The sequence below is a fragment of the Phaseolus vulgaris genome, chromosome 11 (assembly GCF_051622355.1).
Source record: "Phaseolus vulgaris cultivar YP4 chromosome 11, ASM5162235v1, whole genome shotgun sequence".
NCBI classification, from domain to species: Eukaryota; Viridiplantae; Streptophyta; class Magnoliopsida; order Fabales; family Fabaceae; genus Phaseolus; species Phaseolus vulgaris.
Window position 1 is genome coordinate 36,854,900 of NC_143508.1, and position 72,089 is coordinate 36,926,988.

At 33.8% G+C, this 72,089-nt stretch overlaps 3 protein-coding genes and 1 pseudogene across 3 annotated transcripts; 2 read left to right on the forward strand and 2 right to left on the reverse strand.

Moving 5' to 3' along the window:
- Positions 1-31,474: 31,474 nt before the first annotated feature.
- On the forward strand, positions 31,475-31,580 carry LOC137811521 (small nucleolar RNA R71; annotated as a pseudogene).
- Positions 31,581-37,525: 5,945 nt separating this feature from the next.
- Positions 37,526-40,316, reverse strand: LOC137806419 (PKS-NRPS hybrid synthetase cheA-like). Its single transcript, XM_068606539.2, has 4 exons — positions 40,294-40,316; positions 39,819-39,915; positions 37,634-39,739; positions 37,526-37,537 (listed from the first exon to the last, which is right to left on the reverse strand). Exons 1-4 carry the CDS (start codon positions 40,314-40,316, stop codon positions 37,526-37,528), a joined length of 2,238 nt encoding a protein of 745 aa, XP_068462640.2.
- A 5,747-nt stretch (positions 40,317-46,063) lies between these two features.
- Positions 46,064-53,899, forward strand: LOC137807585 (uncharacterized). The gene is made up of 7 exons (XM_068608335.2): positions 46,064-46,993; positions 48,326-49,058; positions 49,139-49,991; positions 50,072-50,274; positions 51,004-51,239; positions 51,934-52,798; positions 53,492-53,899. The coding sequence occupies exons 1-6, from the start codon at positions 46,838-46,840 to the stop codon at positions 52,780-52,782; spliced, it is 3,030 nt and encodes a 1,009-aa protein (XP_068464436.1). The 5' UTR covers positions 46,064-46,837; the 3' UTR covers positions 52,783-52,798; positions 53,492-53,899.
- Positions 53,900-59,860: 5,961 nt separating this feature from the next.
- LOC150023230 (uncharacterized) lies at positions 59,861-62,992 on the reverse strand. The gene is made up of 3 exons (XM_090297769.1): positions 62,780-62,992; positions 61,199-62,662; positions 59,861-60,631 (listed from the first exon to the last, which is right to left on the reverse strand). Exons 1-3 carry the CDS (start codon positions 62,990-62,992, stop codon positions 59,861-59,863), a joined length of 2,448 nt encoding a protein of 815 aa, XP_090153895.1.
- Between the last annotated feature and the right edge of the window lie 9,097 nt (positions 62,993-72,089).

Consider the following 72,089-nt stretch of genomic DNA (forward strand, 5'->3'; position numbering starts at 1 on the left):
AAATTTTCATTAACAATTCCTATTTATAGTTAATTCCATATGTACTTCAACTGTGGTGGAAGTCAGTTTAATTCAAATAAAAAAAAAATTTCAAAATTAATTTACACATAATCTATTATCAGTTATTTCTTATAAGTATTTTATCTTATTATTCAATTTTTCTAGATATCCTCATTATTTAAAAACCAAAAAATGAGCACATAGTATAAATTTATAATAATTATGGTTTAAATTTTATTAGTTATTGTTCAAGTCGGCTGACCTGGATCAGACCTTAGTGGCGGACTCCGGGCTGACTTTGCTTTTTCGTTGTTGCTGTTTTGGGATGCTAATAAATCACAGTGAGGGGAGCTCCACCTGTTGACAAGACTCCAATGATCAAGTCTGTGAGAGCAAATAACTATGAGTATCTTAATATAGAGTATCTGTATGGGTGGAGTGTCACCAGATTGAAACTTACCTTTGTTCACGGTCTTAAGGTCGTTTTATAGCATTTGTAGATCTCCCTTCAGGAGTTAATAACATAAAGATATTTTGTTAATATATCCCCTTTATTTTAGGGGTGCAGGTAAAACATTATCTCTAACTGTTTATTTTCATTGAATCTTAGAGTAAATATATGTGCCTTAGCTAATTTAGTTATTCATTCAACTGTTTTTATTTCAACAATCTTATTAAAATACCTTGTCAGCTATTTGGGCTAACAACTTGATGCGTCACTGGGCCCTTTTTGGCCGAACTAAGCATTCAACTTTTATAAACCAGGTGATCAGGATGGTGCGCTTAAGTGCTCAGGTCGGACCTTAAGAACGTCTCACCAGTACAGTAAGTAAAAATTTATTGAAATGCTTTTTCATTTATTTAAGTTTTATGGAAAAAAAAAGATAAAAAATCAATCTCTGCCAACATTGAATTTGAATTGTTTATTGAAAGTAACTTCCAAATGCATTTTTATTGATAAATTTGTGAGAGTTAGTGACACAAGCATTTGCATAGACCATCGACTAGATCGCAATACTGTTTATCACATCACTTATATACTTGGATTTAACCATATCTTTAATTGATGTGAGATCTTTTACACTCTCACTCACTCCAAGAAATGAATATCTCAATCATAAGATTTGATATTTGTGACCTTCTTTGTCATTTTATGGGCAATCTGATCACAATAGCATAATAATTCAACAAATCTATAATATTTATTGAAAGTAATTCCCAAATGCATTTTTATTGATAAATTTGTGAGAGTTAGTGACACAAGCATTTGCATTGACCATCGACTGGATCACAATACTGTTTATCACATGGTGGAGCACAAACAAATGGACAATCAAATGCAGTTATACATTTTGTTGGCTTCCCTAGTATGGTCGTCCTGCACTTACAAACTTCATCAACACAAATGGTTGAATCTTTACATAAACTTAACTTTCCCTTGCAATCATCATTCTACTTGCATGTAGCCTCATCTAATACAAACCCTACAAAACACACATCCCAATATTATAATATAAATTCATGTTACCTATAAAACTTTTGAATCACAAAAAAATAAAAATTCAAAAGGTGTTTATCAAATGAAAGAAAGAAAAAGTCGAATAACTTACCATTGCAAGCTATCACAGTAAAAACAACTGCTACCAAAACAACCTTCACTCGAGCCATCCTTCTAAGACTGTATTTTACTTTACTACTTCTCCTTCTTCTCCTTCTGGATTCAAGTCATCCACATATTTATAGTACTATATTAGTGTTAAAAGAAAAAATAAGGATAAAACAATAATAAAATATATTAAATATGTTACTTTATTAGATGATTAGTCAGTCAAACTTTTTTTTATATAACACTCTTGTCTTATATTCAAGTAATATTTGATCATTTCAAACATATTAATTAATTTTAAAATATTCATTTAATAATGTAACATGGTTTATATTTTAATAAATAATTAAAATTGTATCATAAATATATTCCTTGTTCTACCCAATAACTGTTAGCACAAACATTGATTATGTTACCCAAGAAATTGATATTTAGCAATGTTATTTTGAATATGAATAAATAAATTAAGTTAAAAGAAAGATTATTAATTGTATTTCTGTTTAAAGTTTGTAATAGTACTTTATATTTCGATGCAGATAAAAAGAAGACTTTTTTTTTTCTATTCATCGTATTGAAACCGCTAAAACAAGAATCTTTTTATGTCCCAAAGTTAAAACAAAAATTTTAAAAATATTAATGGAGTATATTGATATAATGAGAACATAAATTTAAAACTTGGATCTTATTTAATATATTGAGTCTTTAATTATATAATCGAAATGATTATATAAATTTGTAAGTAAAACAATGTTACCTACAAATTAATAATATAAATAATGTTAATAATAATAATAATAATAAATTTATCATAATACTAGTAATATTCATAATAATATTAATAATATTCCCCATAATAGTATTGTTTGATATTATTAATAATAACAACATTAATAGTAATAACATTAGTAATAATAATATTAATGATACTAATAAGAATATTTATATTATTCATAATATTACTAAAAATAAGAATATTAATATTATTAATAATAATATTAACAATATTAATAATTAATAATATTTATAATATTAAACAATATTTATAACATTGTTAAAATAATTAACAACAATATTAATATTATTATTTTTTATAAAAACTTTCATTTTAGGCATTACTATACAACTTAACATCTCAGTTAGGTTGACACCTCAAGTAACAATAATCATCTGCCATCACATGAAAAAGGTATAATTAAAAAAAGAAAAAAGAAAGAAAATACAAGAAATTATGGGAGGACTAGACCAAAATCCATATGTTAACAAAAACGATACATAGGCAGACTATGTTGAACCAAGTGGTGTTCAAGCTTTGAAGAATCCAAACCCTTTGAAGGATGATGAAGGTTGGTTGTGCTTGTTGTTGCTGAGCTGTCTTTTAGATAGGATCTGGGGTAGATTTAATATGTAATCCACTCTTGATTGAATCCAAAGCGTAGGCATTCTCAATCTTTTTAAAAGAAAAGTGTTTTTCAAACTAAGTTTGAAACAACCTGTTGTTTTGTCGAAACAACCTGTTGTTTTGTCGAAACAACCTGTTGTTTTGTCGAAACAACCTGTTGTTTTGTCGAAACAACCTGTTGTTTTGTCGAAACAACCTGTTGTTTTGTCGAAACAACAGATTATTTTATACTTAGGTGTTTTTAGAAAAGGTTGAAAACTGTTTTTATGGTTGACTTGCTGTCAAAACCAAAACAACCGATTGTTTGTTTTGGTATCATAACAGAAAACTGTTTTGTGCTTTGACTAAGCATTAAATGTTTTTCCAACTGTTTACGCTCCAGTTTTTAATGTTGTGACCAATCTTTAAATGCAAATAATAGTTTGTTGAGATTATGCAACAAACAACTTTGTTTTACAAATAGAAAAACAAATTTGGGTTTTTCACAACTTATTGATTTTGAAAGAGTTGAGATTTCTTAGAGATTGAGTTTGATCAAAGAGTTTGAGATAGGATTTTCTCTTGTATTAGATTCGTTCTGTAACAAGTGTAATCCTTGTATTTGTTGAAAGAAACCTTATGTGTTTGCTGAGAAGTGTTGTGTGTTCTTGAGGGGATCACGATCAGCATTCTTAGTGTTGGTGTGTTTGACCAAGATAAGTGTGTGTCTTGAGGGGATCAAGGTCACTTCTTTGGTTGTGTTGTAAGTGATCTAGGTTTGATTGCTTAGTGGGTTTCCTTAGTGGTTTATGAGAAGAATGGATGTAGCTCTAGGTTTATAGTGAACCAGTATAAACCTTTGTGTGCATTCTCTCTATCCTTAATCTCTTTAAATTCAGTTTTTGATATTTGCAAACTGGTATAAACAACTTATTGTTTCTGCGAAACAACCGATTATTTTTCTGGTGCTGTTGTTTTTGCTTTGTGTTTTGGCAAACTAATTTCTTTATCATTTGTTTCTCAGAGTAATTTCATTCTTGGCTTAAAAGTTTGCGAAAACCCTCTTTAAACCATTCACCCCCATCTAGTTTAAAGTCATCCATTCTAACAATTGGTATCAGAGCTTGGTTCTTGAAAGTTATTCAAGTTGATCCTAAAACTGTTCTTTGATGGCTGATAGACTACCTTTTGGGAAAGGTGCTTCAATCAACAGACCATCTCTATTTTGTGGTTTGAACTACCAATATTGGAAAGTAAGAATGAAAATCTTAGTGGAATCACTTGACAAAGGTATTTGGGATGCAATTGAAAATGGTCCTTTTGTCCCAAAGTTTGAAAAAGATGGATCTTCCATTGAAAAGCCTTGATCTCAATGGACTGATTTTGAAAGCAAGAAGGCCAAATTTGATTGCATTGCTAAAAACATAATAACCTCTGCTTTGAATTCAGATGAGTTTTTCAGGGTCTCTCAATGCAAATCAGCAAAAGAAATGTGGGACACCTTGGAGGTAACTCTTGAAGGTCAAATGAGGTGAAGAGAGCTAGGAAGCATACTCTAATCCAAGAGTATGGGATGTTCAGAATGCTCAAAGGAGAAACAATTGCTAAAGTGCAGAAAAGATTCACGCACATCATCAATCATCTCATGAGCCTTGACAAGACCTTTGAAAAGGAAGAGCTAAACATCAAGATTTTGAAATGTCTTGATAGAGCATGGCAACCTAAGGTAACTGCTATATCCGAATCTAAAGATCTAACATCCTTGAGTATGGCTTTTTTGTTTGGCAAGCTTAGGGAACATGAGTTAGAGATGAATCGACTCAATGTTCAAGAAAGCAAAGACAAGCACGTAAGGAGTATAGCCTTAAAAGCTTCCGAACACAAAGGCAAACAAGAATCCAGCGATGATAGTGATGAAGAAAACCTTAGCTTGCTATCAAGAAAGTTTATCAAATTCTTGAAGAGGAACCGCAACAAGGACAACAACAAAGATAGGTATGAAAACAAGAAATCCAATGATTTTAATTCCAATAACTATACTTGTTTTGGTTGTGGTGAGCAAGGTCACATAAAGACATATTGCCCAAACAAAAGCAAGGAGAAAAAGCCTAGCTACAAGGAAAAGAAGGGCAAGACAAGAGAGCCTACATAGCTTGGGGTGAGAATGAGGTATCATCATCAAGCTCTTCATCAAGTGAAGATGAAAAAGCAAACATCTGTTTGATTGCTGAAGATGATGATGAATCTTGCAGCTCAAGTGAAGTAAGTTCTTGTGCTTCTTTAAATGAACAAAATTATAGTGAATTTCTTTAAGCTTTTCAAGAAACTCACGATGAAGCTAATCGATTGGTTCTTTCAAACAACCGATTGAAAGAACTTAACAGCTGGCTGGAAAAGAGAGTGAAAGAACTTGAAGATGAGATTGAAAAATCTAAAAAGGATTTCAAAAATCTGGAAACACGTTTCAAAAATTCTTCTTGCAAGTGTGACACTCTCATTTGCGAAAATTGTGAAAACCTTGAAAAGAAAGTGCATTATCTTGTTAATACTGTGGACAAGCTTTCGAAAGGGAAATCTAACTTTGAGAATGTGATGGATATCCACTAGGAGAGGATTTTATTAATGAAGGAAGAGGATTTTCACCTACACATTTGAAGTTCTTCCTTCTAGTCTTCTCACAAATTAAAAGAAGTCAAAGAGAAGATCAAGCCTAAAGATAAACAAGTCTACAAACTCTCAAATAATAGGCTTCATATTAAATATCTCTCTTTATAGTTTCTTTTAAATTGTAAATAATATAGAATAATGTTTAGAAAGGTGCTTAGAGGGAAACATGAGACACCTCTTTTGTAAAAGCATCTTTAGGCTTTAGTTTAGCAAATTCTAGAAGCTTGGGGAGTGAGCTTAGTAAGGGGGGTGTGATCTTAGGAGTTTTTTGGGTAGCTTAGGGAATAAGCTATGTAAATGACCAGCCCTTACTCCTATAAAAGGAGGGCTTAGGTCCTTCACAATTCAGATTGGAATTTTATAGTAGAGAGACTATACTCAATTTGGGAGAGAATTTGTGAGTTTTGAGTCTTCCTCTTCTTTGCCTTATCTTGTGAGCTATGGTGAGCTTCAAGTGGTGGCACTCCATCACTTATCTTGGTTCAAGGTTCCAAGTGGCGTGAATGGCTTCTTCCAATCCTCAAAATCCAGCAAGCATCTTCATATAAGTGTCTTCTTTCCTTTCTTCAATTTTCCATTCGGTAGTTTCATTTCCTAATGTGTTTCCTTCATTTTCTACCATTTACATTCTGTTTTCCAGCTTTGTGCTTTGTTTCTTTTTCGGTTCAGTAGCTAGTTTCTTAATTCTGTCCAGTTTTAATTCTTGTTCTTCTTTCCTTTTGTTTTGATTCAATTTGACAATACATGGACTTCAATATGAGTCTTGGTTGGTGCTTAGTTTTGGTGAGTTCTTGAATTTAGAACATTGATCCAATTCTAAAGTAAAGTGCCTTTGAAATCCAGCTCAAGTTGTTCCTAAGAATGTCAAGAATCATGTGTTCTTGTAGTTACATTCACATCATGTGGTATCTAGAGTCTAGGCTTGTTTTTGCTTAAATTTTGAGTTGTATTGCACTTTACATTTCAAGAGCTCTTTAATTCAAGTTGTTTACCATTCTGTTTTAGGATTTATTTTGAGTTTTCTTGCTGTTTTATTTTGTTACACCATGTGTTTGTGAAAAGGACTCTAGCACTCATTGTTCATATGAGTATGGCTGCTCTTTTGGAATGGCATTCTCCTTCCTAGAGCTGACCTTAAGCTTCCTTTCACTTGTGGTTATATCTTGTTATATGTCTTTTAATTTTGTAATCATGTCAAGTTTTGTCTTAGTCATGTTATCCCATAATTGTCATTACTTCTAGTAGTACTTTTATTGCTTTAATTGTTTCTTGCTTTGGTTTACTTTCTGTTTTTTGAGTTTATTGCTTGATCCTTTGTGCATTTTCATTTTTAGATTTGAGTTCATGCTTGTATTTTCATTCTATACAAGTTCCTTTACACAATTTCCATTATGTCTTTGCTAGTTCATCATACTGTTTTTCATTCCTAAATAGGCTCCTCTGTTTTCTTACAAACGTGCTACTGTTTTCAATTTACTGCAATTAATTGGCTCATAGGAAATTTGTGAAAATTTGGATTTAAATACTTCAAAGTGTTACAAAAGCATAGAAAAAAGAATCACTCAAAAATTCCAAGTACACAAAAAATGATAAATAAAATACGAAAAGTGTACAATACTGCCGAAAAGAATACGGTAATTGGGCAGCAATTTTGAAAAAATTATTTCTCTCAATTGGCTTACTTTTTTTACCTCATTCCAGCGCCATTTTTGAGTTAAGACATTGAAGTTTCTGTGGTTAATTTTTCACATTCCAGTTCGCTTTCAATCGGTACAGTTAAATCTGTAAACATAGCACAGTTTGCTTTAAAAAAAAAAAAAATTTCCAGTAGCTGTTTTCTGTTTTCTTTAATCTACTCTAGCACTTTTCTTTAGGACTCTTTTTGTGTGCCTTCTTTATTCATTGAGTTCCTTATTTTTCTTGATTGTCTTTCATTCATATTCTTTCTAGTTTGTCATACATTACTCTCTATTTTTGGTTTAGCTTTTATTGTTTACACCTTTTTCTTGCTTGTCTTTTTGTTCTTCTTAAAGTTGTGTGGAGACTTGTTCTTAAGTAAGTTGGTTTGCTGTGACATATTTCACTTGAAGCTACTCCATTTCACAAGCAAGGCTTGGTTGAGGACAGTTTTCTTGGAGTGGTTTGAGTGCTTTCTTGGGCATTTTCCAGCAACCTATATCTCACTGTTTTTAATTGTTTAACAAGTTTCTTTCACTGTTTTGTTTTCTGTTTTTGTGTATTTTCTGCTCATGGCTCATTTCTCTAGTGGAGAGTCCTCCAAACCGTGTTCACCACAAAAGGCAGCCCTTTATGAAGACTTAAAGAATACCAAGCAATCCAATGCTCACTATCTTGAGGTGATAAGGAAGATGGAAGCACGGCTCCAAAGTTTGGAGTTAAACCAAGAAGAAATGCATCACAACCGTGAGAGAAGAACTCCTCCGCCTAGTCAGCATTCTTCAAGGCACTCCCATGGTTATTATGAAGATAATCCAAGGCCAAGACATCATCACCATGAAGAGAGGCGCCAACATGTGGCTGGCCCTTGTTCTCCAAATGTAAAACTTCCTAGTTTTAGTGGTGAAAGTGATCCCAATGTATACTTAGGATGGGAGGCTAAGGTGGACCAAATTTTTGATGTAAATGGGGTTAGGGATGAGCATAGGGTTAAGTTAGCTTCTTTAGAATTTTTGGACTATGCCATGCAATGGTGGCATCAATACCTCATGGACATTGACCTACACAAGAGGCCGCCCGTGGTCTCTTGGAACGATTTGAAAGCATGTTTACGCGCTAGATTCGTACCCCCACACTTTAGGAAAGACCTTATGTTGAAACTCCAACGGTTTCATCAAGGCGCGCTAAGTGTGGATGATTACTTTAAACAACTAGACACGCTTTTAATTCGAGTTAATATGGATGAGAGTGAGGAGGCTAAGATAGCTAGGTTTGTGAGTGGACTTCGAAGGGATATTCAAGACGTGGTAGAGTTACAAGAATATTCTTCTTTGGAAAATGTGGTGCACCTTGCTAGCAAAATTGAAAATCAACTTGCAAGGAAAAATGCTTTCAAAAATTCTTCTAAAGATAACTACTACCACTCTTCTTGGAAAAATAAAAACTCTTTTTCAAACATCCCTTCTAAGGACTCTACTTTCAAACCTAGAGAGTCTAAGCCTTCCACTTTCAATGCTAGGCCTAAATCACCACAAAAATCGTCTAGTAAGAAGTGTTTTAAATGTTTAAGCTATGGACATATTACTTCTAATTGCCCTACTAAACGAACTATGTATATGCATGATGGGGTAGATAGTAGTGAGCATGGGTCCGAATCTTCTAGACATTCCTCACCTTCTACATCCCCAAGTGAGAGTGAAAGTGAAAGCCCACATGAGGGTGACCTATTAGTAATAAGACGCATGCTTGGACAAGTGTTAAAACCTTTTGATGAAACTCAAAGAGAAAATATTTCATTCAAGGTGTCTTATTAGTGATAGAGTATGCTCTTTGATTGTGGAGGGGGGAGTTGTGCGAATGTGGCAAGCACAAGAGTGGTAGACAAACTTGGATTGCCTACCATATCTCATGCCAAGCCCTACAAGTTACAATGGTTGAGTGAGGTGGGTGAGATAGTAGTAAACAAACAAGTCCTCATTACATTTTCCATTGGCAAATATAAAGATGAGGTCTTGTGTGATGTTGTTCCAATGGAAGCTACTCATATACTTTTAGGTAGGCCATGGCAATTTGATAGAAAAGTTTTTCATGATGGCTTTACCAACAAAATTTCTTTTCACTTCCATGGGCACAAAGTCACTCTTAAGTCTCTCTCTCCAAAGGAAGTACATGAGGACCAAGTTAAAATGAGAGAAAAAAGAGAGAAAGAAAATGATATAAAAAGTTCCAAGAAAAGCCTTCTCATGTCCACACAACAAGTTAAAAGGGTAATAGTTACTCAAAAGCCTATTTTTTTAGCTATTCCTAGGACTATTGACTGTGAGTCGGCTAAGGATAGTCCCACATGTTTGGACAATTTGGTAAAGGACTATGAAGATGTGATTCAAGATCCTCCTAAAGGCTTACCACCTCTAAAAGGGATTGAACACCAAATAGACTTAATGCCCAGGGTTTCTTTACCACATCGTCTAGCATATAGGACCAATCCTAAAGAAACTCAAAAAGAAAATGAAAAGGAAATTGAAGTACATGATAAACCGAGTCTTAATACCTTCTCAACTAAATCACTTTTGTTGACTCGTGCTACGCCTACAAGGTCTTCTTCTTCTTTGTCATTTTCATTACCTAAGGTTCCTACTTCCACACCATATTGGATAAAGAATGTTAAGGATGATTTTTTCATATCTCCTATTTTACCAAATAATATCATTCTAAACAATCTTTTCCAACATGGTCTGTGTATAGACCATCTTTTTTTGAACTCCCACCATTTCTAAGTGATAAGTCATGTTTGCCCATTTCTTCTTGTCTTCTCTTATATAATAACATTGATCCAATTCTAAAGTAAAGTGCCTTTCAAATCCAACTCAAGTTGTTCCTAAGAATGTCAAGAATCATGTCTTGGCATCTCAAAGTTGTGTTTTTGGAAAGGCTGGTTTAGGTTTAGGGTTTAGAAAGTTTTATGTTCCCATGGGCTTCATGAAATGGATTCCTAAAGGATGTGAGGTTCCAAATGAGAAAAAGAAATCAATTGGACCCACATTTGTGAAAGGGCCAAATCTTGTTGCTTGAACTCATATTTGTGCAGGAAATCTAAAGAAGTGTGAAGGACTGAGTCATCTGATCAAGTTCTTGGAAGAAAAATACCAACATTGAAGCTGAATCAATGTTCTGTATTTGTCCAAAGGCCCTCAACAGTTAAATGATGCTTCTTGATCACAAAGCACATGGCTCATTGAAAGAACAACATAAAGGATAAGACATTCCTTATCTCTGTTCTTAATTCCTGTTTTTAAGATCATTTTCATGATTAAATATCCTCTTTAAAAAAAGTTCAATTTCATCTGCTTTGAATTCTTTCTGCTCATGCTTCAAAACTCAAAATCAGTTTTATTGTTGTAGAAAAACAATCAATTGTTTCTTCGAAACAACCGATTATTTTGTGTCTGATAGCACTGTGAAGAAATCAATTTAATTTCTTTTTTGAATTTCTATTAGTTGCAGATCAAATTAAAGAAAGAATCCTTGGTCAATGAACCTATGTTAAAAGTTAATCACGCTCAGAAAGAAGTTACAACAGTCATAAAGGAATATATTCCAAAATCTTGAAAATTTAAGAGCTTTTATGACTAGTCAAAGATCACATGTGATTTTCTGCTTTTTCTGTGCAGGGCTTGGTCAAGTCTTTTCTCTCTGAAAATCTGGTACCCACTCAAGTCATTGAATGCTTTATGATTCTATTTTTGCTATAAAATTTGTTGCAGCTGATCTATTTCACAAGAACAACCAATTGTAACATCTCTTGCAATTCTTGTGTAAGCTTCTCTCTGTTTCTTCTCTGCCATCATGGACTCAACTCCTCCCACCTCAAAGAGAGTCAAATCCAGAGCAGTAAGGTCTGGAGGAAGGCTAGAAGGATGGTTTTCTGGTGATAATGATCTAATTGAGAGGTATAGGTTTGAGACTAGCACCAAAGTGATAAACAACCCCAAAGTTGTTTGCTTTGATTGGCTGAAAAGCCAAAAGCTGGGCAATGTCAGAAGGCTCCTCAAAGATCAATCCCTCTGAAAGTTCTTGGAGATGAAGGGGAATATCTACCCAGATTTGATAAGGGTGTTCTACACAAATCTCAAGTTTGAGGGAAACAACCTTCTTTCTCATGTAAAAGGTGTAGATATGGAGATCACATATGATGTTTGGACTACAGTAGCTGGTCTAAAGTACTCTGGCCTCATAATCAACAAGGGGAACATTGGAGTAGTGGAGGATTTCAACAAAGTCCAATACTACAAGAGCTGCTTGAAGAACCAAAATGCTCAAGTTAGGACTTGTTCGGTTGGTGGCTTGAGGCTTGATGAAAGGTTGCTAGCCCTTATTGTGACTTGGATTCTAACTCCAAGGGGGAGCAATCATTTTGTTCTTATAGAGGAGGACCTGGTGTACATCTTCAACATTATGAAGAAGATCAGAATAAATTGGATCCACATCATCAAAGAGCACATGCAAAAGGCAATGAGGTTAAGTGACTATCACTATCCATATGTTGTTTTGATTTCTAAATTTCTGCTATATTTTGAAGTGAACCTAGAGGATGAAACATCTGATTTGGTCAAGTCAACTCAAGAGTTAAACAATGGATCTCTCAGCAAAATGGGATTCACCAAAATAGGTGGCAAATGGATTAGCAAAGATGGTGATCTTGATGCCTCATCAAGTGCTGCTGCTGATCTTGAAGAAGGTGAACATGCTGCTGATATGGATTTTCAACATGAAGATCAACCTGAAGCAAATCAAGATGCTGGACCTAGTGCTGGGGATGGAAATCAGGAAGATAGAATGCAAACCATGTCTCCATTTGAGAGATTCATGGTTAATAGACTTGATAGCTTTGCGGAGAACCAAAGGAATCTTCATGATCTATGTGTCAGCAATTTCCAGAGCACTGATAACAGGTTTAACAGCATGGATGCACGCTTCATGACCTTAGATGAACAAATTGAGGCAATTCAGAACCAGATCTTTGATCTTCAATATGTTGATGGTGAATGAAGAGGAAAAACAACCGGTTGATATATCGAAACAACCGATTGTTTTTGGTGTTTGTATCAGTTTTTCTGTTTTCTGCTTCTATTTTTTAAATCTGATGTATTAAGAACAATTATCTTTTTCATCTCTTCTTTTTGTCTATTTGTGAAGACAAATAGGGGGAGATTTATGTTGTGTTTGGTTTTAGTTATTAAATTTCTGCAAAACAGTTGTATGGGTGAATCCTTATAGGTTTTATCTCTTATATTTTTGCTCTGATATTATGCTCTGAATTTCTGTTTTTGTTTCTGTGCTAACCAAATATCAGAAGTTCTATGCTTTGCTTAAAACTGTGTCTTGCAGGAACTGTTTCAGATTCAATCAGATATAACACAAGCATCAGGGATTTGTCTTCATCAAATAGGAGGAGATTATTGAACCAAGTGGTGTTCAAGCTTTGAAGAATCCAAACCCTTTGAAGGATGATGAAGGTTGGTTGTGCTTGTTATTGTTGAGTTGTCTTTTAGATAGGATCTGGGGTAGATTTAATATGTAATCCACTCTTGATTGAATCCAAAGCATAGCCATTCTCAATCTTTTTAAAAGAAAAGTGTTTTTCAAACTAAGTGAAAAACAACCTGTTGTTTTGTCGAAACAACTGATTGTTTTATACTTAGGTGTTTTTAGAAAAGGTTCAAAACTGTTTTTATGGTTGACTTGCTGTCAAAACCAAAACAACTGATTGATTCGTGGAAACAATCGATTGTTTGTTTTGGTACCATAACAGAAAACTGTTTTGTGCTTTGACTGAGCATTATATGTTTTTCCAACTGTTTACGCTCCAGTTTTTAATGTTGTGACCAATCTTTAAATGCAATTAATAGTTTGTTGAGATTATGCAACAAACAACTTTGTTTTACAAATAGAAAAATAGATTTGGGTTTTTCACAACTTACTGATTTTGAAAGAGTTGAGATTTCTTAGAGATTGAGTTTGATCAAAGAGTGTGAGATAGGATTTTCTCTTGTATTGATTTTAGATTCGTTCTGTAACAAGTAATCCTTGTATCTGTTGAAAGAAACCTTGTGTGTTTGCTGAGAAGTGTTGTGTGTTCTTGAGGGGATCAAGATCAGCATTCTTAGTGTTGGTGTGTTTGACCAAGAGAAGTGTGTGTCTTGAGGGGATCAAGGTCACTTCTTTGGTTGTGTTGTAAGTGATCTAGGTTTGATTGCTTAGTGGATTTCCTCAATGGTTTATGAGAAGACTGGATGTAGCTCTAGGTTTAGAGTGAACCAGTATAAACCTCTGTGTGCATTCTCTATATCCTTAATCTCTTTAAATTCAGTTTTTGATATTTGCAAACTGGTATAAACAACCGATTGTTTTTCTGGTGTTGTTGTTTTTGCTTTGTGTTTTGGCAAACTAATTTCCTTATCATTTGTTTCTCGAAGTAATTTCATTGTTGGCTTAAAAGTTTGCGAAAACCCTCTTTAAACCATTCACCCCCCCTCTAGTTTAAAGTCATCCATTCTAACAGACTATACCAATTCATAAAGAATTCTAACAACAGACTAGATGGAAGCCTATTGTACTAATGAAATTATTCTCTATGAGTAAATCATAAATTAGCCAACTTATCAGCACACGCATTCCATTCACGAAAAATATGAGTAACCCTAAACCTGATTTTCCTATAGTAATTAACACAAGTATTCCATCGATTATGAAGCATCCACAAAACATTAGTCCTAGCAGTAAACACAACACAAACCCAAGCAGAATCACATTCAATTCATACATTAGTAAGCCCTATCATTTGAGTTTCCTCCATAGCATGTATAACTCCATAAAACTCACCAACCATAATAGTCTGAACTTCAAGAAATGCAAAGAAAGCACCAATAAACTCCCTTATACTGCTGTGAAAAATACCTCCACAAGTACCAAAACCGAGATATCTCCTAGCAACCCCATCAATTTTAATTTTAACTCAGCCTGATGAAGGGAACTCCTGTCTAACAAGAAGAGGACAACAAAGTTTATTAGTTAATCACGTTGAAATTCAACATACCATTCTTCATTGAAGCTTTAGACGAATTTCCCACTACACAAGTTAAATATTTAATTACCGAAATAGCCCTAGAAGCATCAATCTTATCCTCGAATCTAGCATAATTCCTCATACATCATATCATCCAAATAGAAAAGGTTATCACAACAAGCTTAATCAATTTAACCAAAGGACTACCATCACTTTTAATAAAATAAAGAAGATCATCATTATTAGAGAAATGAGAAGTAAGAAAAACCTGTCAAACCCAACTCCAAATATGCAAAGCATTACAACATTCAAAAAATAAATGTTAAATAGATTCCTCTTGCTTTTCACAAAGCGTAGAATAGAACATAATTCTGAATATGATAATTTGTATGAAGCCGTCCATTAAAAACTTTCCAGAGTACTAGAGTTTTGGAAGGTAAAATAGATGAAGACCAAATGAACTTACCCCAACCATAGGGAACTCTTAGTTCTAAGAAAAAAGTCTTGGCCGATTTAATAGTGAAACGACTAGACTCATCTAGAATCCAATTAGGAATATCTTGTTCCTCCCTAACCATGATATGATTAAAAAAATTAGGCATCAGCTGTAAAGACAAGGGAATATTGCAATTTCTTGGTTATTCACTAACTAGCCATGCTTATAAAGTGTATAATAAAAGGCTAACGACTGTGGAAGAGTTTATTCGTGTTGTATTTGATGAGACTAACCATGCATAACAGAAATCCATGAAGAATTATGCAAAAGAGGATAAGCAGAACATCATTTTGGAGAAGTTGGAACCCTGTCAAGAAAAATAACCGATTGATTATGCGAAACAACCAGTTGAAATTCTGCAACAGGATGAACTTCCCAAAGAATGGAGGATTCCTAGAGATCTTTTTATGGAAAATATCATTGGACAGATTGAAAAGGGAGTGTCTACTTGAACCTCTATCTCTAATTACTACAAACATATGGCTTTTGTGTCTCAAATTGAACCTAAATCTGTAGGTGATGCACTCAAGGATGAAAGTTCGATTGTTGTCATGCATGATGAACTGAATCAATTCACTAGAAATAATGTGTGGACTCTGGTTCCTAAAATTGACTACATAAATGTCATTGGAACCAAGTGGTGTTCATAAATAATCTAGATGAGGCTGGTGTAATAACAAGAAACAAAGCTAGATTGGTTGTCAAAGGTTACAATCAAGAGGAAGGCATTGACTATGGTGAAACCTTTGTACCTATGGCCAGATTGGAAGTTGTCAGACTACTGCTTGCATTTGCTTGCATGAGTGGGTTCAAACTATTCCAGATGGATGTGAAGAGTGCATTTCTCAATGAATTCATCAATGATGAGGTTTATGTCTCACAACCACCCAGTTTTGAAGAACGTCAACATCCTAATCATGTGTACAAGCTGAAAAAGGCCTTGTATGGACGCAAGGAAGCCCCAAGGCAGTGGTATGAAAGACTTAGCAATTTCCTCTTGTCTCATGGCTATGAGAGAGGAAAAATCAATTATTTTTATTAAAAAAAAATCCAATTCTACCATTATCTTGGTTCAAATTTATGTTGATAATATCATATTTGGTGCTACTAATGATTTTCTATGTGAAGAATTTGTGACAGCTATGAAGGGGGAGTTTGAGATGTCTATGATGGGAGTGTTATCCTTCTTCTTAGGGCTGCAGGTGAAGCAATCAAAGGATGGCATCTTTCTAAGTCTAACCAACTACTGTAAAGAGATTCTCAAGATCTTTGGGATCGAAAACTGAAAAGAGACATCCACACCAATGTCCACATACTGCTATATGGATGCTGACTTGACTAGAACAGCAGTAGATCAAAACAAGTTCAGAGGATTGATTGGTTCTTTGCTCTATCTCATTGCTATCAGGCCCAACATCATGTTTGCATTGTGCCTATGTACTAGATTTCAATCAAATCCAAAAGAATCTCACTTCAAGACTGCCAAATGAATTCTAAATATCTTAAGGGCACAACCACTGTTGTGTTATGGTATCCCTCTCACTCTCCTATACATTTGGTTGATTATTATGATTCTGATTTTGCAGGGTGTAAGTTGGGCAAAAAAAGCACAAGTGGGACTTGTCATCTTCTTGGTTGAAGTTTCATCTCTTGGCATCGCAAGAAGTAAGCTTGTGTCCCCTTTCAACTGTAGAAGATGAGTATATAGTTGCAGGTAACTGTTGTGCTCAAATCCTTTGGATGAAACAACAGCTAGAGGACTTTGGCTTGATGGTTAACAAGGTGCCTTTGTTGTGTGATAATACAAGTGTTAATAATCTCACCAAAAATCAAATTCGGCATTCAAGGACTAAGCATATAAAGATTCACCACCATTTTATAAGAGATCATGGGAGCAATGGGGATTGCGAAATTCAATTTATTGAAACTGAAAAGTAATTGGCAGATATCTTCACCAAGCCATTGCCTAAGAAAAAGTTTTTCTTCTTAAGAAATGAATTAGGCATTCTTGATTCTCATATTCTTTCTTAATTCGGTTTCTACCCCTTCTTCTATTCTATTTGTGAAGATAAATAGGGGGAGAATGATGTTGTTTTTTGTGTTGTATTGTTGCTACAACACTCTGGTTTTATTATGGTTTATTTTGTTGTTGTTGAACCAAGTGGTGTTCAATGTTTTGATGAATCCAAACCTTTGAAGGATGATGAAGCCTCTGCTTTGCTTGATGCTGTTGTGCTGGTTTTAGCTATGTTCTGGGGTAGTTCAATGTTGTAATCAACCCTTAGATTAAATCTCAAAGCAATTAGCATCTCAATTTTATCAAAGCAAAATGTTTTTCAAACTAAGTTGAAACAACCGATTGTTTTGTCGAAACAACCGATTGTTTACACTTAGGTGTTTTGAGAAAGTTTGAAAACTGTTTTTGAATGGTGATTTTGTTAAGTAACAAAACAACTGATTGATTCGAGGAAACAATCGATTGTTTGTTTTAAAACCTTAACAAAAAAACTATTTTCTTTAACTGAGTTTTAAATGCTTTAACTGAATACGCTCCAGTCATTAAATGCTTTGCCAATCTATTTTAAATGCAATTAAGAGTTTGTTAAGATTTGATAACAAACTATATTCTTAGATATATTCTGAAAAACTGTTTTTAAGTTTTAAGAATCTTGAAACATAGTTTTTGACAAGAAGAGTTTTTCAAAGAGTTCTGAGATTGCTTAAGAGTTGAGAGATTGATCAAGGTGCTGAATAGGATTCTGCTTGTATTGATTTCAGATATTCATCTGTAACAAGTGTAATCATTGTAAACTGCTGAACAATTCGTGTGTGTGTTTTTGCTGAGATTGGATGTGTGTTCTTGAGGTGTTCAAGATCAGCAATCTTAGTGTTGGCCAAGGAGAGTGTGTTTCTTGAGGTTTTCAATGTCATTCTCTTGGTTGTGGTGTAAGTGATCAAGTGGTGATTGCTTAGTGGATATCCTCAGGGTTTCTGAGAAGACTGGATGTAGCTCTAGTTTGGAGTGAACTAGTATAAACAAATGTGTACAATCTCTCTATCCTTAACTCTTTAAATTCAGTTTGATTGTTGTTTACTGGTATAAACAACCGATTGTTTTTTCTGGTATAACAGTTTTGCTTGCTGTTTTGGCTAACTGAATTGCTGAACCAATTGGTTTCTAAAATAAGTTCATTCTAGCTTTGAAAAGTTTGCGAAAACCCCTTTAAACCATTCAGCCCCCCTCTAGTTTAAAGCCATCTTTTCTAACAATTGGCATCAAGAGCTTGGTTCTTGAAAGTTATTCAAGTTGATCCTAAAATCTTTCAAAATGGCTGATAGACTACCGTTTGGGGAAGGTGCCTCAATAAACAGACCACCCTTGTTTTGTGGTTTGAATTACCAGTTTTGGAAAGTTAGAATGAAAATATTTATGGAATCTCTTGACAAAGGAATTTGGGATGCAATTGAAAATGGCCCTTTTATCCCAACGTTTGAAAAAGATGGTTCTGTCATTGAGAAGCCATGGTCTCAATGGACTGATGCAGAAAGTAGAAAGGCCAAATTCGATTGCATTGCTAAAAATATTATAACCTCTGCTTTAAATTCTGATGAGTTTTTCAGGGTCTCACAATGCAAATCATCAAAAGAAATGTGGGATACTTTGGAAGTCACTCATGAAGGAACAAATGAGGTGAAAAGAGCTAGAAAGCATGCTTTCATCCAAGAGTATGAGATGTTTAGAATGCTGAAAGGTGAAACCATAGCTGAAGTGCAGAAAAGGTTTACACACATCATCAATCACCTTATGAGCCTTGAAAAGACGTTTGATAAAGAGGAGTTGAACATCAAGATCTTAAAATGTCTTGATAGAGCATGGCAACCAAAGGTAACTGCTATTTCCGAATCTAAAGATCTAACATCATTAAGTGCTGCCTCTTTGTTTGGAAAGCTTAGGGAACATGAGCTAGAGATGAATAGACTCAATGTTCAAGAGAGTGAAGATAAGCACACAAGGAGCATAGCCTTGAAAGCATCCAAACATAAGGGAAAGCAAGATTCAAATGATGATAGTGATGAGGAAAATCTTAGTTTGCTGCCAAGAAAATTCAGCAAATTCTTAAAGAGAAACCGCAACAAAGACAACAACAAGGATAGGTATGGAAACAAGAAACCCAATGAATTTAATTCAAATAACTATACTTGTTTTGGTTGTGGTGAGCAAGGTCACATAAAGGCTGATTGTCCCAACAAGAGTAAAGAGAAAAAGACAAGCTACAAGGAGAAGAAAGGCAAGACAAAAAGAGCCTACATTGCTTGGGATGAAAATGAAGTATCATCATCAAGCTCTTCATCAAGTGAAGATGAAAAAGCCAACATATGCTTAGTTGCTGAGGATGATGATGATGATTCTTGCAGTTCCAGTGAGGTTAGTTCATGTGCTTCCTTAAATGAACAAAACTATAGTGAATTGCTTGAAGCTTTTCAAGAAACTCATGATGAAGCTAATAGATTGGTTCTTTCAAACAACCGATTGAAAGATCTTAACAATGGGCTTGAAAAGAAAGTTAAATCACTTGAAGAGGAACTGAGAAAAGAAAAAAGTGATTTTGAAAAATTGGAAGAAGATTTCAAAAATGCCTCTCGCAAGTGTGATACTCTAAATTGCACAAATTGTGAAAATCTTGAGAAAAAGGTTCACTATCTTGTTGAAACTGTAGACAAGCTTTCAAAAGGAAAGTCAAACTTTGAGAATGTCCTAGCATCTCAAAGCTGTGTTTTTGGAAAAGCTCGTTTAGGCTTCAATCCACAGAACAAGCAAGATAGGTTTTCAAAAAGCTTTTTGAGAAAATCAGAAAAATAACCGATTGTTAAGACAAAACAACCGGTTGTTACATGCTTTTACTGCATGAAGAAAGGTCACTCTGTTAGATTCTGCAAAATTAGAAAATATTATGTTCCTAAAGGTTTTATGAAATGGATTCCTAAGGGATGTGATGTTTCTAACAGCAAAGAAAAGCCAAATGGACCCAAATTTGTAAGGGGACCAAATCTTGCAACTTGAATTTGTTTATGCAGGAAAAATGAAAAGAAAATGAAGAATTGAGCCTTCTGATCAAGCTGTTGAAGAAAAAGGCAGTCATTGAAGCTGAATCAATGCTATGCAAAAGGTCAAAAGAGTGAAAACAAGTTTTCTTGATCAGCAAGCAATTGGCTCATTGAAGAAACAACACAAGGATAAGACCTTCCTTTTATTTGTTCTCAATTTCTGTTTCAAAGTTCTTTCTTATGATTAATTGTTTTTTAATCAATGTCATGTACTTTAATCTGTTTCTGTTTATGGTTAAAAATTGAAAAATCAAGTTTTTAACTGCTGCAGAAAAACAACCGATTGTTTTGAGTCTGACAGCACTGTGTAGAAATTGTTTTAACTGATTTTTGAATTTCTAGCCGTTGCAAATATTTTTCAAAGGGAGAATCTTGGTCAAAGGATCTGTGTTGAAAGCTGATCACGTTCAGAAAGGATTTACAACAGTCATAAAGGAATATATTCCAAAATCTTGAAAATTCAAGAGCCTTAATGACTAGTCAAAGATCACATGTGAAGACCATGTGATCTTCAGCTTTTTCTGACATCTTCAGTGCAGAACAGAGTCAAGTCTTCTCTCTGAAAATCAGGTACCCATTGAATGAAATTAAATTCAAATTGAATTTCTTTCTGCTATAAAATCAGGTGCAGATTTCTTTCATCAAGAACAACCAATTGCAACATCTCTTGCAACATCTCTTGCACCATCTCTTGCAAATTTCTGTGAAGTGAGTTTTCGTCTCTGCTGTCATGGAATCAACCCCTCCCACCTCTAAAAGAGTCAAAACTAGAGTTGTAAGGTCTGGAGGAAGGCTTGAAAGCTGGTTTTCTGGTGACACCGATCTCATTGAGAAGTATAGATATGAAACAAGTGTCAAGAAGATAAACAACCCCAAGGTTGTGTGCTTTGACTGGATGAAAAGTCAAAAGCTTAACAATGTGAGGAGGTTTCTCAAAGACCAATCACTCAGAAATTTTCTGGAGCTCAAAGGGAACATATATCCAGATTTGGTGAGGGTTTTCTACACCAACTTGAAGTTTGAGGGAAAAAACTTAGTCTCTCATGTGAAAGGCGTGGAGATGGAGATAACCCATGAGGTTTGGGCTGCTGTAGCTGGGCTTAAGTTCTCTGGATTAAGAATCAACAAAGGAAACCTTGGTGTGGTGGAAGATTTCAACAAAATCCAGTTCTACAAAATTTGCTTGAAGAACAATCAATCTTAAGTTAGCACTTGCTCGGTTGAAGGCTTGAAGATTGATGAGAGGTTGCTTGCTCTCATTGTAACTTGGATTCTAACTCCAAGGGGGAGTAACCACTCTGTGTTGACTGAAGAAGATCTGGTTTACATCTTCTGCATCTCCAAGAAAGTGAAGATCAATTGGATTCACATAATCAAAGAACATATGCAAAAAGCCATGAGGTTAGGTGATTACCACTATCCCTATGTTGTTTTAATATCTAAGTTTCTACACTATTTTGAAGTTAATCTTGAAGATGAAACTTCTGAGCTGGTCAAGTCAACCCAAGAGTTGAACAATGGATCACTCAGCAAGATGGGCTTTACAAAAATAGGTGGAAAGTGGATAAGTAAGGATGGTGATCATGGTGCATCTTCTAGTGGTGCTGCTCATCTTGAACAAGATGAACCTGCTGACATGGATGTTCAACATGAAGATCCAGCTGAAGATTTTCAAGATGCAGGACCTAGTGCTGATGCTGAACATCAAGGAGAAAGAATGCAAACCATGTCTCCTTTTGAAAGACTCATGGTGAATATGCTAGATACCTTTGCTGAAAATCAAAGGAGCCTTCATGATCTATGTGTTAGCAACTTTCAAAGGATTGACACAAGGTTTGACAACATGGATGCAAGGTTTATGACTCTGGACGAACAGATTGAAGCTGTCCAGAATCAAATCTTTGACCTTCAGTTTGCTGATGAAGAAGATTGAGAGAAAAACAACCGATTGGTCATCAAAACAATCGATTGTTTTTGGCTGTTCTCTTTTTTGGTTTTAAAATTTCTTTCCTTCTGTTGTTGCTGTTTTATTTCTGATGTAATTGGAACAATGTTTTATTTTATCTCTTATCTTTGTCTATTTGTGAAGACAAATAGGGGGAGATATATGTTGTGTTTCCAATGTGTATTAAGTTTCTGTTTTTCAAACTTGTTAAAAACAGTTTGAGTGATGTTATTTGGTTATGATATTAGATGTTTAAGCTTTAATTGTTAATCTGTATACTAACAGAATATCAGAAGTTCAATGTATTGCTCAAAGTTCTTTTGCAGGAATTGCTTCAGATTTAATCAAAGAACAACACAAGCATCAGGGATTTGTCTTCATCAAATAGGGGGATATTGTTGAACCAAGTGGTGTTCAATGTTTTGATGAATCCAAACCTTTGAAGGATGATGAAGCCTCTGCTTTGCTTGATGCTACTGTGCTGGTTTTAGCTTTGTTCTGGGGTAGTTCAATGTTGTAATCAACCCTTAGATTAAATCTCAAAGCAATTAGCATCTCAATTTTATCAAAGCAAAATGTTTTTCAAACTAAGTTGAAACAACCGATTGTTTACACTTAGGTGTTTTGAGAAAGTTTGAAAACTGTTTTTGAATGGTGATTTTGTTAAGTAACAAAACAACCGATTGATTCGAGGAAACAATCGATTGTTTGTTTTAAAACCATAACAGAAAAACTGTTTTCTTTAACTGAGCTTTAAATGCTTTAACTGAATACGCTCCAGTCATTAAATGCTTTGACCAATCTATTTTAAATGCAATTAAGAGTTTGTTAAGATTTGATAAAAAACTATATTCTTAGATATATTCTGAAAAATTGTTTTTAAGTTTTAAGAATCTTGAAACATAGTTTTTGACAAGAAGAGTTTTTCAAAGAGTTCTGAGATTGCTTAAGAGTTGAGAGATTGATCAAGGTGCTGAATAGGATTTTGCTTGTATTGATTTCAGATATTCATCTGTAACAAGTGTAATCATTGTAAACTGCTGAACAATTCAAGTGTGTGTTTTTGCTGAGATTGGTTGTGTGTTCTTGAGGTGTTCAAGATCAGCAATCTTAGTGTTGGCCAAGGAGAGTGTGTTTCTTGAGGTGTTCAAGGTCATTCTCTTGGTTGTGGTGTAAGTGATCAAGTGGTGATTGCTTAGTGGATATCCTCAGGGTTTCTGAGAATACTGGATGTAGCTCTAGTTTGGGGTGAACCAGTATAAACAACTGTGTACAATCTCTCTATCCTTAACTCTTTAAATTCCGTTTGTTTGTTGTTTGCTGGTATAAACAACCGATTGTTTCGAAGAAACAACCGATTGTTTTTTCTAGTATAACAGTTTTGCTTGTTGTTTTGGCTAACTGAATTGCTGAATCAATTGGTTTCTGAAATAAGTTCATTCTAGCTTTGAAAAGTTTGCGAAAACCCCTTTAAACCATTCACCCCCCCTATAGTTTAAAGCCATCTTTTCTAACAGCTGTTGCTAGGACCATTATTTATCTCTGATCTGCACTCCAATTCACCGTTGTTTTCACACTTTGTTTTATGATTTTCTTGCTAAAAAGCTGATGCAGAAAACTTGTTGCTGACTGTTTTTCATACCTGGATTTCTTGTTGTTATGTATGCCTTATATATGCATATTTTCTATTTTGCAGGATCTATCAAATTCAAAAAGGACAACTCAAGCAAACCAAGGATTTGTCTTCATCAAATAGGGGGAGATTGTTGAACAAGGTGTTTTGATGTCTCCAAATCCAAGTGAAATGCATGAAGATGGTTGTTGTTGGTTGTGTGTGTCTATAGTAGTTGAATTTGTTAATCTAATCAAGTTGATGATCCAAGGTTGTTTGATTTTAATCCTTTAGAAAAAGATGTGTTTTCAAAGGAAAGATAAAAATCAATCTCTTGAAATTTCGATTGAATCAGTTGTTTGTGGTTTTTAAAATAGTATTGAAAAGCTTGACTTTGTTGTCAAGCTAATTCAATCGTTTGTTTTGTGTTTTCAATCGGTTGATTTTATGATATCCTTAACAGAATTCTGTTAAGATTTACCAAACTGTCTTTAATGATCCTAACTACCTTTGACTCATTAATTAAATGTTTTTAACCACTTGATTGGTCTATATAAAAGTTTTTTTACGCTTCTAATAATCTTGAACTAAGAAAATGAGCTTTATCAAAGAAAGTTTTCAAGATTTCAAAGTGCTTTGGATCATTTTATAAGAGTGGAATAGGATTGTATTGTATTCATCTTTGCTTTAATCTGATTGTATCTAGGTGTACTCATTCATCTCTCTCTTGACTACTGTATTTCTGTGAGAATTGTTGGTGTGCATATTCAAAGGTTGTTCTGACCTGTGGTGTTTTTTTCCAAAGGTGGTGTGTGTTCAGGAATGGTTCAAGATCACCACTTTGGTGTGTTGTGTGTAATCAAGGTTTTTGATTACTTAGTGATTCTCAGTGGTTGCTGAGGACTGGATGTAGCTCTTGGTAAATAGTGAACTGGTATAAACTCTCCGTGTTAATCTCTTTATCCTTTCTCTCTTTTAAAACTATTTTAGCTTTGTTTTTAACACTGTTATAAACAACTGATTGTTTTGCAAAAATAACCGGTTGATTTTCTACAATCACATTAAAACAGTTTTGAAATTGCCTGAACTGATTTCTAATTCATTAATTCCTCATTAGCTTTCAATCTAACTTCAATATTTGCGAAAATTTTTCTTAAACAATTCACCCCCCCTCCTTGTTTAAAGCCTATAATTCTAACAAATATAATCTCAACAGCCAGAATATAATTCAACAGTAACAATATTCGATTAACGTGTACCTATTATTTTCGAGTACCAACATTCTTAACCATTTTTACTTGCATTTAATAATGTGCTTCAACTAATTCAATTATTTCGTCTATTGTTTTTAATTATCTTTTCCACGTAGACTTACTAAAAACCTGAACCGTCCTCTCAATGAATTATTGTGCCCATCTCTGGCCCAGGCCGAGCTGAGCATGACTTATTCAACCGAGCTGACCATACGTAAATTTTTGGGTCGAGATTCGAGCACTCCTGTTCAGTACAAGATTGATTTTTTCAGGGCCATTTGCGTAATTAAAGATCTCACTTTCCTAGTGGGAAATTCATCTAAAAGCTTTATGAGGAATGATATGTGTGCTTAAGTGCTTTGATATTAATATTTGTAGTGGTAAAGTTTTTCATCCTCTTCCTGTTAGATGAAAGTTTCCTTCACTAGGTTGGGTTAAAATTAACATTGATGGCGCTGCTAGGGGTTATCCTAGTCTTGCTGCTTGTGGTGATATTTTTTCTTGGGAGTATGGGGGAGTTTATTGGTGGTTTCTCTGCTTTCCTTGATGTTCAGACTGCTTTGGTTGCTAAGTTTAATGGATTTATACGTGCTATTGAAGAAGCTCAAAAGATGGGTCTTACTAGTTTATGGCTTCAATGTGATTCTTCCTTAGTTTGTGTTGCATTTACTGCTAGGACTAATGTTCTTTGTATGTTTCATAATAGGTGGAACACTTGTCTTAATTATTATGGGAAAATCAAGTTTAGGGTTTCTCACATTTTTCGTGAAGGGAATGCATGTGCTGACAAGCTTGCTAACTTATGATTTATTCATAGAGAACAATTTCATTGGTAAAATAGGCTTTCATCTAGTCTTTTTTTAGAATTATTTATTAATATGTGTAGACTACCTATGTATCACTTTTGTTAATATATAGATTTTGTCTAGGACCCCATAATTACTTTTATTTCCTTTCTTTCTTTCTTTTAATAATACTTTTTTCATGTGGTGGAAAATGATTGTTGGTACTTGAGGTGTTACCCTAGCTGAGATGTCAAGTTTCATCGTGATGCCTAACATAAGAGCTTTTATAAAAAAAAAAAAAACAAAAGAGTGGAAAAAACTGCTTAAGAACTATTCTTCAATATCATTCCAATTATTTAAGTTGTGGTTGGGGTAGGATTTAAGTCACTCCTTTACCTTGCCAGGTAGTGAGAAAGGGAATAATCTCAAGTACATTGATTCCAAGTCCTTTTCTTCAAATCCCATGGTTCCAACTAATTCATAGAATGTTGATAGATGAGTGTAAGGGTCCTCATGATTCATTCTTGTCAATTGATGGCTACTTATCAAGCTAAAAAATTTGGATTCATTTCTAATTATCTAGTTGTAGCAAGCATAGCTATGCTTGAAAATTATCTTGCTCCTTGTTGCATAGCATAGTCTCCTAAGGTTCTTCTTTGAGGATTTACAATCCTCCCTCCTTGATTATTTTTGTTGTCAGCTATGTTCTTTGGTTCGGGTGTCTGAGATTGAGAGTTGATTGTGGTTAGATCTAATCCTTCTTTTCTCTCATTAATCTTGTTTGAGCTTTCTTCTTTCTTTTCTAAAAGCTTTTCAACATCCTGCTCAAACAAGAAATCTTCTAAGAGGTCTTGCCTCTTGTTAGAATAGAAGTATGATCCTTTCGAAAGAGATAAGAATTAAACAAAAGAAACTAGAAATAAAATGAAAAGGGTTAGAGGGTCAAAAGAAGTTACAATACACTACTTCTTCAAAGTGAAAGATATAACTATTGTTAAATCAATTAATTCCCCGACAACGAAGCCAAAAAAACTTGATGGAGGCATATTTAAAATCTTTTTCTCGGCAAGCAAACTATGTCAACCATAATACAGCTGAGGGTTGTCGTATCCACAAAGAATTAAATTTTACCAAAGTTGTAATATCTTTCAAAATAAAGTGATATGATAATAAAAGTTGGTTGCATTTTTTTATCAAATAATTATAATATCCTAAGATAGTATTTAGCAAGGTTGAAACTTTGACATAATAATAAAGTAAAAGAATAGCAATGCAACATAAGTGTTGGGATTGAAATAGCTTTACATATTTCTTTTATTATTGTTGATCAAGGATGATCTTGAGTGTGTAAAGATGGAAGTAGGAATGCTTAAAGTAACCAGCTAAGCCATGTACACTTACCTATCTTTTAATGCAGGTTTTAGGTTTGCTGCAGTTTGTGGTTTTTTGTATAAGGGTTGGGACACCCCTGAAGTGTCCCTTTTAATTAAATTAATTCTTTGATGATAAAAAAAAGGATGATCTTGAGTTTTGATGTCTCCAAATCCATGAAGTTTGGTGAAAGGTTGAGTTGTTGCTTGTGTGGGTGGGTTCTGGGTAGATTAAATGTGTAATTCACTCTTTGTTTGAATCTAAAGCTGATTTGAATCAAAACCTTTTTGAAAAAAAAAAGATTGTTTTCTAAAGAAGTGGAAAAACAACCTGTTGTTTTGTTGTTTCAATCGATTGTTTGACACTTTGTGGTTTTTGAAAAGGGTTTGAAGCTGTTTGACTTTGCTGTCAAACCAATTTAATCGATTGTTTCGAGAATTCAACCGATTATTTTTTGAAAATCCATAACAAATTTCTACTAAGTTTGGTAAATCAGTTTTAAATTTTTTCTAACTATTTTGGCTCCTGGTTTAAATGATTTTAACAACCTTTGGAGTATATGATGACTTTTTACGGCAAGTGCCCCGTGTTTGTCAGAAGTAATAATTGTCCCTAAGGACGGATATCGATCCCACAAGGAACAGTGAATTATCGAGTACAATATTTGCTAAATATAACAATAGAACAATAAAAAGAGTTTGAAGTGATGATGTTGGCACTGATCAATAAGAAAACAAAGAATTAGTTGCTTCAATTGGAAAAATAGGGATTAGGTTTCATCTCTTTCACTCTCATGTATTTTGATTAGCATGTTAATATTGAGTTCTTTGATTGAAATTGATGCCCGTAGAAAATTCATTTATATCGATCTCTCGCATATAAAATCCTTAAGAATGTTTCCTAAATATCGATCCCTCGCATATTTATAAAAACAACTTAGAATCACACTCAGACGTTAATGGCAATTAACATTTCAAGTTTATCCCTAACACTCAAATATGCTAAGTATTGATGTTTAGGTCCAAATCCTAAAAATACCTCTCGGTCAAATTTAAGATTCTCAATTTGTCACGGAAAGTTAAAAGTAAAACAACAATACCAATAATCAATCGAGAACTGAATATTAATATATAAGATATCACCTCAATACATAAGAGTTTGAGCAGATTCCTCCCAATCCCAAAGGGTAGAATTAGCTACGCATACTTCTAGCACCTTCCATTCTCCCAATAGGTTACAATTCACTCTATGGTGTTTTCCTCTCAATCTGCCACACTACAGTTGAGCCTTTAGCCCTCTATTTATCCTAGTTTTCTAGGGTTAGGTTGTTTCCTGTGTCGCTTTAATGGGCTAAATGATAAAACATAAAAAAATGCTCAATCTTTCTTTGCATCTTTTTTCATTCTGGGACCTTCTATCTTTATCTTTTTAGCTCAAATCATTCATCTTTAATCCAAATCTCCAATCTTCCTTAGAAATCTGCAATTAACACCAAATTTGGGAATAAAATACTCTTATTCAAATAAAGATCATAAAAAATATAAAAAGGTATAAATTCATAAATTATGGATTATTTTATATGTAAATTAGCAATAAATCCTCATAAGTGCCTATATTTTAATATGAAATATTACTGAAATTAGGCACTTATCACTCTCCCCAACTTAGCATCTTGCTTGTCCTCAAGCAAAGTAAATGAATATATTTGAATTTAAATATCAAACAGCTTAATTCACTAAACAACAGATCAAATTAGAAACTTATGATGCTTCCAAATTCAAATATAGAAAAATATAGACACAATCAACTTCTAGGATCAAATCAAAACAAACAAATGACAATTCATCCAGGAATATCTTCTCATATGCTCACAGCTAAGTGTTTCTCTCTATTTTCACTGAATCATAACAAATCACGGTTGCTTTTCATTTCATCTTCAAATCACAAACATATTAGAAACACGAATCTTGAGGTCTTTTCCAGGGTTGTAATGAGGCTGGGCTTCCAAAAAATATTGGTTTTTCTTAGATAACAAAATACACATCTTAAAGAAGAAAAACATACCTACAATTCAGTAATAGAGAACATATATGTTATCTAATCACCACTTTCTTTCAATGTGACCTTTTTCCTCATTTTCTTTCTTTTCATGATTTTCATGAAATTTTCTCTATCTTTGTTTTCTATTTCTTTTTCTTCTTCTGTTTCTCTTTTTTTTTCTTTTCTTTTTTCAATAATAGGAAAAGGTTCTTCCTATTTTCAACTTTTTGAACTTTCACAATCAGAACCAACCATTCCCTTTTCAATATATAATGCATCTATGTTCTCCTTCCTTAGACATGCTAAAGGGTAGGAAATTATATCAATAAAGGTTAAGGTGCAATATTAACAAAAAAATTCTTGGCCCAAAGGGGATATAAAAAAAAATGGAATTCTAATATAAAGGTTGGTTTTTTGGCCCTGGCTCCTAAAATAACACAAACAAATGCCTCAATCATCTTCATGCTCTTTTATGATGCAACAAAAATAAAAATTAAGCAACCACAACTGTCAATTCATCAGTAAAACTCTCAAAACTGTTTAAGGTTCACACACTCACTTGGTTTAAATGGTCTCATTCCTTTTTGTCTTGTCATTGTCTGTCCTAATCAATCATCCTGTTAAATTTTCATGTATCATAATTTTAACTATATTTGAATAGGGATTCAATCATATTTTCTTTTCTAACATGTGTCTAATTCATGTCACTATTTAATATTTAAACACAAATTCTTTTTTCCACAATTCAAAATTAATATTCTAGTTCTTTTTTATTTGAAAAAAAATAAACTAGAAAACAAACAAATTAAAACTGAAATTTATTCAAGAAAGATAATTCAAGACTTAAAACTACCAAACTAACAAAATAGGAAATTTATTCAAAATAAGCAATAAAAACAAACTAAACAAATAAGCAAATAAACAGAAAACAAAATAACCGAAAAATAAAATAAGACAAAATTCAAATAACTGAAAAGAAAAGAGAATTAGTAAGATAAAACCATATTTTTGCTCAATCCTCTCAGTAAGCGCTCGTTTAACGTCATCTAGCTTGATGCCTGTTTATTTCAAGATGCAATATCTCTTTGATCCATCCTTTTGTACACATTATTCCCCTGCATTAAAATTTTTATGACCATAAAAAAGATTTAAAGTTACCTCTTCATCTTGAATTCTAACTTGAAGTTCTCCTTTGTCAACATCAACTATAATTCTAGCAGTCTTCATAAAGGGTCTTCCAAGTATCAAGGGAACCTCCTCATCTTCTTTCATGTCCATCATAACAAAATCCATTGGGAATGTGAATTTATCCACCTTGACGAGAACATCTTCAACCAAAACATATGGATACTTGGTTACTTGATAAGCTAACTTTAAAGTCATCTTGGTGGTTTAATCTCCAAATCACCTATTTTCTTCAGCATTGCCAAAGGAATTATATTTACGCTTGCTCCCAAATCCAATAAAGCATTGGCTACTAAGGAAGCACCTATAGACACGGGAAGGTTAAAACTCTCTGGGTCCTTGAATTTTTTAGGCAAACCTTTTTGAATAATGACATTGTATCTATCCTCCCGCTCTATATTTCTTTCTTCAATATAGCTTCTATTCTTTCGAAATCTTTCAAATGTTAAATCTTGCTTCAAATTTCCTGCAAAATAATTTTTAGGGAGCAATTTATCAAAGAATTTTCTTTCCTTTTCTATTTTTTAAGGAGAATGAGGATATGATAAATCTTTTTCAAAAACTCCTTTCTCCTTATTTTCACTTTTCTTCTTTATTTTTTCCTCCTCACTTCTCTCTTTCTCATCTCTTTTCCCCTCTGTCTCATCTTTTTCTTCTTTTTCAGCCACTACATTATTGCAATGCTCTATTGAATTGGTTTGGCTATTGACTGAAAGCTGGCCACTTTGTTCCTCCGCAATTTGTGCAATTTGTTTGGTCAGTTGTCCCATCTGGATCTCTATACTCCTAATCATGGCCATGCTATTGTCCTGCTCTCTCACAATATTGTCCTACGTGCTCACAATCTTTGTCAGGACGGCTTCAACTTTACTCATTCTTTCAAGCATGGATGGATCCTCAACTTCAGGTGAATTGTTCTGATAAAAACAGTGATCATTAGGATGAACACCTCCACAAAAATCACACCTGATTGACTGACTCTAGCTTTGAGATGAATGAACAACATATAATTGTTGGGGCAATTTAGCCATTTGGGCAGTTATTTGCTCAATCTGCTATGTCAGAATCTTATTTTTAGCCAAGAGTGCATCTTCTAACAACCCTTTATTCTAAAGATCTTGTCCATCATGTTGGGCTTTATAATCAGTTGATGTCAATGCATCAATAATTATTGTCGCTTGTTCTACATCAAGGGTCATCATTGTGCCACCAGTTGCAGCATCTAGGAGTATCTTTATGTCAGATCTGAGACCATTCAGGAATATGCTCAGTTGAGCAATATCTTCAAACCCATGATTTGGGCATTTTCTAAGCATCATTTTAAATCTTTCCCATGTCTCACAGAATGATTCATCTGCTCCTTGTCTGAACACAGAAATTTCAGACTTTGCTTTGATGTAGCGAAAGATTGTAAAAAATCTTTGCTGAATTTTTCCCTTTACATCCTTCCAGCTAGTGAGACTCTGATTTGGAAGTGATCTGAGCCAATCTTTAGCATTTCCTGCCAATGAAAAAGGAAATATAAACAATTTCAATATCAGCAGATTGAAAACCCATTGTTCCCACCAATTCATAAAATGTGTCCAAATGTGAATATGGATCCTCATGTTCCATTGCTGTGAATTGATGGGTACTGATGAGAGTGAGAAAATTGGGATTTATTTCCAAGGCCTTAGCGGTAGCAGGTATTGCGATACTAAAATAATGCCTTGGTCCTTGGTACATGACATAATCCTCAAGTGTCCTCCTATGAGGTGGTGCTTGTTCTTCTGCCATGTTGCTTTCCTCCTAAAACATATTAGTGGAGAAAAAAAAAACAGAGTACTTTTTTTCTTTAAAAAGAATAAAATAAAATAAATTCAAAATAAATTTGAAGATAAAAATAAAAACAAAATATGTAAAATAAAATAAAAATAAAACAAAAACAAAAATAAAACACTAAAATGACGTTAAGAGAAAAATAAAAAGAATATTAAAAAAAAATAATATAGATAAAATAAAAACTAAAAACAGAATAAAAGAAAACACTAAAAACAAGAAATAACGTACTTAAAAATAAAAAATAAATACTAGAAATAAAATAAAATAAAGCTAAAAAAAATAAAACTGAAAACTATAATCGTAAACTAACTAATATTCTAACTAACTTACGTAGAAATAAAAACTAAAACTAGTAATAAAATATAATTAAAACAAATAAATAACAGGTACGTAAATTTAAATAAAACTACCTAAAATAAAACTACGTAAACTAATCCTAAAAAAAACTAAAATAAAATATAATAAAACAAAACAAAATAAAATAAAAATAAACTAAAATAAATAACGTAAAGAAAAGAAAGAAAATAATATAAAAACAACTTTCTTTTTTTAAACAGCAAATCTATAATAAAATCAAATATAATTTTAATAAAATAAACAAAATCAAAATAAATCAAAAAGATTAAAATATTTATAATATTTAAAAAATTATACTTAACTGTAAAAAAAACTTGATAACTTTTTACGGCAAGTATTGTCAGAACTAATAATTATCCATAAGTATGCTGATTGATTGAAGATATTTCTATTTTTATTTTATTTTCAGCTGGTTCGTTGCTTATTGATGGAATTTTGTATGAGGGGTATGAGAGACGTATGAGGGGTATTTCCATTTTGGCTCAAGCTGTCTATGTTTTCCTTCTTCCCGATAGATGTGGGTGTACTAAATGCATATTTTTTTTGCTTCATTTTGCTGCATGCGTAATTCGGCACATCAAACACTTTTGCTGCAAGATTGCCAAATATTGCCTTCATTTTCGGTTCTCCTCTCTCCTCATTTACATGCCATTCTTGGAATAGCTAGCGCTGCCAGTTTTTCTTTTACTTGAATTTGGATCTCGTTTACAACTTAAATGTTTTTAAAAAAAAAATATTTTCATTTGTGTTCACCTTCCTCCCGTAGAATCTGAAATTATTTTTTCTTATAAAGTATGAAAAAGTAAAAATTAGTATTTTAATTGAGACTAGAACTTCCAAAGTTAAAACCAATGAGTGATTGTTGTCCGAACATTGAACTAGGATTACATAATCTAAAAGAAGAAATATATTTTGAATTGTACGATCCGTATGAGTCCCTAACTATAATATGAATTATGAGTTGTATAATCAAAAGTTATTTTCATATTTCAAAATATCTTTCGGATTGTACAACTGGATAATTTTACTCTATATTTTGGATTGTACAATCTAGAAGGTACTTCCAAATCTAAAATTACTTACTGGGATCGAAATACATATTTTAGTAACAAGGTGTTACCGATCTTACAGTCCGGTATACGCAAAAAAAAATGAATAAAAAAATAAGTGAACAGAAAACGAAAACACCACAAAATTTATCTCAACCACTAACGTTTACCACCAGCAACTACTGACCACAACAAACAACCAAGATCACTAACATATACTCATAAGGATACGGTTAGAATTAAAAAATTATGGAGGTGCAGGGAGAGGTATGGAGGTGCAAGGAGAATTTGACCATTAGCTTTAGAGGTTGTTAATAATGAGATTGGAAGGCAAGCAACTTGTAGAGACGTTTTTGTTTTTTTTCCTTTTCGCAGGCCGGATTGTTTTTTGACACAGTTAGTTATTCTTTTCACCCCGAATCTTTTAAAAGATTTGGGCCCAATCTGCTGGCTCAATAATTTTACTATTCTTCACATATGCTTTCTATATATACACCATGTTTTTTTATAGGCAATTGCTTCCTGCACCCCCACGTTTTTCTTCCTGCACCCCCACAGTCTTATGCAAAGACTAAATCGTCCTTAATAGTTTTTCAAATTCCAAAAATACCCTTCACTTAAAAAAACCCTAAAAGGTGCAGGCAACCATTCTCTTAGTGCGCAGCCGTGAGTTTCATTTTCTAGCAGCAGCCGCACCTACAAATCGCCGTCCTTACAATCTCAGACATTTTCTCTTGCTGATATAGAGTGTTTTTAATCAAGGTAAGTTAATTTCGTTGCTTTCGGATCTGCACATCCGATTTTTTTATGGATTTTTGTTTCCGTAAGTGTTTTATAGCATTCTAAATCATAGAATCCGCTTGAGTCCCGAATTTATGCCTGCGGTAAAATCCCGGATTTATAGTTCTGGGAAAGTTCCGAATTTTTTTATCCGAAAAAGTTCCAAATTTTTGAATCTGGGAACGTTTCGAAATTTTGGATCCGGGAAAGTTTTGAATTTTTGAATCCCCTCTGCTCATGAAATCCATATAAATTAGTTGAAATAATATGAATGTTAACTGGCAAAACAAATTATTAGAACTCCCTGTTTATAAATCTTTTTTAAACTTCACAATTATCATAATGTTTTCCAATGCTAAGTGCAGTACCAAAAACAGCCAAAGATCAAATCAATTTCTATTTGAGCTGAAAAGGAAATGTAACAATATTTTATGCAAAACTTCTTTGCCACCCTTCTACTGTGCAAGTTCTTACTTGTTCTCTTATTTTATGCAATATGATATGATTAAACCAAAAGTTAAGTATATAGCATGCAAAGTGTGTACTTGGAATCCAACATGGGAGATCTTTACGGGACCCACCCAAACACTAAGTTCATCTAAAGCTTGTATTTTATTTATTTTAATCCCCGGAACATACTCCATTGTCAGAATCTGCATTTGAAAAATAGTTAAATTACATAGATGAATAAGAAATACATCATAAGTAAAATGGGAAAGATGTATAACTGCAATGTTTTGTCTATGATACAGTAAATCCCAGTATATTGCAATCAATCTCCTGAAAATATTTAACTCGTGTTACATTAACAAGGATCAGACAAAGTCACATATATAATAAAAGGAAACTTGTGTTTTTATGATCTTAGATAACAATGTTTGTTTAGTAGAAATGATACAATGCTTTTTTTTATCTCTTTTAGTTTCAATAGAATTTTATATTTGTTGTTTTGTGTTTGTATTGGTTCAACATCTTGATCGTCTACATCCCACAGCCTCTGTTAGAAGAAGAAGAAGACATGTTAATGGAGATGAAGAACATGTTGAACTTGAAGAAGCTGAACCCCAAATGGAGGTGGAGGACGAAGGCGCACCTGAAGTAGAAGGTGAAGGTTATCCTGGAGGTCCACGAGATGGGACATTATTGACAAGTTATGAAGACCATGTGGCCATGCAATTATGGAATGGTGTGGTAAGTAAATATGTTGTATTATCATACTTGTTCATTGTTAATTTGATATGATTTTCGTTCATTAAATTGTATATTTTATATGATTTTGGTTGGTTAAATTAGGATCGAGGAGAGTTAAAATTGGTGTCTCATGGCCGAAAATGAATAAGATGGGTGCTCCTCATCCTCGGATACTACCTGCAGTGGAGTTGTCAGGTTTAGTTGGACTTGTTGGGGCAAGCTATGACACAATAGACAAAGGATTGTTGTGTGCCTTTGTAGAAAGGTGGCACCCAGAGACAAATTCTTTTCATCTTCCTATAGGTGAGTTGACCATCACATTGGATGATGTGTCGAATTTGTTGCACCTCCCAATTATCGGACAGTTTTACACGTACCCGAGCTTGGATACAGCTGCGGCGACCGATTTGCTTGTTGATTCACTTCGTGTAGAACGGGGAGTAGCAGTTGCTGAGACTCGCCATTGTGGGGTGGACATGTGCGTCTAAGCTGGTTGAGGGAGATGTATGAGGACGCATGTAGCAGGAGACAATGGACTGTGGCTGCACGGGCATATTTGTTACACCTAGTAGGTTGCACCATCTTTGCAGATAAGAGTGCTACATCGGTTAGTGTATCCTACTTGGGATTATTTGTAGATTTAAGGCACACCGGAGGATACTCATGGGCAGCAGCTGCTTTGACCCACATGTATGAGCAGTTGGGAGATGGTTCTTATGCAAATACTAGACAGTTAGCTGGGTATGTCACGTTATTGGCATCGTGGATATATGAGCACTTTCCGAGTATTGGGCATCGACAAGTTCGGGATGACTATGTTGAGGATGAGTCGCGGTGTATGAAATATGTGGTCGGGAGTAGGTTGTCCACACTTGCATCTGTTCGGATGCAATTAGATAGTCTTTGTATAAGTGTTGTTCAATGGATGCCCTATGAAGAGCATAGAGCGGTGCGTCCTTTTGAGTGGATTTCTTTATTTTCAGGGTACATTCGATTGAGGGCTTGTAGGCAGATGCATTTGCCTGAACGTGTACTTAGACAGTATGGATATATACAGTGTATCCCTCGTCACCCAGCCAATGGTGATCCCTCCACATCTGAGATCGACCATCGATGGTTAGATTTTAATGTTAACCTCGTACAGGGTGTCGTATTAGCAGCTGATGTTGGAACCTGTGTTCCTGCATATTTGGAATGGTTTCGGTCTATATCACATCCATATATCATTCAGATGGCTGAGGATAATCGACCTCCGGTGATTACCCCTGATGGACGACGTCAGGACGGGAATGATACTATCTCTGAGCATCCCGCAGTGGTAAGAACTTATTACTTGCTTATTTAAATAATACATTCTCAATTGCAATCAATGTAATTTGTTTATAATTGTAGGGTCTTTGTAGAAGAATAGCATCCACCTTGCAATTGATTATAGATGATGGTCATTTAACCGAGGATTCACCTGCATGGGAAGGGACACAGACAACCTTGATGCTAGCCCGATCAGCCACCGAGGACATGTCTGTGTATGTCCGCAGACGACGACACGGACGATGATGATGATCATTTTAGTTGTTGTTATGTTTTGTAATTTCGTGAATAAAGACTTAGTTTACAATTATTTCTAAATTTCTAAATTTGATGAATGAACATTTTGGTTATAAAATTAGACAATTCTTCTTCCGCATTTATAACAGTAAGAATGTTAACATATTCATTTATCAATGCAATTAAAACTATAAATGTCGCCTAATGGACATAATTTGTGTAAACATTTGCATCCGACTAGTATAATATGAACACCAAGTTTTGGCAATTGGATAACAATGAGTAGACCATAAAATATCTGTTGGTGGAATCGGGGAACCTTGTTGCAACTGAACCTGTTAAAAATTGTAAACAATGTCATTAATTATTAATTATGTTTTTCTATGATTCCTAAAGTTCATTAACAATGAAGTTGAACAAACCTGAACAAAATGATTTCTATGAACATGTCCAATACAGATGATGCGGTGATGATTAAAACCTGTTGGAGGTTGGGATCTTAATGGAAAAATAGTCAATGATTGTTTAAGAGATAAACACACAACAATCACATTATATCGATTCGCAATAACTTATCCCATATCCGGTATTGTCATCCACTTATCTGTACTTATCCGCAAACATAAGAAAATGTAACAAGTTAATCCAACTCATACACCATTTTACAATTAATAACATCATTCAAAATTTATAGAATTACCATGTGGTCAACTAGAAGTGAATTTTTCAGAAATTCATATCGTTCATCACCGCCAAACAAATCAATATATTCTTGACGCCATTGACAAAGTTCTTTATGCAAGTTCATGCGTATAATAGCCCAGAACTCCTCTCTCATACCCAATAATGCACCAACCGCACGATAACCACAATGACCGTCAGCCTTAACATCAACAATATCAACAATGTAAGGATGAATTCCCACTGGAAATTGTTGTAGCATTGGTATTGATTTGGTCAGAGGAGTCTCTGAAATAAATCCCTTGCTACATTTCAAACTAGATGAATTATCATGTTGTGAAAGAATGGCATCAACATGTTCAAAGTAAGAAGGAATTCGCTTCGTTGATCTACCAAATTTACTCTGACGCCCTTTTTGTGCACCTTTTGTTTTGACTTTCTCCGTTGGTGGACATAAAGATGTCTTACCAGCCATGTCAACCTCATTCAACCGATTCATGATGACAGCCCACTCTTGTTGGATGGACAACTCTGCTAAAGTATCATCATTTGAAATATCTAAAAAGCTTAATCGTGTCCAAATGAAATGCACTGAATGCAATGGTATGCTACCAACACCAAAGGAAGTCAATTCACAAGCACAAGGAAGGCCATGAGTAGATCTAATGGTGCACCCACAACGAGATTTATCTAAACCAACATATTCAACTCGATCACTCTCTTCTGCAATATACTGCAAGGCATATTTTGAAACGAAGCCAACCAATTTCTTATATCTTGTTACATTGAAGACATGACTCACTACATGCAAACTCTTTTCAAATGAAGATTTAATTGCATTATGTTGCAAGATGATCATCTTATTAATGGAATCCCAACAAAAGCATAAGTCCCCCATTGACGTCTCAAGGATCCTCTTTAAACTCCAATGTGCAGCCTCAACCCTGTTACTTGTCGTGTTGCCTAAGTGCATGACTTTATCCGTCCAAGCCTTAACAAACTTCTCTTTATGTGGATTTAACCAAGTACTAATCACATATTCAGTAAATATAGGCCATGGTGAACAAACAACATTAGAGGCCTCCACACGATGTTCATAGGACTCTACATTTTCACAATCAACAATTGCTCCCCAAGATTCCATCACTTGATCCCATGCCTCTTTTGGATAAACAATCATTCTACATTTTGCTTTAACATTTTTATCAATGTGAAAACGACATAACAAATTAGCAGCTTCGGGAAACACAACATTTATTGCATTCATTAAAGCAATATCTCTATCACTAACCACAACCTTTGGGTATGAATCAACTCTCAAAAACAAACCTTTTAGCTTCTCGACGGCCCATACAAAGTTATGATGACGTTCTGATGCGAGTAACATAAATGCAGCACTAAAGGTCAATCCCGTTGAGGTTACACCAACAACTTCAAACAAGGGCATCATATACCTATTAGTTTTATACGTACTGTCCATCATCAATACAATGTTAAAGGCATTCAATAACTTCACTGAATCAAGGTGTGTCCAAAATAAATCTTGCACAACATTCGTCCCTTCTTCAAACCTAGACCAATAGATATACATATCTCGCTCAAGTAACATCATCAATTGTTGCATTTCAGTTCTATCACCTCGTACTGATCTTTTGTACATATATCGTGCATTATAAACTTGTTTTATTGTGCTGACATTTTTCTCATTATGCTCTTTCATTGTTAGCAAAATATTTCTAGGCTTCACCGAACTCTTTGTCATGTCCATAAGCATTGACTTCTCACTGCATGTGAACCTACTAGCATATGGATGATCAACCAATGTATTTGCCAATTCATGATTATGAGACCCACAAATTAATTTCAATATCCATCCTTGACCACTCTTTATTGGATACCCTCGTAATCTGAAAGGACAACCACATTTCCTAGTTCCACTCTCAGTAACCTTTAAATCCTTCTTATATTGTCTGTATTTACCACCTCTCTCACAACCTAATAATACAAATGTCTTCCTTCCTCGTTGGCCAGTTGAAGTATCCGATCTCAATATCACAATAACAAAACCAAAGTGAAATGCAACTTTTCTAACCCACTTTAGGAGCTCATCCCGAGTACGAAATATCTACAAAAGTTATCATAACAAATTATTTCATTTACTAATTAACAAACAACTTAAACATACTTTACAAACTTAACCTTACCTCATCTGTAGTGAACGCATTTATACATTCATCATCATCCCACACATCAACCCCATCATATAATTCTTGTTCAATTTCTTGACTACTGTCCATGCTTCTACAAACAAAACAAAAAAAGCTAAATCATTGCATTTCAGATCCATGAATCCATAAGTCAAAAAAATCATTCCAGATCCACCAATCCATAATTCAAAAAAACCATTCCGGATTCAGGAATCCATAACAGAAAAAAACCATTCCGGATTCAGAAATCCATAATGCAATTTAAGCTTCCGGATTCACCAATCCATAATGCAATTTAAGCTTCCGGATTCACCAATCCGTAATACAATTCAGGCTTCCGGATTCAGTAATCCGGAAAACAACAATCTATGATAATTTTACTTCCGGAACACCCCTCATCTGGAAAACACAATGTAATTAATTCTGGATTCTTAAATCCGAAATATATTACCAGATCCCGATATCCGGTAACCTCGAAATCCCTATAACCGTCATGCCTTTAAAAAAAAACTACAGTCTTACCTCTAACACCCGAACAATACTTCGGCAACGTTCTGTATTGCTCCACCTTGCTCCGAAGAATTGCAAAGACTCCCAACAGTAATTGATATTTCAGTGACGAAGATGAATTGCTACAATGCAAGTCCAGGAGAGTGCCCTTTTCAAATTATAGGTCAAGGGTACTTTAGGAATATTAAGAATTGTGGGGGTGCAGGAAGAAAAATGTGGGGGTGCAGGAGGCAAAAGCCTTTTTTTTAAAAGATTAGTCCATTTAACTGGCCCAGCTTTTGTTCTATTTGCCACTCGCATTTTTATATGGCAAATTCTTTTTACACCCAATATTTTTGAACCTGCACTCAACACAATTTTAAAATTCCAAAAATATCCTTTATACCGAAAATGAAAATCCAAAATTAAAAAATAATACTTTATATTTAGCAAAGTTTTTTTCGTTGTCTTGTCATGACCTCAGTTACGACACACTAGCTTAAGGACATAAATTTAAAATTACTTTGATAAAAAAAACATTTTCACAAGTAATCTCACAATTACTCTATTGTATTGGGTTAATGCAATTGGTGATAACAAGTAAAGTAAAGGAGATAAGAGAGAGAACATGCGCATTGTGATTTATACTAGTTTGTCTGTCACAACAAATTACATCAAACTCTTGACCAACAATTCATGTTCAACTAGGAAAACTAATACTGCAAAGTACATTAGAGTATTCTTTAAGCTTATAGTCACTATTGGTTAACCCCTTGTATATTTTTTTCCTCAAGTCACTCCTAACTTAATGAGTATTTTTTCCTCAAGTCACTCCTGACTTGATGAGTATTCTTTCTCAAGCCACATTTGACTCAAACAAGTATTCTTTCAACAAATCACTAATGAGTATTATTTACTAAGTCACTATTTGCTTGTTGAATATTATTTTATAACCAACTCCTAACTTAACCAAGTATTTTTTCAACATGTCCCTCATGTCTTAACTCAAATATTCTTTGGACACCAAGACTTATGACACTATTATAAGTGTGACATAAACTTATAATTACATTTTAAACTCTTTTTTTTCAAATGAAACAAAATTGCTTTTTAATCATTTGTTCATATTTCAAATGTTGTTAAAGGTACAATTCTATCAAGCTTAAGAGTATCACAACACTTATAAAATGTTGTATAATATTCAATTGTTCTTACCACTAAATAAAATTGTCTAAAAAGTAATCAACACTTAAAAAGTATTATCTAAGCATCATTGGAAAAATTGTTGTCCAATGGTTGTTCAAAAAGTGTAACTGTTAGAATTTATGACCTTAAACAAGAGGGGGTGAATTGTTTATGAAAGATTTTCGCAAATTTAGAAGGTATAATGAAAGCTAGTGAAGAATCACAAAAAAAGAAACTAAGAAAACCAAAACTTATTTGGTTGATTTATAGAAAATCAACTGGTTATTTTTTCCGATTCAATCGGTTGTTTTATCAGCAGTGAGTAAAAACAACTTAAAGCATATATTAAAGAGTTCAGGGAAAGAGATAAGCACACAAGCAGATTTATATTGGTTCACTCTTATCCCAAGAGCTACATCCAGTCCTCAGAAACCACTAGGTATTCCACTATGCAATCAATCACAGATTACTATCACACACATGTTAGAATGTATGGCTTTAAACTAGAGGGGGGTGAATGGTTTAAAGAGGGTTTTCGCAAACTTTTAAGCCTAGAATGAAATCACTTCGAGAAAAGCTTGAATCAGAATTCAGTTTGCCAAAACACAAAGCAAATAAGCACAACACCATAAAAACTATCAGTTGTTTCGCAGAAACAATCGGTTGTTTATACCAGTTCACAAATATAAAAACTGAATTTAAAGAGATTAAAGATAGAGAGAATGCACACACAGATTTATACTGGTTCACTCTTAACCTATAGCTACATCCAGTCTTCCCAAAAACCACTGGGGAATCCACTAAGCAATCAACCCTATATCACTTACAACACAACCAAAGAAGTGACCTTGATCCCCTCAAGACACACACTTCCTTTGGTCCAGCACAACACCACTAAGAATGCTGATCTTGATCCCCTCAAGAACACACAACACTTCTCAGCTATACACACAAAGTTTCTTTCAAAGTACAAAGGATTACACTTGTTACAGAGAAGATCTGAAATCAATACAAGAGGAAAATCCTATCTCACACTCTTTGATCAATGCAATCTCTAAGCAATTCTCAACTTTTCAAAAGCTCATTCAGTGAAAAACTCAAATATGTTTTTTTTTTGTATTAAAACAAAGTTTTTGTTTGTTACATAATCTTAACAAACTATTTATTGCATTTAAAGATTGGTCAAAACATTAAAAACTGGAGCGTAAACAGTTAGAAAATCATTTAATGCTCAGTCAAAGCACAAAACAGTTTTCTGTTATAACCCCAAAGCAAACAATCGGTTGTTTCCACGAATCAATCGGTTGTTTTGGTTTGGCAGCAAGTCAATCATCAAAAATAGTTTTCAACCTTTCTAAAAACACCTAAGTATAAAACAATCGGTTGTTTCGACAAAACAACAGGTTGTTTTTCACTTAGTTTGAAAAACACTTTTCAATTAAAAGGTTTGAAATTGCTTATGCTTTGGATTCAATCAAGAGTGGATATATTCAATTAATCTACCCCAGATCCTATCTAAAGACAGCTCAACAAAAGCAAGCACATCCAGCCTTTCATCAACCTTTAAAGGGTTTGGATTCTTCAAAGCTTGAACACACTTGGTTCAACTTAAAGCAGATATTAAAGAGTTCAGGGAAAGAGATAAGCACACAAGCAGATTTATATTGGTTCACTCTTATCCCAAGAGCTACATCCAGTCCTCAGAAACCACTAGGTATTCCACTATGCAATCAATCACAGATTACACACACACATACCAAAGAAGTGATCTTGAACCCTTCAAGAACACACACTTCTTTTGGCAACCACACCACAGAACTCAAAACAACCTATGATTTTGCACACACCACAAGTATTCCAGAAATAGAAGAGATAAAGAGAAAGGATTACACCTGATCAAAATTAAATCAAAAGATTAAAAAGCAATCCTATTCCACTCTTTTAGAAAACCCAAAAGGTTGGAGTAAATCTTTGAAAACTGAAATCACTTTGCTTAAACTGATTTCTCTAATATGTAGTATGTTCCTTAGGAGCGTAAAACAATCTTTATATACTCCAAAGGTTTGTTAAAAACATTTAAAGCTAGAATCAATTCAGTTTTAAAACATTTAAAGCAGATTTACCAATCTTAACAGAATTTTGTTATGGATTTTAAAAAAAAAAATCGGTTGAATTGTCGAAACAATCAATTAAATTGGTTTGACAACAAAGTCAACCAAATTCAAATGGTTTCAAATTCTTTTCAAAACCCACTAAGTGTCAAACAATCAATTGAAACGATAAAACAACATGTTATTTTTCCTCTTCTTTAGAAAACACTCTTTGGCAAAAAGGTTTTGATTTAAATCATATTTGGATTCTAACCAATAGTGGATTATAAATTCAAACTACCCAGAACCAACACACACAAGATACAACTAAGCCTTCAACCAAACTTCATGGATTTGGAGATATCAAAGCCCTTGTTCAACAGTAACTTCATGTAACATTTTAAAAAGATGACTTTAAAATTATCGTGACTTTGAGAGAAAAAATGTTTGCCTATAAGTAAAGCCCATGACTACATACTCCATAAATGAAAATTTGTTGCCAAAAGTTTATGTCAAACTTGCTTAACTTAAGGAAATGTTTTTAGTGTTGTTTAATGACAAATTAAGTATAATGTTATAATATGTAGTTTTAAGGGATAATAAGGGTTTATTAGATAAAGAGTTTGAGAGATGATTTGTTAAACTCAAGTTTAGTATATGACCAATTATATTCTTAAATCTGAGTTTTCAATAAAACACATTCTTCAATGTTAATTCAAATGAAATAGTGAAATGAACAAAAGTGAAGAAAGAAGAGATACAACCCCAAAAAACTATATTGACTTCTATAGACTTAAGGCTATATATCCAATTATTTATAACTTTTCAAGTTCCATTACCATAATTTGTTATAACACGAGTATTCTTCAGTAATCATTCATAGTTTATACCACTTTGAAAGCTTTTCTAAGTTATTACAACTATAATAAGTATTGTTTTACATCTACCCCAAGCTATTACAACCATATGTATTCCTTGAAACAGACAAGCCACCCCTGACTTACACACTAAAAGTTTTTATAAAGAATATTAAAAATAAATGTATTAAAGACAAATATAAGGTATGAGGCCACTAGAGATTTAGATTTACCATATTAACAAACAAATACATAGATTACTCTCACCAAGACAAAATAACTCTCAATGATATGAATATGAGCAGGGAGATGTTTACAAATAGCTAAAAGGGTTGAAGGAATTTTCTCATAAGAGTTTTCTTAGAATGAACTTTTTGGAATAACAACCACTCTTTTTTTTTTTCTTCTCTTATGTGTGTGTATATGTATATCTATACATACATATGTATATGTTTGGGGGTGTGAGTGTGTATGTATGTATATATATATGTGTACATATATGTGTATTAATCTTCAAAAAGCAATTGTTATCTCAACAATATTCTTTTTGAAGATAGTTATTGTAACTTAAGTTTTTCCTTGTTCTTCTTCCCATTTATTCATTTGTCCCTTGTTTAGTTAAGGTGAGCCTTTAATAAAAATCATAAATTAAATGTTTGGCTTGGAGTTGATGATAAACATATAATACTTTGTTTCTTTTCAAACAAATTATGTTGCTTATTAGTCATAGGTAGTGCAATTTCTTCTACTTTCAACTTTTGTTACTTCACTTTTATAATGGAGAGAATAAGTAGCATTAACACTCTTTTGTGTGTATTTCTCTTAGAATGTGCCTTTTGATGTAGAGAGTTTGATAGATCTTTTAAATTTCAGTGTTTGGACACGAATATTCTTAGAGATGTACTTTTCCTTTTTAAAGACATTCCATACTTAAAAGAAGACAAATCAAGTGTATTAATGTGTTCATAGAAAGTAAATGAGGCACAACACAAAAGATTATTCATATGCTTTATTAAGTACCTAAGGCTCGCAAACATTGTTGTATGAACATAGAAACACTATTTTAGCCCAATCCAAATAATAAAAATATTCGAAAAACAATATAATATGGAAAAAACATAGTTGTTCGAGTGAACAAAATAAACACTTAGTCTCTATGTTTGATGTTGTAAAACAATATACTTTAGAATCTTCAATTGTGTATCAATCTTCAATTGTATCTTCACCTTTGCATTCAATGTTTTATTTGGTGAAATTTATTGTAAGATAAAAAAAAATTAGTAAGAAATTACAATAATATTTATGAGATTCAAATTGAGTGTTTTGAAACATAATAGAGAAATCATTGTTAGAAAAAAATCACATAACTAAAAATATAAAAATAAAATAAAAAAATATAAACAACTAAAAAAATATAAATAGATGTAGATGGAATAAGTTGATATTTTTTGCAAATAGTTTGTTAGATTAATAAATTAAAGTTTAATTATTCAAGTCTACCCTTAACAATTGACAAAAACCAACGTTGCTGACCCACAGTCACACCATTCTTTGGTGCTGCTATTTTTTCAAATTTGAAATGTAATAATTTAATATATTTTAATTTTCAAATGTTATATACATATCCATTTAATTAATGGTGGAATGAGAAAGCTGAGTGCAAGACATTTCGGAAGTGGCTGCAGTGCAATGACTGAATCCACCATCCAGAATCTTTTCTCTAAGACGGTTCTTAACGCGTAGGGTTCTATTCTCTGGCGCCAAGAAACTTCCGTTTCCTTAACACCAACTCTCTCTCAGGACGTTCCTTCTTTTTACTATAAGTCTTTGCTTTTGGTCAACTTTTTACCATTTATTACACACTTTCTGCACACGGGAAAAAGTTGTCGCAATCAGTAACATTTCATGGTCAACAAAGCCAAAAGCCGTCCTTTTTAGCTTGGATCCTGCAAGAAGCAAGTATCCTTTTCTTGAATCATTATTTGGAGCCCCAGTTTGTGTTTTCACTTGGAGGGTGATTTTGATGCTTCAACACCTACCCAAGATTTTGTTTTTGTTTGAGTTGTTTTCTGATTGATGCATGTGGTGGGGTTTGGCTGGACTTGATCCGATTCGATAAAAGTTTGAAGCTTTGAAGAGGGGCAAGTATTTTTTTGGATTTGCTTTTGGGCTTTTTGTTTGATCTTGAAGTTTTGTTTTTTGCTACAACTCTTGTTTGGTGTTGGGGGATTCACCTCTGTAAAGTACCGAGTGGGGTTCTGAGGAAGAATTGAAATCGTTTGGAGGTGGATTATGAAAAGAAGGTTCTTTTTTTCTTGGGAGTGTTTGTCGGTGATGAAGGGATTGGAGGGGGTTTAGTCCTTTGGGGAAATGAAAAGCATATCAAACGCTTGGAATGGGAATTCTAAAACATATGGTTAACAAAAGCTTAGGTGGTTTTTTGGTTCTTCTTCTTGTATCAGCAGTCAGCCCTTTGGAGAAGAAGGAAACCGAAGATGATTTTGTTAGGGAGTTACTTGATCCAGCATCTGGGTTATTCAATGAACACACGGTAAGGCTCCCTGTGTTTGGATTTTGCAGGTTTCTTTTAAATATTTGGTTTGTTTCTTGTTCAAATACTAAAAATCCAAAAGGTGATCAACTGATCGTAGTATTGGAGCTCAGAAATTTTGGTTTCTTACCCTGAGTGAGGTGTTTGCCTTTTCTTTAAGGGTTGGGGTGAATGCCGTGTTTCACTTTCTCATTCTTATCTTGACTGTCTTAGACTGACATTTCTTCATTTGGCAATCCCAATCCCAATAATGTTGTAAGCTGTGTTTTTTGTGCTTTTGCTGCCTAATTCTTAACTCCTAAGCAAGTGGTAGTCTATGGTTAATCTGAAATATATTTTGGCTTCTCATAGAGATAGCTAACATAAAAGTAACAAATCTTGCAATGCTTGAGGTAGCTAACATGGTTACCTAAATCCATGATTCCCTCAAGCTCTGGTCAAAATTGGTCTTAGTCCTTATACTTTAAAGTTGTTGATATTGGTCTTTGTACTTTTATAATTGGAATCATCGTTTTGGGACTATTGGAAAATTTGACAGAAAATGAAGGGACCTGAAACACATTTTTTCTTAATAGTATGATGCTCTGAATGATATTTGAGCCTAGGGCCAGAAGAAGTCAACTTTTTGTGTGGACTGCGAAGATAAAAACTGTTAGTCCGTCAGTGATACTGATTGCATAGAGACATCTCATTTAGATTAAATGCAAGTATGTCCTTCCTTTACTGCCCATTTGGCTAAGTCTTATTAGTCAAATTTTATTATTATCTTTTGCATAACTCTTTTCGTGTGGAAAAGTGGTTAGAGAAGACATTGGGGTCTTACATTGAACAGTGAACTATGCATCCTCTTGTTTTGCATTTTCTTCCTGCGACCATAGATTAAAATGTTTCATTCTGAACCGGAGATCTTACATTTTTGCAAAGTTTTAGTTTTAGTATGTTTTATGATTCCCTTAGTATATAAATACTAATTCTGAGAGATAATCATCTACTAAAGATTGTTTTACGCATGCTGTGTTTACATGAGAAACACACAAACTTGATCAAGAACAATTATAGAATGTATAAATGCATCTATGCTTCTACCTCAACCAGCTTGCTCTGAAATTCTATTACCCTTCACTTGATAGCTTGAGCATTCCTTCCAAGTTATGTTTCTAAATTTTCTTTTGTAATTGTTGCTTATTGTCATCTGACTCTAAATTACAGGGACTTGATTGTTTTATGATTATTTATTAGACTTGGGAAACATAGAACGGATTACATTATGTTTTCATGATTGCTAAGAATAAATGGATACACTCTAAAAGTTGTTAAGTTTCATGACTGCAGGCAAAGTTCTTATGGAAATATTGCAGGGAAGATTTATTTCATTTAATGAAAGATGTTGGGAATCATGATTTGTGTCTTTCAAAGGAATTATCTGGCATCACCAATATAATCAGTTCAGAGATTCAACCATTAGCACGAGAAGACACCAAAAAATTTATCAATGCTTACTGTTCTAAATTCAAGGAGAACATTCTTCATTGTTTGAGAAAAGATAATTTTCCAATACCTGTTTCAAGAAATGAGGATGGGCATGTTACTTATATGGGACCACTTTTTTCCCGATCCAGTGCTCCTACAAGAAATTTTGGTCGTAGTTTGCTTCAGCACATATCAGAACCACCTAGTCCAGGCCCTGCACCCAGTTCAGCACCATCTTCTGAACCCAGTCCAGCACCATCATCTGAACCCATACCAGTACCATCATCTCATGCTCCAGTACCTCATCATCTTCCTGAACCACTGCAACCTTCTTTCGCACCAACACCTTTTTTTCCAAAATGGACACCAGCAGCTTCAGATATTTCTGCTCCTCCATCTTCGGAAATTGACAAACAGGAAGATGGTCACAGTAATAAAAAAACAGTTGTTCTTGCGGTAGTTATAACTGCATTGGTGACATTTGTAGCTGCAGCACTGCTCTTTTTATGCTGGAGTCGGTATCGGAAGACTGGTCATGTTAGACTAAATGATGATAGGCCTCTTCTCAGCTTGAGCATGAGTGACTACTCTGTTGGTATGTATCATGTTACCATTTATATTGTACCCTGTTATAATATGTTGTACTACTCTTGACAAAGTGGACTTATCCTACAGGTCCTTCCAGTTTTTCTTTTGGGAATTCAATAAAAGGGGAGAAACTTGGGTTTCAGTCATCTAGTAATAGTTTAGTAGACGATAAGAAGTACTCGGTGCAAGAAAGTCAATCAATAGGAGCTCTTAATGCTGCTACAGGATCACCATTTGAACTGAAACCTCCTCCCGGGAGGGTGGGAATCATTCCTTCTGGAATGCCTCCCTTAAAACCTCCTCCAGGCAGGTTAAACCCTCCTCCAGGTAGGTTAAACCCTCTTCCTCCTGAGCCACCTTCATTTAGGCCGTCGGATGCTGCTGCTCCTCCGGTGTCTACTACTACTGTTGCTGCAGTTCCTCCTCCTACCCCTCAAAAGTTTGCTATTAGTAGCATTCCACCACGCCAACCACCAATGGGTGCCAAACCTAGCCCGCCTCTACCACCACCGCCAGCACTAGCTGGTTCCAGACCAGGTTATCCTCCACCCCCTCCAGCACTAGCTGTTTCCAGACCTGGTCCTCCTCCTCCACCACCCCCTGCAGCCCCAGCTGGTATCAGACCTGGTCCTCCTCCACCACCACCCCCTGCAGCCCCAGCTGGTATCAGACCTGGTCCTCCTCCACCACCACCCCCAGCACCAGGTGGTGCCAAACCTGGTCCCCGCCCACCACCACCTCCTGTGAATGGTGTAGCTCCTCCTCGACCTCCTCCATTTGGCTCAAAGGCGCCACGGCCTTTAGCTAGTGGATCAAAAGCTACAGTTGCAAGTGAAGCTGATGCTCCCAAAGCCAAGCTAAAGCCCTTTTTCTGGGATAAGGTTCAAGCAAACCCAGATCAATCGATGGTTTGGAATCAAATCAAATCAGGATCATTCCAGTAAGGAATAAATACCAAGCCTCTTTTGTTTATCAAAGATAATTTATCATTAATGTGCTTAAATGACAAACATTTTACAGGTTTAATGAAGAAATGATAGAGACACTTTTTGGCTATAATGCTGTGGATAAGAACAATGGTCAAAGACAGAAAGAGTCTTCCTCTCAAGATCCTTCACCTCAGTTTGTCCAGATCATTGACAAAAAGAAAGCCCAAAATTTATTGATTCTGTTGCGAGCATTGAATGTGACAATGGAAGAAGTTCGTGATGCACTTTATGAAGGTGCTTTCTTGTTCCTTCAATTTCCTCTGAAATTGCTTATAACTGTATGCTTAATAGTAAGGACATACATATTTGTGCACCCGTAGACTTGATATGGATTCTTTCAAACTGGTGCCATGTCCTTACTCTTGAGGAGGATAGATTGCTATATTGTTGATAGGTTTGAATATTGTTCTAAAATTATTTGATTATGATAATGTTGTGTACTAGGGAAGATAGATTGTGGTAGTCCTGCCTATGCTTAAGATATTTTTTACTGAACTGAACAAATGGATTAATGCCTTTGAACCTTTTGTCATAAATCATGATACTTCAATATGTGGCACGTGATACATATCTGTATCTGATACTCTAGGATGCTTTACTGATACTTATTGATGAAGTATACAATCTATGAAGCACTAATACTTTTATGATGACAATAATTTATAATTTTTTTATTTTGACAATGTCTAAGAAATGTGATTTTAATTTGGACACAATTGCATTTATATGTTTATTAATTTCTTAAGAATTATTTTTATACATTTTTAAACACATATATGTCATATAATTGTATCCTATTATTTTCAAAAATAAATGTATTGCCATATTGGATATGCGTTGTTCCTGATACACATATTATATCTGTGCATCGTATTTGTAGAATTCTTTCTAAAAGAAAAATTGTTTGGTTGTATTGTTCCGCACTTAAATGAAACACTTTGCAACCTCATTTTGGCTGATCAGGACATGAGCTACCCTCGGAATTCCTTCAAACTTTGCTAAAGATGGCACCAACATCAGATGAAGAGCTTAAGCTTAGACTCTTTGGTGGTGATCTATCTCAACTTGGTCCTGCTGACAGTTTCCTCAAAGCCCTGGTTGACATTCCATTTGCATTCAAGAGAATGGAAGCTCTGCTTTTCATGGGCTCATTTAAAGAGGAGCTTGGAACTACTATGGAGTCTTTTTCCATTTTGGAGGTATACATCATGCATGCAGTTGCTTTGCTTATGCTCTTTCTATCACATGGATCATGATGATTTGAATTTTTAGTTGCACTGATGCCAACTGAGATTGTATAATTACCTGAGTATATGCTATATCATCCTAATATTGCTACTGCCAATCATAGGACATCAATGGTATCATAGAAAAACTGGTAAAAACATGGCTGAGTATGTTGTTTGTTGCATAAGTAATGCCAAATTAAGGCTTTAATTAATATGCAGAGTTTTGATTTAATTTCAAATTTAATTGTATTTAGATTTTGGTATCATTCAAAGTTTTGGTTTTAATGCCAAAATTATTTGATTATGGTGGAATATTATTTTCATCTATCATTCAAAATTATTTGCATGCATATCCATGTGAAGGAATATACCTTGTAATACTAGTAAATTTATGATGTATGTGAAATTGTGAGTTTGATTGCAGTTTGTGATCTGTTAATCTTAAAAATGCTATCGAACGTTGCTTGGTTAGTTTAGTTTTATGGTATGTTAATTAATTTGAAACCATACACAAACAAACACGACAATGTTCTGTAATTGATATCCTATCATTGTAATTTCTTTGGTTTTGGAATCTCTGTGCTCATTTTTGTTTACTTTATTATCACCCTGTGACGTTGAAGAAATAATCTTATTTTTCTTGCAATTGTATCTGATATGTCAGGATGCTTGTAAGCAACTAAGAAGTAGCCGGCTGTTCCTGAAACTTCTTGAAGCTGTTCTCAAAACTGGCAACCGAATGAATGATGGAACTTTCCGCGGTGGTGCTCAAGCATTTAAACTTGATACACTTTTGAAATTATCTGATGTAAAAGGAACAGACGGGAAGACTACACTCTTACACTTTGTTGTTCTAGAGATTATCCGCTCTGAGGGCATAAAAGCTGTCAGAAAGTCCAAAGATAGCCAGAGTTTATCCAGTATTAAATCGGATGACCTTCAGGATAGTATTCAAGAAACAGAAGATCACTACCATGAGATCGGCCTTCAGGTGGTTTCACGCTTGAGCAGTGAACTTGAGAATGTAAAAAAAGCAGCAGCTATAGATGCTGACAACTTAACAGGAACCACTGCCAAACTTGGGCATGGTCTCATAAAAACACAAGACTTGATAAACAAAAACATGAAGAATGTGGAGGAAGACCGGGGCTTTTGTGAGACAGTGAAAAGTTTTGTACAGAATGCCGAGGCTGATGTTAAGAAACTGCTGGAAGAGGAGAAGAAGATCATGGCTTTGGTGAAGAACACTGGTGATTACTTTCATGGGAATGCTGGGAAGAATGAAGGCATAAGGCTGTTCATAGTAGTACGGGACTTCTTACTAATGCTGGATAAGATATGCAAGGAGTTGATAGACACACAGAAGAAGCAAACAAAAACACCAAAACAAGAGAATCCTCGAGGACCAGCTTCCTCTGAGACACGTCCACCACCTGATCTTCGTCAGCGGCTCTTTCCAGCAATTGCTGAAAGGAGGATGGATGACATTAGCTCAGATGATGAGAGTCCATAGATTCAAGTTGAAAGTGGTATTGAATCTGTTCCCTTACTAACATATCCTTGTATAGCTTAGCACAATTGAAGACTTGCATATTGTTTGGCATGGCTTTTCTAAATGTTAAAATCTATTTTAATGATAAAAGCTATTCTGATTTTAAGAGATTTAATTAAAAGTTAAACTTGCTTGATAATTTTGTCAACTTGTAGATTAAAAAGTTGAAGGAGATGTTCTTTTTGTCATTGGAATTTAGTATAGGTGAGGAAGAAGAGAAACACAAAATTAGTTTATTCTACTACTTTCAAATTGTCTTTTTGAAGGAATGAAAAATATATGTATTGTCAATATAAATGTTTTTTGTACTATCATTCAACCACAAACTATTATGCATAATAAGTTTGTTTACTTTAGAGGAGTACTGAAAACACACTCTTTCTAGCACATCTCCCGAAGTTACAATTCATTGAGAACTACAAAATCATGGAAGAGAATCATGAAATAGTATGTGGAACCCACAAATTTGTGATTTTCAATAGACTTCAATGTATGTATGTTTATTGAAGTCTCTATAAGGAGAAGCTCCTATTATGATTTAGGCGTTCTGTAGAATTCAGTTTGGCATTGCTTCAACTTTAAGAGAAGTCCCAAATAATATCCAAATTTATTATGTAACGATCATTGATATTTGAATTTGAACTGATGTTCTTTTGGCTTACTTTTGCAGAGGGATGGTTGCATTTGTTTTTCATGAATGATGGAAATGGCATGTATTTTTACACTTCTCAAACTAAATGCCATATGTACAGACCTGGCTGGAGCTGTTATGAAGCAATGCACTTGCTTCCTATCACCATTGTTGAGCCCCCCATTGGGAATTAGCTTCATAGTTTGAGATAGCCATTTCTGGAACTAAAGTTGTGTAGGGTCTTGATTTTTTGTTCTTCATGATTCTTTATTGAATTTAATATGTCAGTGCATTTATTTATTGAAAGGGGCAGCAGGATGTAGCATATTACTTTTCTTTAAGGAACTTAGAATTGCATTATTTTTTAACTCGTCATTTAACACCAAGATTGTATGATAATGTAAAAGCAGCAAATGTAGTTCTCATTATTGGTTTTGTAAGCTGAAATCATATTAGTAGACTTAAGCTATGGATTGGCGTGTGGGTTTGATTCACGTCAGAATGATCTTGTGACTGGTCTAGGATAGTATCATTAAGCACTTGACAATAAATTAAATTTAATTATGATCCAATGCTAATGCAAGCATTATGGGCCCACATCGGTTAAAATGTTAACCAAGCATGAATCGTTGTGCTCCACTCGTCCATTAGATGATGATGAGAGTACCTCTATTGTGGGACTAATGATTAATACACAAGACTTTTATTTTATAGTGGTCGCCTCTTTTATTTATATTTATATATTTTATATATTTAATAAATTTATCATTTATTCGATCATCTATTTATATAATTGAATTGTTTCAACATTTACCCCTAAACTCAAATGTGCATTATTTGGCATGGTGTTAAACAGAATGTTCATTTGATAAACATTTCGGAGGCTGCTTCTTCCTCCACCTTCCTTCATACCTTGTGTCACCCTCATAAGTTTTTTTATTTCAAAAATACCCTTTTTTTAATATTTTGGATTACATAATTTGGAAGTCTTTTTTTAATCCAGAATTAACTTTCGGATTATGTAATCCGGAAGCCTTTTGTGATTAGCTTCCATAATCTGAAAGTCTTTCTATACATAAGATTAATTCAGAAGTCTTTTTTTTCCCAAATATATGATTAGCTTCTGGATTACATAATTCAGAAATTTTTTTAAATAATAGATTTATATATGGTGGTGGCAGAAAAAAGATAAAACAGTATTTTCACATTTAGTATGCGGTGACACAAGAAGATATGGAGGTGTAGGAAGAAAGAGTCCACTTCGTTTCAAATAGATCTTGATCTGTAGCATGACGCCATTGGTTCTAAAGGTTTAATATTACCTTACTTTGATATTGAGATGGCCTTTTAGATGGAATGGTTCTGCAGATGGTACTTTCTCCTCAAAAATACATATAACTTTGAAATGAACAGGTGAGGGTCTACTCTAAAAAGGGGTGTGAATTAACGCAATAGAAATATTATGTGGTACATGACTTATGTGTAGATCATTCCTAAAGAAATCATATTTGAGAAATACAATTTTAATTAACAAATAATTATACTGAAATCGTACATGTGAAAAACGATTTTAGAAAATGTTGTATAAATGATTTAGAAAACTTGTTATTTATTTTAAATGATGGAATAATTTAAGAATGATTTAGTTATGTTATTTTAACTGGAAAAAAATTGTATAAAAATCAATAATAACATTAAAAATAAACCAGAAATTAAGATTTTACCACCATTATTAATTTTTATACATTTTTTTCAATTATGTAAAACTTTTTCTACTCTTTAAGTAGCATATATTCTCTTTAGCGTTTGTTTATGGATTTGATGTTATCGTTTTTTTCTTGTGTTTAGAGTTTCTTGTATATTTTGTGTAATTTTTATTTGCATCTAACACTTTGTTATAATATCGTCTAGTCTTTGTGTTCATGCTCATTTCGTTGTAAACTTTGTCTAGTCTTTATGTATTTGTATCTAACATTTCTTCTAAAGATTCCATCTAAGCTTATTATGTGTCTAGTCTTCTTTTAGACTGTGTCTATTTTTTTTGTATGTGTAACTTTTTTTTGTTAAACTCCGTCTGATTGTTTAGTTTAATAGAGTTATATAATCCATTGGACACTAAGTAGCATTGTTAGACATACCAAACACATGAAATTATTTGATGTTATCAAAATCACGAGTGCCTTTAGCAAGACTCTCGTATTTAAATTTGTATCTAATTATATGAATTATTGTCTATGCTTTAACAAATTTCCTTTTAAATTCACCTAACACTTCAAATGGTTTAATATAAGTTTGGAGCAAATTAATTCCTTCTTTGGTCTACTGGTTGGGTATGAAGCCAGAATCAATTGGGTTGGACTAACTAGACATCATGTTTAGTGAGTGGACTTAATCATTGTGTCCCCTTTATAATTTATATTTAAAGAGATCATTGTACTTGTAATGGGTGTGCAACAGGACAAAATGAAAACCTAATAGTTGTCCGTGTGGATGTAGGTTGCAGTTGGCGACCGAACCACATTAAATCTTGTGTCGTTTATTTTTCTACAGTTGATTTATGATAATGTGTGTTGTTTTCGCATGCGTTTTTTCATCACTACTTTCTTATTTGGTGTATTTATAATAATTGGTTGACTACAAATAATAACCTAAGTATGGTCATTGTTCCTTGTTGTCATCTTTAACGTGTTACTATTATGCTCAACACTTGTTCTTTGAATGCACATTTTCTAAATATCTTTCCAACCTGACTTTCTAACTTTTGTGCAGTGCCATTTTTATATAACTCTTTCATTTTCCATTTCTTGCAAATATCACAAAATGCTCAAGTTAAGATTGTAATACATGCCTCTTTCTTTAGTGTCATGAAAGTTGGTTTCAATACTTCTACTATTCCTTGAGATCTTTTCATTAGATGGATGAATTGTTTTATAAATAGTAATACTATGTGTATTCATTTTTTTAGAAAGAGAATCAATTTATTGATAAACTTGTTGAGTTTTAACATCAGATCTCGCAGTTGCATTTGGTGTGATAATGTTTCTAACTTCATCTATCTTAAAATCTTAAGCTTTTCAGAGATAAATATGATTTACCCTTTTATAGAATTAGGGATTAGTACTTTTTTTCTCTATCTTTTATGATATATTCTAATTAACTTTTCTATAATATTTTTTACCATTTTATATTTTTCTCTATTTTTTATTTAATAATTAAGGTGTTTAACACATGTTGATGTAAGTTTTATCCATAAATTATAGAATAAATAAAGCTTGACGTATATGTAGAAACAATTATTTTAATTAAAAAAAAATTAGTAGTTGAAAAATATGGTACATTTTAATTTGTTCTTACATTTCGTTTTTGGATTTTGATATTAAAAAATATAATATTTCTCACTATGGTTTGTAACATTATTTAATGATAATATAATATGTATTATGGAGTTGGAGTTAAATGTAGTTTATTCTTCTTTCTTAACCTATCAAAATATTTTTTTTGGATAAAATTGTGACAAAGAAACTAGACTTTAAAGCGGATAACATCTTATATGCAATCATTTTAATCTTAATGATATTATCTCAATATTTTTGTGATCATTGTTTGTAAGAACTTATCTGCAGTGTATTGTACAAGTCTTTTCGAAAATAACAAGAAATTAGTTAATAATATCGAGGATCTTAGAACTAGAAAAGAAGTTCCTAAGAGCCAAAATAAACTCAGGATTGCGGAAGTAGAATAAAGTAAAAGAAAGAAAGAAGTAGAAGAAGGAAGAAAATTAAGTGAAGGGTGTGTTATTTCGAAGTGCATAAACTCCAATTTATACAATGTGAGAATGTAAGATTCTCCATAGTGAGTGGTATTTCTCCTCGAGGTCAAGGAAGATGCAGAGAAGAATGTGGAACCTATGGAACCTCTTCTTACCTTCAAGTTGCTTTGTTGAGAAGAAAGTGGAGCCAAACTGTCTGAGTCTTGTGGAGGAGACCCATTCCCAGGTAAGAACATGACTTGCGGAGGAGGAGATCTACTGGAACAACAATCTCACACTTGAGATTTCTACAACGTTCTAAGATTTTCTGTAACATTCTTCAACAACTTCTTCGTCAAATTTCTTTTGCAATATTCTTGGTTTTACAATAATCAACTCTATTATACTATCTTAGCATATTTGAGGTCACAACAATATATCTTTTTTATCATGTATTTCTAGATTAGGAATGACAAATAAACTCGTCCATGTAGGTATTGTTTGAACTTGTCTTGATTTTGATGGGAAATCCCTACAGTGACTGAATACGAATGTGAAAATGAATATTATTGTATTGGCCATGAGTGTTCGGGACCTCGATCCAAGAGTTTGGGTACGGTCAACTCGGTTGTGCAAGTTACGCCTAGCTTGACCTGGGTCGGGTATGGGCCCAATAGTGTGTTACGAGGTCAGTCCAGGTTTTCTAGTACGTTTACGTGGAAAAAAATAATTAAAAATAAAAGAAGAAATAATTGAATTGTTTGAGGTATACAGGAATAACTAAATTGGTTGAAATATATTATTAAATGTAAGTAAAAGCACTTAAGAATGTTGGTACCTGAAAGTAACAGGTGAACAAATTATTGTTCAGTGATATTATTGTTGAATATTATTTTCTAGTTGTTGAGATTATATTCTCATTGATAAAAATTGTGGAAGGAGTGTCTATAAAAGGGGCTTGAGACCCTAGGTAAAGGTACGCTTTTTCTGAATACTTTAGACTGAAACATATTTATAATTTGAATGTTTTCAATGACTTGGTTGTCGGAGTGTGATCAACAGGTAGAGTTCCATTTGTCCTAGTGGAGCAGCATTTCGGAGCACCAAGTGGAGACTAGTCAAAGCGGAGCTCAACTCGAAGACCGACCGAAGTCAACAAGCGAGAACAATTACATTCCTGCTCTATCCTCATTTTTTTTTATCAGCAAAGAATTGAATGAATTAAAAGGGCCACTTCAGGGGTGACCCAACCCGTATACATCCCGAAATCAAAAACTAACCCCCATTGAGCACCCACATGCTACTATGACATGCTAACATTGTTGATCCCCACAACCCACTAACCCTCTAGAGGACCGAACCACAACATCAGCAGTGTTAACTAGTAGATACAAAACTATTTAATTCTACGGCTTGTTATCCGTGGCTACATTTTCTAGGAACACCCTCCAGCCCACTTCCCCCAGCGAGTGTACTTGCATCAAAGTTGGTTCCACACATAGGCCATCAAACCGCCCATCTAGTTAAACCAAAAACAATTCCCCTGCTTCTGGCGCACCATACACCCCGTACCAGAATGACCCCTTAAAAACATGCCTATAAAAACAGATGTTGTTTTCCTTTTGAAGATCCCTTTCTCAATTGTAAGAGGTTATACCTACAACCAGCTATCAATACCACCATACAATTAAACCATCACCCTATGTCTAGCAACAGCTTATCATGATCACAGTAGTTATCAATGACTAGTGTTACTACCACCATATAATAAAACCATCACCCTATTTCTAGCAGCAGCTTATCATGATCACAGTAGTTATCAACGAATTGTGTTACTTGCCATGCCATTCCACCATCTTCTCCTATCCATTCATTTGACTCCAAAAATACTTCCGAAAATATGATTTCACCCTCCACAGTGAGGCCAAACTCTTCACACACTTGCTTTATCCTTAATCATTCACCACTCATTTCATCACCACCTCATTAGTACCTTCCACCCTTTCCAACCTTTTTTCTCTTTTTTAGGCATCCTCCCCTCAAAAGATATATGTAGCAATAACCGTGCCACGACTTCTTTCTTCATACGCACTTCAATTGTGCTTAAACAAGCAATCTTTGCTCCATAAGACTTTGAGCACCTTACTTCGTGCCTACAAAAAACACCACCTTTCAACCTTCTGTAATTCAGACCAGTACCACCACTTTGACTGGTTGGCATAGTCTCTTTATTCTAGACTCCAATATGTCAATCACACATCACCGTTGTATATTTAATCACTGTTGCAGCAAGGCTCGTGCACCTACCTCCAGTGCCTACAACCATGTAACTTCCTGTACCATTCCTTGTTGCCAACACTACTCACCTATACCATCTACTTTGCCAAGTTACTGGATCAGGGGAGCCCCCAAACCTGCACCTACACATCCTGTAATTCTCCACATCAGCTCCTTACCAGGGTCACCCTACCAGCATCCAACCACTGTGAGGTGCCTTCTGATGCTTCTGCATAGCTCCAGATTAAGCAGTCATTATCTTTTCTAGCTTGATAAACTGTAGTCTTTCTTCATATCTGTACTTTCCGCCTAGCTTCCTATAGCCATTCCACAGCAAGGCCTTTACCCAGCCACACATGGGCTTAGGCTAAGGATACTTCGAGTTACTGCTTGTAGCTTCTAATACATAATAAGGGATTCAATACCCACTCTGCAAATGAGTGACTAAAGAATTGACCTTTATGCTTTAACCACAGCCAAGACTTGAGTTGCGCCATTTGAAGGATCTCCTCCACGTCTACTACTCCTTGTTTAAACACTATGGCATTCCTTTGCTCCCAAATGCATCTCACTATGGTGGCCCAGACCCCTTTCCAAACAAGATTCTGCCTGCTGCTAAGTTGGGATAAGCTGAAGTTTTCGAAGTGAGTCAAAATATCGTGATGTTGTACAAACGCAATGCCTATCCATCTAAAACATAAGGACCACACTCTCTGTGCAACAACACATTCTATGAATACGTGCTGACATGATTCCTCCTTATCCTGACACAAAGCACATAAGGTTATGTTTGTGCTCACCCCTTTCATACTCAGACTTACCCTTGTAGGAATCCTTCCTACAAGCACCCTCCATGTTGTGGTTATTACATTGGGGAAAGCTTTAATTCTCCATAGGTACTTAAACACTTCCTGCTGTCGTCCTCTGTCATGCGTAGCTAGACACATATATGCAGAATTTACCGAAAATAGTCTTGAATCCTCACATCCCCATACTTGTTCATCTCTCTGCTCCCTTGCCAAAGTAGTATGTGATAAGTGCATATTCAGATCGGTTTCCAACAAGGCTTCCCACTCAAATCTAGCTCTCCTCCAACTAAGGTTCCATCTCCATTCCGAATCTAACCATACACCAACTTCTTCCACCTTTTGGTTCTGATTGAGGGATAGCATAAATAGTCTGGGAAACAGAGTTTTTAGACTACTACTACCAGCTCACGCATCCTCCCAGAATCTTGCTTTATCACCACATCCTACTTTCCAGATTACTTGTTGTTGAAACCAGCCCACTCCTTCTCCCTCTCCCTCTGTACAGACTTTTGTTAAGTCTCTCCACCACCAAGAGTGGAGTTTTATTGGTGCTTGCTGGCAATCCATATTTGTACCATACTTTGATCTCAATAGTTCCTTTCATCTCCCTTTCTCTTCGGAAATTAGACGCCATCTCCACTTAGCCAGGAGTGCATAGTTGAATTTTCTTATATCTCTGATTCCCAAACCACCCTCCTCTTTAGGTTTACACAAGACCTCCCAACTTACCCATGAGATCGACCTCTTTTCCTTACCCCATGCCCAAAGAAATCTCCGTTGTAGACTGATTATACTATTGCACACACAGACTGACACTTTATACAGAGAGAGGTAGAACAGAGGTATAGCGTTTAACACTGATTTAATAAGACAAATCCTTCCTGCCATAGATAGGAATCTTCCTTTCCATACATTGAGTCTGGCTTTTAGCTTACTTAGCACAGGCTCCCAGAATTTTTTCCTCCTTGGGTTCCCTCCCACTTCCAAACCCAAGTACTTAAAAGGGACTCCCATCTGGGTGCAGTTCAACGTCTTTGCATAGCACACCATAGCATTTCTTTCAACATTTACTCCTGCAATCTTGGACTTGTGAAAATTGATCTTTAGACCTGATGCTAGCTTAAACCCCCTTAGGATTGCCTTAATAGTTACCACATTCCTATGAGACTCCTCACATAAGAACAAGGTGTCATCTGCAAATTGCAGTATACAGAGCTCTACCTCCTCTCTTCCAATCTTGATACCTGAAAACAAGTCGGCCTTTTTGGCTTGCCTTACTAATCCTGCCAATCCTTCGGCCACCACGATGAAGAGGAAAGGGGCAAGGGGGTCACCCTGCCTCAAGCCTCTTGATGGTTTAAACTCCTCTGTAGGACTCCCATTAACTAACACAAAAATTGTAGCCGATTCTAGACATCCTCGCATCCACATAATCCATTTACTATGGAAGCCCATCCTATGGAGCATATCATACAAGAATTCCCACCTTACCGAATCATATGCTTTTTCAAAGTCCACCTTCAAGCACAACCCAGACCTCCCTCTCCTTCTAAGATCCTCTACCACTTCATTTGTCATAAGCACACTATCAAGCATCCCTCTGTCCTTTAGGAATGCTGATTGGCTGTCATTAATGACTGAGGTTAGCACTTTCTTTATTCTGCCCGCCAACACCTTTGAAATGACTTTGTATATAGCCCCCACTAGAGATACGGGTCTATACTGCTCTAACTTCGAGGGGTCTCTTACTTTTGGTACTAACGCTATGAATGAAGCATTGCATCCCTTCGGGATAATGCCTGTTTCATGGAACAAGACCAGGGCCTGAACAAACTCTTCTTTTATAAAGTCCCAACTTTTTTTAATGAAGGTGAAGTTAAACCCGTCTGGGCCAGGGCTCTTTGATCCTTCACATTGACACACTGCTTCCTTGATCTCCTCCTCTGAAAACTGAGATATAAGAGATATATTTTCCTCCAGGGTCAACATTTTAAATTCCACCGCATCAAGTCTCACCCCAAGATCTTTTGTTGCTTTGAATCTGTTCTCAAACAACTTTTTCTCTTCTATTCGAACCATACATGGCTCCTCGCTCCACTGACCCCCAACCTCAACACCCTTGTTCTTCTTGATAATGTGCAGATTTCCAAACACATCTCTATTCCACACTTTCAGGTCCCCCTTTAGCATTTTCATTTTATCCTTGAGTTTCGTTAATTCGTTTCCCTGCACAACATAAGATTGCCACTTTTCCTTTACCATCCCATTAAAACCCCTTTCCATGTGCCAGGCATCAATAGTCCTAAACGGCTTGGGACCCCAGTCTTTATCCAGCGACTTCACCACCAAGGCACAATGATCAGATACCTCCCTCCGCTAGACATATTGCTTGCACATTGGCCATAATTGTAGCCACTCTTCAGAAACAAGAACTATATCCAACCTGCTCTTCGCCGACCCATTTGCCTTAAACCACGTATATTTTTTACCTACTAGAGGCAAGTCCAGCAACAGATTCCTTTCTATGAACTGATTAAACCCAGAGATCTCCCTAGATTGGCTGTGACTGCTGCTTACACCTTTTCTTTCACTTCTAGATCTTACGGCATTGAAGTCCCCACATACGCACCATACCGGATTCTGTGATGCCTCTTTTATGTTGGTCAGCTCTTCCCAGAGACTCTCCTTATCTTTCAGTGTACACATTGCATAAACATTGACTATAACTCATGTGTGAGATAGTTTTAGATGTTGCCCAGATATGGCAATGAACCCCTTCCCCATCATATGACTCTCATAACCAAACACTTCTTTGTTCCACATGGACAGCAGACTACCACCTCCATTTTCCCCTTCATTGTGTATCCACCCAACATTATTATTCCCCCATAAGGCATAACATCTAGCATCTGAGAAAACCGTAGTTTTAGTTTCTTGTATGCAAACAAATTCTACCCCCTCACTAGTGATGATCTGTCTCAAGTATCTCCCCCCATCCCTCTTATATTCAAATTAATTATCAACATGGAGAACCCGGTTTATTCCCCTGTTCGAACCTCTGCTTACATTCCACATCCCTCAATTCCATATTATGGTATTCTTTGATAACCTCTGTTTCAATCTCACGACAACCAATACCAACATTTTCCCTACCTCCCATAACACTGCTGGTTCCTCCAACCAATCCTCTTCTCGGAGACGATCATTACAGTTAAGTATATCTCCATCAGAAAGAGATAATGTGCAGGTTCTTTTTATGCAAGAAGGGGAGTTCCTTACCCGTGATAACCTTTCGCTTATCCTCATCGAGCGTCTAGGATGGGTACTTGGCTCTCCCAATTCCCATAAACCTTTCGTCTTACTTCTACTAGATGGGGATTTGTTTCTCCTTCCTCCATCTGCGATATCATTTCTGGATTCCTTCGACAATTTCCCTACCTTGCTTCCTTCTTGAAGCTCCCATAGCACCTCACCTTCTATTTGGTTTTTGAAGCATACGTCGTTTAAAAACGTCTCACACACGTGCTCAAATTCCCCTGTTACCACTTCCTCTTGGGCTGGTTTTGACACTTCGTTTACCCCACAATGGGCCTTCTGCTTACTCTCTTGGCCCAACCCAAAACTGGATTTGCAAGGGGAATTACTATGCTCTACCTCCACCACTAGCTTAGCCAGGTCATCATGTATAGCACGGCTTTGGCAGACCGAATCACCAACAACACGACTATGGCAGACCGAATCACCAACTGCACAACTAGGTGAGTTGACGATGACAGGTTCAACTGATATTTTCTGAACCTCCATTTCCTTATACGTGTAACACTTTCCATCTTTCCTCTGCTTTTGCGTACCCTTTGTCGCAGACCCCTCGCTTATCGAAATTTTTGTCGTTTCTGTAGCCCGGTCTCCTCCTACCACCGCCTCTCCTCCGTTCACCTCTCCCTTTGTCCGATTAAAATCTCCTTCCCGCTGCCCCTCCTCCTCCTCACAGCTATTCACAGAACACCCTGTATATTCTACATGTGTTTCCGACAAGGATACACTGTCGGAAGAGCCATAGCCATTATACTTACACTTACACAGGTTTTCAGATTTGCTTGGCATTTCCTCTTCGATATAGATACTGAAGATTTGGTTGTTTATCTTCATACCTTTCGTCATCTTAGCATTACGGTTATTCTGGATCCTAACCTGAAGTCTGGCATATTGGAGGTTTTCCCAAACCAGCGTGGCTTTATCAATGGATACCAAAGTTGTTATTTCTCCTACCACTTTGGAAAAACAATCCATATTCTACAGAGAAAGAGGTAGACCATAGCACCTAACCCAAACCAGTTTATGGCCCGCTACATGATTCTCAGACCACAGTTCAATGTTATCGAAGACTCCCTCAAACCACTCCTTGTTAAGATTGATCAGTGCCTCCATGTTTTCCCCTTCTCTTGGCGTAAGCATGGCTAGATTATCTCCCATATATCTCAGCTTGATCATGTCCATACCACCTTTCACAAACTCCTCTTCTAGTTTATCAAAATCCAACTCTGTATTGAACTGGCCAATAGCACTACTCACCATCCACGGTAGAGCTTGTTGGTAGGTCGTTATGCTTGGACCTTTCCATTGGTGTTGAGTACCTCCCTTGATTATGTCCGCAAACGACTTCTTCCCCTTTTTTTTTCCACCCAAACCTCCCTTCTTCCCAGCCTCCCATTAGCCTCCAGTCCCTCCAAACCCTGCCTCCTAGTCTCTCTAGAACCCACTGAATGTTGTTTCGTACTTTCCCTTTGCAGCTCCCTGCCATGTTCTAGCTCAGCTCTTCGATACCTCGGGACATTTGCATAGAGCTTCATGTTTCCTATGTAGATTTGGTCAAGCTCATTCTCAAGTCGTCCTACATTCCCAACCTTAAAAAATCTGACGAACCCGAATCTCCTCCCCCACTTGTTTAACCTTCGTGAAATAAACACTTCCTTCACTCTTGCCCACTTCTGAAAAACCTTGATCATGTCCTTCTCACCGAGACCATGTGGGAAATTTGAGAAGAAAAAAGTTGTTGCATTAGACCCTGACTTGTGGTATCTGTGATTGCTACGTGTACCTCCTTGCCATTGTGCAGTTCAAGCTTCTCGGCCACCCCATCGTTGCCCTCCGTTTCTCATGACTCCCTCTCCCTCCTCACGCATGTCCATGCCTCAAAGACAAAAAAAGTTGCTCTATCCTCATTTTAAATTACTAAATTACTTTTAGTTTATTAGGTAACCTTTCACCATTCTTTTTGGTCTTTTGGTGTTGTTTCATTTGAAGAATCTTTCTCTTTTTTACACAAATTTTTCTCTCAAACGAGAATTTCTACCAAGTTCACTCAAATCCCAAGGTATTTTTTCTCTTATCATAATCTTGATTACACTTTTTTTTCCTTTGTGTACTTTTGCTCAACATAAACCTCAATTTTATTGAATTAAATCATTTATAGAGTATACATTTGATCATTTATGCTCATTTTTAATATTTTTATTGTTGTTAATATAAAAATGTTTAACTATCGATTTTGAGTATTCAATCATCTAAACCTTTAATCTATTAGGTGACTTCAAAAATACTTATCTTCTCTTTTCTCTTTGGTTCTTAGTTTGTTTTATTTAAAAATTATTCTTTCACTACACAAATTTTCTTTTTTTTTCAACTCATTTAATATCTTCCAAGTTTACTAAAATATTTGAGGTCTTTTGAGAGGGATTCATAAGGGAGATTTGATACCAATTAGTCACAAACAAACTCATATAAGAGACTACAACATCACCTTCTACCCAAGACCATAAGTTATTTTCCCTCAAATATTTGAGATATTTTCCCAGTCCCATTAGCAAAGCTACTAGATTTTTGTTATTGTCATAAAATTTTAATTATGTGTAATTGTTTAGTCCTTTATAATTACTTGACGTTTATGCAATTAAGAAAACAAAATGTGTGCCCTTATGGTTGATTTTTTTTATAATACCATGTTCTTTTGCAGTGCTTTTTTTTTAAAAAAAAATTACTTAATTAATATTTGAGACAATGTATGGATATATCTACTATCGAATGAAGATAACACAAATTTCATACTCATGAAAATAAGTATACATTTTTTCTTTAAAGATAAAAACCAATATAATCAAAACTAACTCAGATTCTGTTCTGATCTAGATGTATAGTAAACTTATTTTTAAGTTTTATTTGCCATTTGGTTTAGGTTAATTCACCGTGTCATTGAATGATGACTATTCATCATAGGTTTAGCCAAATTCATTACATTTTTGGGTCCTTTAAGCCTAAAATAGCTCTCATATGTGTTTAATTTTATGGCAATTGCTTCCTGCACTCAATGATTTTGAACCTGCACATCATTCAAGAATTGGAAATTTGGAATTGAAAAAAACATTCCGAAAAAAGAAATGCTGAAAAGATTTTTACATTCCAAAAATAAAATTCTAGAAAAAATTCAAAAATATATTCTGAAAAAAATATTCAGAAAACAAAAAAAAAAATCAGAAAAGTGTTTTCAAAGTACCAATCCATAAATATATTCCAAAAATTTAAATTAAAAAAATGTATTATAGAAATCCAAATTCATAACATAATACATTTTGTCTTGTATCCCTACTTTTATTTAAAAACTAAAAGGGAAATTTTTATCATCTCAGAAAAGACATTGGGTGTAGGTTAAAAAATATTGGGTGCATAACAATTGCATAATTTTGTTTTACATCCTTTATTAAATAGGTGGATTGGACTTAAATATCTACTTTCAATTAAAAAAAAGTTCTTTATTCCTATATTTCCATGATAGTTCCTTACATAATATTTTGTCCATAAAACTTTAGATTCAGTGATAAAAAATTCTGAATATTATATTTTGAATTATATAATATAAAATTATTATTTTAATATTTATAATTATATAATTTAAAATATATTTTCAAATTATACGATCTAAAAATTTGTTTTAAATTACATAAATATACAGATGATTACACCGAAATTATTTTTTTCACTTTTAAATTAGTTATTCTGAAATTGATTTTTTTCCATTCTAAGTTGGTCACCTTACAAGTGTGATTTTATAAGCTATAAGAAAATCATACATGAACACATTGGATGAATCATTTACCACACTTTTATAGCAGCCAATTTTTAGCACAGCATTCTTGAAACCCTTTCCTACAAAATTGTCAGTCTAAATTTTCTATTGATCAAGTCTATGGTTTGTCCATTTATTATGTTTTTAAAATATATTATTTTGATATATTAATTTTTTTAAAATATTTTAAAACATCAAATTCAGTATATTTCGAAGAGACAATCACAGGAGAGAAGTCCGATAGAGAATTCAACTTCCAACATTTCAATTGACACGGTTTCTATATGTTCACATTTCTATTAGTCGCAATGGCTAATAAGAAAAGATGATCAACTAATTTAATTTTTTTTTTAAACTGAAATAAGATATCTTTTTAAAGATAAAGTGAAAGTTAATAAAATGATTTTTTAATAATTAAAAAAAATAATGATAATGACATCCATTAATATTATGTAATTTTATTATCACATGTAATTTTATTATCACTGTTTAAACGATAATTAATATGATTGGTTGAGATTCAATGATTTTTCTTGTTGTCTTATGGAAGTTATCCATAAAAAAAAAAAATTCTACCTTTTTTTTTTTAATTTAAATTCTGAATGTTTAGGGTAAATTCTCTATCTAGCACCATTTAGACTTTTATTTCCCTAATTAGCACCCTTTTGTTTTTATTTCCCTATCTAACACCCTTTTGTTTTTATTTCCCTATCTAGCACTCTTTTATTTTTTATTTCCCTATCTAGCACCATTTCAAAAATAAATCAATAAATAATAATTTATTTATTTTTTGATAATTTTAATTTTGAATGCATTAAAAAATAAATATTTTTAATGTTTAAAATAGTTAGAAATATAATTAATGAATAAACAAATGAGTTTTTATAAAATAAAATAAATTAAATTAAAATGTTTAGTTTAAAATTAATTTTTTTAAGAATGAAGAAAATAAAAAATTAAACCCTACAAAGTTGAATCTATAAACATAAATTACTATTTATTTTTATTATTATTGACATAATTACAAAAAAATACATGACATAATTACAAAAAAATCAAAGTCAATTAGTATTAATTAATAGTGGATACACAAGTAATATTGAAGTGTCTACCCTAAATGGAAAATCATAAAAAAAAAACTAATGCAAATGTTACACTTAATGTTTAAAAAAATAAGAAGCAAAAAATGAAAAAAAAAAGTCTAGAAACTAAAAACAGCAACAATAAAAAAAAAATAATGGTAGAAAAAAAATAATAACTAAAAACATAAAAGATATAAAATAAAGGCAAAACAAATTAAGATAAAGATAAAAGATATAAAAATAAATCCAAATAAGATAAATATAAGAGATATAAGGCGATGCTAAATAAGTATATGTTGATCATAAAAATGAAAATAAATGAAAGATGATAATTCATTTAATATTTTCTTCAATGGTACATTAAATAGTTTGTATGAAATGAAACATAATTAATGACAAGAAGTGCACAATCCAGTAATATTGGGACATATTCTTTATGTGTGTCTTAGTGTTTGACAATATGAACATTTTTTTTCCGATCATGTTGTTCTTTTATGTCCATATCAGTCCTTATTTAACTTTGTTTTTTATAATTATGTCCTGTATTTTTTACTTAAAATTAACATAATTACATCATCAATAATAATAAAAATAAATACTAATTTATGTTTATATATTCAACTTTTATGTTGTTGTAGAGTTTAATTTTTTTATTTTATTCATTCTTAAAAAAATAATTTTTAAACTGAACATTTTAAATTTATTAGTTTTTTATTTTTATTTTGTAAAAATACATTTCTTTATTCATTAATTATATTTCTAACTATTTTAAACATTACAAATATTTATTTTTTAATGCATTCAAAATTAAAATTATAAAAAAAAATTAATTTATTTTTGAAATGGTGCTAGATAGGGAAATAAAAAATAAAAGGGTGCTAGATAGGGAAATAAAAACCAAAGGGTGCTAGATAGGGAAATAAAAACAAAAGGGTGCTAGTTAGGGAAATAAAAGTGTAAATGGTGCTAGATAGGGAATTTACCGAATGTTTAGGCTATTTTTAGGAGGGTTTTTTTTCTCACATAAATTTTGTCTAATCTCCTCTTTTTTGTTTTTTTTCATGAGAAGTATTAATTTTAAAAGAAAATGATGTAATAAAAATATATAGAGAAAAATGGGATGGAAGTAAAGATGTAAAATATTTTCATTCTAGTGACCGGTACATTTGAACTAAAGATCACAAACCATACATTATTAATGAAAGCACATGTGTATAGTGGCAAGTGAGTTGTGGAACCATATGAACAATGTAATTTTTAATATGGGTGTGACTGACGTTTCAGAAGTTTTTGTCTTTGTTCAATTAAAGGCTTGATCGTGAGTTCACTGTCAAGTCTCATGCTACGCTTTTCTCCTTTTTTGATTGGTGTCTTGACTTTTTGGTCTGTATGAGGATGATTTGTTGATGTTTTTTTTTTCAGGGGTTTGTTCTTTTAGATGGGATCTCAGGGTCCAATTAAGTGAGTTGACTTGAATTTTTTTTATACAAATTGAACCATCCCTGAAATGATTCACATTTATTAATTCCTTATTGCCGATAAAGAGAATGAAAAGACATGTTTTCATGAAAAACAGAAAATGATAAGAAAAAGCAATAGTGAGCCAAGTATTTGACTGTAAAGATAAAATAATGCATTATCTTTTGGAGTTGTAAAGAAAACATGCAACACAAGCATCATAAAATATCACAAAAGATCCACATAATTGTAATCCAGATGCAAGGGTTATGTTGATGAACATTGTTTCCGAACATGTTATTGAACAAGTTTACATAAAAAAAAATAGTTTCAGATTAGTCAATGAAAAAGAAAAAAAATTGGATTGTATTGTATTATTTAAATCTTTTATACAGTACCAAAATTTTAAATTTTAAATTGTAGAATGCAATTTACAAACTTCTATATTGCTCAATTTAAAATAAAGATATTTTTAAAATTTGCATATTCTATAAGAGTACAGAAAAAAAAATGGATAGAGGAAGAAAAAGCCTATAATCCATAGTCATGGTTGAATTGAGCTTTTAAATTGGATTGATGTTGTTTTTTCTCTCTGTACCCATAAACAAAAACAAGGCAATTACTTCCGACACCTTATCATATTCGATTTTATATGTGAAATAATATAAATGTCCTTAAATTTTTTATGTGAAATAATAAAAATGTTCTCAAATAAAAAGTGAATATGATTAAAAATGCATTCCAGATTTTTTTTTTCAAAATATAGTTTTAGGTTTTTTTTTCATAAGACATTTTTTACATTTTAAAATTATTTTTTAAAATGGAATTTTGATTTTTGAATTCTATTTCGGATTTTAATTTTTGTAACCAAATAATCTATTTCAAATTTTAAAAAAAAAATGTATTTTTTCTAATTTCAGATTTTCATCTCTGGAATGAAGATCATTTTAAAAATAGGGTGTAATTTAGAAAAGGTTGAGTACAGATAGAATTTTCCAAAAACAAATCTTTGATTTTGTTTTAGACAACGGCTTATTGCCATCTACTACATCTTTTTTCAATTCAAAATTATTTTTCTAAAAAGGAATTTTGATTTTTTTTCAAATTCTATTTCGAATTTTAATTTTTGGAACCCAATAATCCATTTTAAATTTACGCAGAAAATGTATTTTTTCAATTCCAGATTTTCATTTTTGGAATGAAGATCATTCTGAAAATTTAAAAATGTGTAGGCTGTAACTTAGAAAAGGTTGAGTGCAGATAGAATTTGCCCAAAATAAAATTCTTTGATTTCTTTTGGACAATGGCTTATTGCCATTTATTTACTACATCTTTTTTTCAATATTAAGACAAAAGTGAGTTTTTAAAAGTTTTATATATGTATTACCAAATGAGGGAAATAAGTGATTGATTATGTAAAAGAAGAGCCAAAGAGCGAAATAAATATAGAAACCATCTCATTTTAAAATCAGGGATTCAAAATTATACTATTTTATGTGTTTCCATTTTTTTATCATAATAATAAAATTTAAAAATTAGATATTATAATAATTACTAAAAAAATTTATTATAAAATAGTAATTATAGAATAAATATTTTTATTAATTTTTATAATATTAGAATTACATAGTACTTAAAAATGGTTATTATTTATTATATGTAATTATTTTTTAAATAATGAAATCAATAAAATAGAATAAAAAATATTTTTTAAAAATTACAAAGAGAACTTCTCTTTATTATAAATTATAGATTATAAATGATAACAATTAAGAAAGGGTATTCATTCTGTAATTCTTTTTACATCTTGTTCTGATTTTATTTTTTAATATTTTTGGCATCTATCTTTAATTATAATAATTTTTAAATTTAATAGTTTTTTCCCATCGTTACAATTATTTTTCAAATTTCATCTCATTGTTTAAAGAAATTTCAATTTGGTATATCTTTTTATCAAATTGATAATAATAATAATATTATTATTATAATAATGGTACACGGTGTAAATAATTGTTAACAAAATCATTATACTAACAACACAACACGTATAATAGTATCATCATAATAAATTTAACAAAAGACAATAAAACATTCAAAATAAATAAAAAATTATAAAAAAGTCAACACAGGAATAAATAAGTTA

Bases quoted from the DNA above. Each gene is read 5' to 3' on its own strand.
- LOC137807585 (XM_068608335.2), top strand. From the start codon at position 46,838: ATGGGAATTCTAAAACATATGGTTAACAAAAGCTTAGGTGGTTTTTTG. The intron at 49,992-50,071 runs GTAAGGAATAAA...AACATTTTACAG, and splicing joins ATCAAATCAGGATCATTCCA to GTTTAATGAAGAAATGATAG. The intron at 50,275-51,003 runs GTGCTTTCTTGT...TTGGCTGATCAG, and splicing joins TCGTGATGCACTTTATGAAG to GACATGAGCTACCCTCGGAA.
- LOC150023230 (XM_090297769.1), bottom strand. From the start codon at position 62,992: ATGTGTACACTGAAAGATAAGGAGAGTCTCTGGGAAGAGCTGACCAAC. The intron at 62,663-62,779 runs GTAGGTAAAAAA...CAATATGTCTAG, and splicing joins TGTTGCTGGACTTGCCTCTA to CGGAGGGAGGTATCTGATCA. The intron at 60,632-61,198 runs GTATGGAAAGGA...TCCCTCAATCAG, and splicing joins AGCTAAAAGCCAGACTCAAT to AACCAAAAGGTGGAAGAAGT.
- LOC137806419 (XM_068606539.2), bottom strand. From the start codon at position 40,316: ATGACGGTTATAGGGATTTCGAG. The intron at 39,916-40,293 runs GTTACCGGATAT...TTTTGTTTGTAG, and splicing joins ACGGTTATAGGGATTTCGAG to AAGCATGGACAGTAGTCAAG. The intron at 39,740-39,818 runs GTAAGGTTAAGT...TAACTTTTGTAG, and splicing joins ATGCGTTCACTACAGATGAG to ATATTTCGTACTCGGGATGA.